This window comes from Passer domesticus, chromosome 12 (genome assembly GCF_036417665.1).
Source record: "Passer domesticus isolate bPasDom1 chromosome 12, bPasDom1.hap1, whole genome shotgun sequence".
Taxonomy (NCBI): Eukaryota; Metazoa; Chordata; class Aves; order Passeriformes; family Passeridae; genus Passer; species Passer domesticus.
In genome coordinates this window covers 16713707-16785795 of record NC_087485.1, presented here as the reverse complement: position 1 = coordinate 16785795, position 72089 = coordinate 16713707, and the positions used below count along the sequence as shown (strand labels likewise).

General features: G+C 41.2%; 3 long non-coding RNA genes across 4 annotated transcripts; 1 reads left to right on the top strand and 2 right to left on the bottom strand.

Moving 5' to 3' along the window:
* Positions 1-4304: 4304 nt before the first annotated feature.
* Positions 4305-17494, bottom strand: LOC135279415 (uncharacterized). The gene is made up of 3 exons (XR_010346655.1): positions 17398-17494; positions 15542-15642; positions 4305-9436 (listed from the first exon to the last, which is right to left on the bottom strand). It is a non-coding gene; the product is annotated as an uncharacterized LOC135279415 (long non-coding RNA).
* LOC135279413 (uncharacterized) lies at positions 13502-19374 on the top strand. Its single transcript, XR_010346652.1, has 3 exons — positions 13502-13825; positions 14018-14105; positions 15723-19374. It is a non-coding gene; the product is annotated as an uncharacterized LOC135279413 (long non-coding RNA).
* Positions 19375-51158: 31784 nt separating this feature from the next.
* Positions 51159-67203, bottom strand: LOC135279414 (uncharacterized). Of its 2 annotated transcripts, XR_010346653.1 has the most exons (5): positions 67051-67203; positions 66621-66797; positions 62458-62518; positions 62214-62368; positions 51159-51594 (listed from the first exon to the last, which is right to left on the bottom strand). It is a non-coding gene; the product is annotated as an uncharacterized LOC135279414 (long non-coding RNA). The 2 variants fall into 2 exon arrangements; XR_010346654.1 differs by lacking the exon at positions 66621-66797.
* Between the last annotated feature and the right edge of the window lie 4886 nt (positions 67204-72089).

The following is a 72089-nucleotide window of genomic DNA, read 5'->3' as shown; positions in this document are numbered from 1 at the left end:
AAGAAGGCTGTAGCAGCTTTGGTTTTCTCTCTGAAGAAGTGATCATTTTCACTCCCTGCTGGAGAAACAAGAATTTACCTACAAACACTACCTATCATTTAAAGGAAAGGAAAAGGTGTGGCTTGCTAACTACTCCTAGAGGGAAGTTATTTTTTTCTTTATTTCCAAGAGTATTACTTTTTGTCCACCTATTTATAAAGGCAGCAGATAGTTCATGGTCCATGTTTCATACTTTTTAGTCCACCTCCACATATTCTATAGTAACTTCCAGTTGAAGTCCAGTGTGATGTGTCCGTTGTGACTCAGTTGGAAGTGCTGCATCTCTACTCAGCTTTGCTAAAAAAGGTGCTGAAATCTATACCCAAGAAAAAGAGAGGGAAAGGCTCCAGCTCGGCATTATCGATGGCAAACTGCTGTTCCGGGTTTGCAGCGTTTAATGGAAGAGAAATAGGGAAGGTGCGGTTCGGCAGAGGCGGGTGAGGAGCTGCAGTGTTTTCCCAGGACTGCAATTTCCCCACTCACGCCTCCTCTGTCGCTTGGAACTCTTACATGAATCCAATCTCTTCAGTCGCTCGGATGTTTTTAACCTTAAAGCAGCTTCCTGATCGCCCTCCCATCATCCCAGTGAGAGCCTTGGCTGTGCCTTGAACAGCTCCGCACGGGCTGAGCTCGCTTGGTGGAGTGCCAGAAGAGAGATGCACACAGCTGGAGATGGCCCGTGATGAAGATTACAAGCAGCGCTTCGATGGCTTTGTTCCCGTGACCCGGTTCATTTCCCGGGCGCACCGGGTACAAATCCCGTGCTGCCGGCTGCAGGGCGCGTTTGCCACCGGGGCCGCTCCTGTGTCAGACAGGAGCGGAGCCGTGCCAGGGCCGGCTGCCAGCGCCCGTCCCCGCCGGGCTCACCTGCCGCAGCTCGCTCCCAGCCCGAGCGCAGCTGCGCTCGCAGCCGTGCACTGCTATTCCGGGTCCTGCATGGGAAATCCTGCTAATTGGGTAAACCCACTCTAGTGTGCAGGCACCAACTGGCAGACACAACTTTCACAATGAGAGAGATCCATAATTTTCAAATGTAACTAACAATTTGTGACAATAAAGCAGCAACGGGAGCCAAGATGCTGGCACTTCTCCTTGTCACCTCTTTCAAGCACAGTAACTAGAATTTGCATTTGTTTCCTTTCCAAAGGCAGTTACTTATTTATAAAGTAGGCATTTAATGCTTGCAGTTTCTTTGGCACGATTTTATTTTAGGCAAAGTCTCTAAAGAGTTTAGTGTTGTCTCTCTTAAGGAAAGTACTCAAAGACTACCTAATTAATGCTGCATCAAACCAGAGAAATGGCATCATCCACTCACACAACAGAAACCAGGACTGTCTCAAAAAGGGTAAATAACAACTGTGAGACAGGAAAGCGAAGACGATGGGAGTGTACAAAATTATGGGCGACACTGACACAGTAAATCAAAAATTCTTGTTTAAACTTCCTAATGGTGACAAGGGCAATGTGTTTCAAACCTACAGAAGCCAGGAGTTTATCACTGTCTATTGTCATTCATGATGCAGTGTCTTCGTCAAACGGCTGCATCTCTGTCTCCCTTGTCCCAAGCACATTCCTGGCTTGTAGGGCTCCTTCGAGGAGAATTTTTTTTTTTTTCATTTTTAGACCAGGCCCTGGGCTATGACATTCAGGATATCAATCATTCTTTCCCTGGAGGTTGAACTCCCCCAAAAAATTCTGTGCATGAAGGAAGGTCAGTGCCAGAATAACATTTTTAGAAGAAAAGTATTCTTTGCTTGGCATTTGACTGTGGGCATAAATCTTTGAAGAGAAAAAAGAAAACAAAAAAGGACAGAAGCTTGCAGGGGGGAGGTTTTCAAACGCTGCCTTAAGCAGGGAAGGAGTGGCTGGATTAAGCAAGGGCAGCTGTTTCAGGTAGCCTATGTGCATGATCCTGGCTGCCGGTGGCAGAGGTGGCCAGGTGACCCGAGGCGGGTGGGGACAGTGCCCTGAGCCGGGGCTGTCAGCGAGCCCCGAGCGGGCTCCAGGCACTCGGTGTGGCTGTGAGCCCTGGAGCCGCTCCTGCGCTGCTGCCAGCGCCCCACCGGGCAGCAAAGCCTCGCCCTCTCTTCTGTTAAAAACCTCCTGCTTCACCTGTTGCTTTTCTGCTCTTTGCGGAATTTTTTTTTTTTTTTTTTTTTTTGTGTGATTCCTTAATTATTTCTTGTCAGAACAAGTTTGGTAGGCTGTCTGGAAAAGGAGGCTGGAGTCATTAAATCTAACAGTTCTGACATGGCTTCTGAGCAGCTCCTAAGTGCCACTTGATGGATGGCTGTCTGGAACAATATCCTCATTCCTGCTGATATTCCCCACCAAATCCAAGCCATACAAAGTGCCTCAGAATCCCAGCAATCACCTATTAGCAATAAATTATTCCGTGGCACTCCGGATGTCTTTCAGTCCTTTCCAATACACCAACTCCGTATGGCATTTGGAAAGGATTAGGCATCATATGGATAATGTGCACATTTGGAGTTTTGTTAGAAATGAGAGGAAGGGAAAGAGACCCCGAAGCCAAGATTCACTGTTAGGGGTCGAACGCAGAGGGTAGAATCCCTCTCTGTGGATTACTGGGGATTAGGTGACCTCTTTAAGGTCCTTTCAGGTTTAGGGTTTCGTCCATGCCCTCCATGTCCCATCCACTCCCATCGTCTCCACCCTGATTTAAGTAAAAAATGGTTTTTGAAATGTCTGTGAAGCATCTGTTAGTGCCCACTGCCAAAGGAAGCTGAACTACATGTCCAACCAGCTTAGACAACTCCTATGGTTTTTTTGGCCACTTTAAGGGAACAAAAAAAATGTAGAACTCATTTGGAAAAATCCTGTAAACCAAGAAAAAGTTTAATTTTCAAAACCCAACTTGAATTTTATAAAGATAATTCATATAAAATATTATATAGGGAGAGGTTTCTCTATTTCATTCAGCTTCTGGAGAAAAATAATTATGCTCTTTACAATTTGAAGTGCATTTGTATTCCTTCCAAATAGTCCTATTACAACAAATGAAGTACTTACTATACATCTTTTTCCTGCTGCTTTTCAACTTAAATTTAATTTTCTCATAGATTTATTTAAAACAATTCTCAACATGACTCAGCCAAATGATGAATTTATTGAGGGTTGAGTAAATGTGCAATCCAGTTGAAGTTAAAAATGGTTGCTTTGTAATTCTGTGCCTAAATGAAATTACCCATTGTAGCCAGCTATGGTGCATCCATTTAAAGTCTATTTCTTGAGGCACATATTCAATCTTTAGCAGAAAGAAAGCATTGTGAAAATATGTTGTTAACAGGGAAATGTATATATACATATATAGCATTAATATTAAGCAAATGTTTTAATTTATTGTTTCTGGTCTCTGAGCCAGCTTGAGCAGTTATTGGTGTACACACTTTGTGTGTGCACAGAATACACTGCACATATAAATGATGGCTCATTTTTTATGGCTCATAATACATGACTGTCTCTGTCCAAATGCAAATAGTTTAAACTTAAGAAGGAAAGCTTAATCAAACGAATTGTAGAGCATAAAAATATTTGTAATGAGATCTCATTGCAGAAGGGGTTTGTGATTTGTATCGATGATAGAACAGACTATGTGAGGACTGTGCCTCAGGCAAGGTGTGATTCTGTTTTCTTTTCCACTGTTGGCACAAAATCAGCAGTTACATCGGAGGTAAGTCTAAAATCAGCCTGTCTTTCATAGGGAATGCTTGGGTTCAGCATCAGATGTTTCCAAATTCACCAGTTTTAAGAGTAGGACCCAAAATTTTTCTGAGAGGATGCATCACTGAGGTTTCAGGTGGCTGCCCAGCATGGAGGTGCATTCAACTCTCTTCTTATTTGGGGGTTTTGATCAAGTTAACCACACAAAGTTAGGTCAGGATAAAGGTAATTTCTCCAAATATATAAACATTGAGGATCTCTGTCCATATCACCATGGCTGTGTAGCATCTACAGCCTTGGTGTGTAATCCAAAATCCACTTCATTTTGTGAATGAACTTCCATCCTCACCATTCTGGATGAGAACCCTATTTCCTCCTTTAGATGTACTTTATGCTGTTTATCAGGTAATGTCCTGTCTCATATAGAGGGATTTCCATAACTGCCTTTGCAAAAACTCATAGAAAGGTGGGAAGACACAATTTCACATCCTCAGCCGTTCCCAGGCTCTCAAAATCCAGCTGCGTTCCATTGTTTCCATTGCAGCCCATCCAGCATGCAAATGAGACTCCAGACACACAAATTATTGAGAGCAGAACTATTTTATTCTTTCTTTAAACAAGACCAAGAAAAGCACAAGGTGTTTCATCTTCCTTCCCAAGCATTGGCTGGTGCTCAAAGGTTGACAGCTGCATGCCAAGGAGATGGGCTGGCCATGGAATTCTGACAAGGTGAGGAGGGAACATCCTGGGAGGGAGCTGGCTCTGGGTATGTCTTCAACCCCCGCACCATGAGGAAAAGGCAGCAGAGCTTATCCAACTTCCTCCAAGAGCTCTCCTGTGTTTTGGGCAGATGCTGAACCCTGTCTGTTATCACAGCCTACCTGACTCAGTGTAAGATCCCAGCCTATTCTCCTCTAGAAGAAATTCTTCATGGCTGCAGTGTTACCTCTTGATGCAGGATTAATGGAGTGCAGCAAATACTCAGATATTGATTATGAGGACTCATTTTTCATTGTAGATATCTCCTGCCTACTAAGCTCTACAGCCAGCTCTGGAATTTAAAACAGTACTATGTTCAAAACACCAGAATCTAGAACTCTCTTTCTTCCTGTTGCTTTACTTTAAATCGAAGAGGATGTATCAAGGAAAAGCGAAAAGGTTTTGATTTGTTGTTAAGCCATGGGTGTTAACCAGATTCTGGTTTAAAATCCTTTAACCTGACTATCAAAACTTTCCAACCAATACAATTTATTGCCATGCTGGCCCATCAAAAAAGTAGCTTTATGTCACACAACCAGCATTTCCTGACAATCCTGGAAAAACATATGGAGTCCCTCATAGTTTGACTACTGATGTTCTCAGATTTGGGCACATTCCCCACATGGCAGCACAAGGGGTTGCTTTCTTTGGGGAATTTTATGCTCATGAAGTACAGTTCCAAAGTAGTACTGGAGCTTGGACTGACATGAAAACCTCTAGCATTCCTGGATTCTTCACAAGGCTCATTAAATCTTTGAGGTTGATAGAACAGTCTGTTTTGTCTTCTGTACTCAGGGACATGGAAGGTAAAGAAGGCATTTAGGTTTTGTTATTTTGAAATCAGCCAGTGAAAAGGGCCTGCCATAAACAAAGCTTATGAATAAATTAATGCATCTGACAAAGAACTTAATGATCATATGGACTGAGCCCAAATTCATGATCAATGAATCATGTAGGCTGCTCTGTTTAGGCTTTGGCAAATCAATACTCCATTTTGTTAAACAAGTAAAATAGATTTTTTTGGGGGTGCTCTGGGATAATTTTTAAATATAAAGTGTCAGACAAAGAAATCTTATGGGGTGTTTGGTAGTATTGCTTGGAGCTTTCCAAATTTCTTTGCTTTTTGGGATTTATTGTCTTGTTATGCTTCTTAGCAGGTGCCAACACGCAGCAGATAAGCAGTTACAAGGAAGAACCAGTAAAAAATAGAAGGCTCTTTTGTAGGTACAGAGCTGTGAAAAAGCCCATGATATTGCAGATTTTTTAGTATGGTCTAATTATAGAATCACAGAATTATTTAGGTTGGAGAAGACCTTTAAGATCACCCAGTCCAACCATGAAGTGTGTCACTGCCTTAGACTGGTGTTAAAAAAAGTGGGATTGGTCAATGGGAGGAGCCTCTCCATTTTATTCTCTCCCTTGGTTTGTAACACCCAGCACATGAATGGTTTTATTTTTTTCCTTTATCATCTTACATTGGAGTTTTATTTGAGGCTGGTGGTTAAATTGTCCCTCAGGGTCCTGCCACACCTGTAGTAGGCAAAAAACCCCAGCACATAGCCTGTTGTTTTTGTGTGATAGAAAGTATAAAAATCAAGATTCCTAAAGATTTTAGTGATGCAGATAGATCCTGCTCAAGGGCTAAGAAATAAATTTGGAATTTTCTGTTGGGCAGAAAGATTATGCCAATTCCACAGAAATAAATTTAAGTAACTAATATGGGTTCCTGAGGGCAGATAAACTGGCAACAGGTTTTCAAGAAAACTTGATTCTTTTTTGAGAACTACTCCTGCAATATCACATTCAAAGGAATAAATATCAGGTTGTGATTCTTGCCCCCACAGCCTTTTCATAGTGGGTAGAGCAGGTGAGGTGATTCATTCCTGAGGAATGTAATCCTGCTCCCCAGTTTACATTCTGCTCCAGTAATCCTGTAGATCCCACCAGACATCCACATGGGCTTGGAATGCCATCACAGTTCCCTAATTCTGGGCCCAAAAGAGTTGGGTCGCAGCTAGTGCTATGAAGGGAATTAGTATTGCTGATTTTGCAGCTGTCCTCTAGTTCCAGTAAACTCCTGAAATTCCTGTCTCTGGAGCTCAACGAATGAAGAAGAAATAACTTGAGAAGAGAACAGAAAGTTTTTCCTTTTTATTAGGGCAATGACAGTGTCCTGCACTTGATATTGCCTGGACAAGAGTCCTGGAACGCTGCTCCTGGAGAGATGTAAGCACAGACACAATGCCAAATCTGATTACATAGATCAAAGTGCTCTGCTGCTACAAAGCTCTGAGAACTCACAGCTCACATTGGCAGAATTAGATTTGTGGCTAAGTGGAGTTTTTCATCATCACAGCAATTTGTTTTGGTACTTAAGGTTGAATGTAGGGGCCTAACTTTAAGTAGGCAACATTGAATGCCTTGGTTTTCTAAGAAAAGCTACTGCTGCCCAGCTTCCCAGTTATTTATTACCTTCAGCAGCACATCTTATTAGAGAGAGTGTTCAGAACCATTGTCCAGTAGAAGAACAACCAGTACTGAGATGGGAATAAGAAATGACCCCTTCCCCTTGCCCTGTTGGCCTCTGGTCTTTCATCGAGTTTATCTATGCAAATACTGCCCTGCTAGAAAATTACTCTGGGATTTTAATAAGGAAGCTGAACAAGAAGCTGCTGCTGAACCCTGAATTAGGCATTCTGGATGGTCACTGCATTGAGTCAGCAAAGAAAAGAAAATAACTGTTCGGCAAAGGATAAATTATTATGTCCTAAAATGGTTTATGTTCCCTTGGCTATTTGTAGTGAGTGATTGAAAGTCAGGTAGAGGACACAAGCTATTGAGCAGATCACTGGGGACTCTCCCAGCTTTAGGCTGCTAAAAATCTTCACAAGTGTATCAGAAAATTCTCTGCAGAACAGGACAAAATGGATACTAGTCTCACACTGAGACCACCCAGAGACAAATACTCTCTCCATTAGAACAGAAACAAAGGCCTCCCAGCACATCCTAAAATCAGGCATTTTTGCCTATTCTACCATTCTCCCTGCCTGCAGAATCACATGTTGCTGAAGGTGTTTTTGAAATCCAAGCAGAGCTCAATATTAATAGTGACAGAGTTAGTTACTGTCCTTTATCAACCTGGGATCAAATGTTCCAATGAAAAATCAATGGAGTGTTTCCCCACAGTGTTTCTGAAAGCAAGATCAAATACCTGCAGCAGATAAAATGATTGTGTTTTCCCAAGCCATTAGCATGATTCAAGTGAAACGCTCCTAAAATAACTTCATGCAGAATCAGTGGTTTCTAAAAGAGCATTTCAATTTCATTTGTCTATAAATATTTCCATTTTGGCATTTCTTTCATGCAGCTGTATCAACAGCCCTGTGTCAGGCTGGTCCAGGCCATTGCATCACCTCCAGAGTTAGAGGGTGCACTCTTACCCACTAGAGGATTGCTGAGTGGACTCAGGCTCAGTGTGTTGGGGCTGGACTGGATCATCTTCAAGGTCTCTTCCAACCTTGATGATTCTGTGACAGGGCTGAGGCTCTTCTCAGCTGGGGCTCCTCTCCAGGCTGAGCAGCCCCAGCTCCCTCAGCCTTTCCTGGGCACAGAGATGCTCCAGGCCCTTGCTCAGCTCCAGGAGCTCCTGTCCCTGCTGTGCTGAGGATCCAAAACTGGACACAGCATTCCAGTACTTCCACAAATAAAAAACAAAAAGTTACACAAAACATGAGAGAATTAACATTATATCTATAGAAAAAACTATGGATTTTAAGCAATAGAAAGATTGAATTTGCCAACAACTTGGCTGGCAGAGCTGGAAAAAAATATGTGAGACATATTTTAGTTTGATGTGAGCTCACTTGTTTTACTTACAGGTGCTTGCAGAAAGTTGTATCCAGGACCCTGCTCCTGCATAAGTCAGTGAAAAGCCTCTCCATTGCACAGCTCTCAATAGAAGCTTGTACGCATCCATGAGCAGGACTTGTACATATCCTTGTACACATCCACAAGTGGGACTTGTACATATCCTTGTACATATTGATGAGCAGGACCTCTAAAGTCTGCAGTTTTCCATAGGTAATTTCAGTAGGTATTGCATAGGATAGGAGCAGAGAAAGGGGACAAAGAACTGTGAGAGAAACAACGATGTACAGAGTGTTTTTCAGATCAGTTGTACTGATGCTTTGCCTCATTCAAGCAGTCTTTTTGACAGTGTGGAGAAAGAGCTCTGATGGCCACAGCAAGAGAGTAAGACATGGAAATCTCCAGTTCAGAGAAAGCTCAGTGTGTAATAGAAAGCAAGTTGGCTGCATCTATCCCCAAGACAGATATTTCACTCATCATTGTTACAGAATGAAAAATTTAAGAAAGCCCCAAGAGAAGAATTTTCTTATTTTATTCAAACGAAGCTTCCATCTGAAGGCGCATATGCCACCATATGGGATACATTTCAGGCATTCATTAGGAGAAGAATAATTAGTCTAGCATCATACCAGGAAGAAAGGAAGAGGCCCAGAGGATAATTACTTTAGAAACAGAAATAAAAGACCTTGAAACTAAATTTGCTAGGGACAAGTCTATGAAAAATGAAAAAAAAAGAGGAACTTTATTTATGGGAATTTGAATTCTGTTATCAAGGCGAAGAGGAAAAGGGGCATGCACATGACAGGATTATTTTTAGCTTGGGGAGAAGCTGGTACATTATTGTTTCAATGATTATGGAAAACATGTAGTCTCATATTTCAGCCATTCAACACAAGCAAGAAGCCTCTTCTGTAGTGCAAAAGAGATTAAACACTTCCACATTATCCCGGGAAGAACTGCTCTGTGTGTCCTCTCTTTGCAAATACACCATTAATAGTGCTACTGGTCATGGGCTTTAAATGCAACTGTGACCCTTTAAAGGTTGTCAAAAAGGATTATTCCTTTGTAGAGCGTCCTATGAAACGGCCTGCAAGAAAGAGAAATATCTGTATTATGTAAATAAAGCACAGATTGAATAACAGGAGAATAAAGAAGGCTCAAAAGTATGTCAGACAGGGATTTTTCTGTGAGCAATTAAACACACTGAGATAGTGCTCTCTATACATCAACTTAATCCTAACCATGCATTGAGCCAACTTATCTGTACTTCACCTTCTGGAGGGGAACAGGTAGACACATTATATTGAATAAAAGCCATGCATTGTATAGTGCACCACAGTCTGTCTCTCAAGCCTCAGGCCCTAAGTAACTAACCCTAATTAACTGTTGAGTTTGGAGTTTCTGTGCTACTCAAAAGGCCCATGGGAAGTGAACAGCGACAAGATTTGGCCCTTGAAAAGAAGCACTGGTGACTGGATTCCTCCTCTTCATGCCAGGAAACACCTGATATTCTGCAGCACTGAAATTGTAATGGGAAGTAAAGACTTGTCTAAGTAAAATCCTTTGATTGGGACAGCGGTCAAAGGGACAGGACTTTGATGTCTGGAGCTCTTTGCAGCAAAGAATAAAATGAGATCTCGCATTGCTGTGTGTGAGACAGATGGTTTGGGATATGACAGTGGTTCATTCATATTGGGAGCACTTGTTACAATGCATTATCTTTCAAAGATACAAAGAAAGCTATCTAACATTTTGTGACTCACCTACAGTATAAACAAGATAATTACCTGGTTCACCTGCTAGAGCTGGGAGATCGATTATGGAAGCTAATTAGAGACCTGTTTTAAGCAGATATGAACTCATGAGTTTTTGTTATGGGTTCTTCTCCTCTTAACACACCACAGAGAAAATCATAGAACAACAGTGATTAGCCTTATTTCATTTTTATTGCTTCTCCCATTCAGAGTGAAACCACAGAAAGTCAAAAGTGTAGCTAATTTACTTTAGCAAGCTAGAAAATGTAAGTTGATTTCCTTGCTTTACTACTTGGAAAGCTCTGCCAGAGCATTAATGTCAAAGGAAAACAAAGAAAAAATACGTATCCATATGGAATATGAATATAGCTCATGGTAGCTTGACAAACACTGGCAGAGAGCACTATCACACTTGCAAGGAGGTAACAGATGTTGGTAGTGATCTTTTGAGCTCTTGGTTACTAGTACCTATCAGCAGTGCAGCAGAGAGATGTACCAGGTTGGGATGTTTGGTTTGGGTTTGGTTTGGGTTTTTTAATTTTATTTTTCTGGAACAGGAGAATGCTTCTGTCTCCTTTAAGTAGCAGTATTCTTTGTTCCAAAAGCAGGATATCCCTAGCACTGCTCACAAATTCCTGACTGTTCATATCTGAACACATCATATGTCTGTGATCTGCACTCAATTCCCAGATCCATGTGTGCTGTCACAGTCCAGCAGGAATTACTGCAGAATCTGTTGAGTCTGCAAATTTCACACAGCATCTCTGCCCACATGTGGGATGAAAAACACAAATGACTTTGGGAAGGCAGAAAGACTTCAATAATTAGTGCTTAATTCCTGAGCGCCCTGCTGTCTTCCAGCTCACTGGGGTGACAAAGATCTGACAGATCTACCAGGCTTGAGTGTGAGCTGGCACTGCCACTTGGAAACTCCAAGGAGTGAAATGTGGCCTGAACTGTACCTTGTTAGACAGCTACAGCAGAGCTGCAAAAAGACCTTGGCATTTTAACCACACAATTGTAAACTACACCCTGTATTCATCAGGAAGCTCTAAATAATTTACATTTTCACCAAGTCCTTAACAGATTCTTTATGAGAATGTTTGCCCAAATACTGCAGATACCAAACAGTGAGGCACAAAGCTGTGTGAGCTGGGAGGTACAGGTTGGATATTTCATCTGCCATGTGCACAACCAAGGGAGGCATCATTCAAAGACCTTGTCTGCCACAAACAGGTTGTACACAAAACATGAAGCTTCCCCTGCTCCTCTCCTGAGTGCTGACTGAGCACCAAACTGCACCTCTGTGGATCCTGTCACAGCTGGTTCTTTCAGTACTTACCTGGTCACTGAATCACTGGAATGACTGGTTCTAGTGAGCAGAGCACTAGCTTAAGTAAGAGAAATGTTAGCTCACATTTGCTCCCTCCATTCTTTTTAAATAATAACCTTTATAGTTTATGTAAATTCAATAATGGAAATAAGTTATTGTATTTTAATCAGCTTGGGATGAAGTCCTGCCCCAAAACATGACATACATGCTGTTTCAGGCAATCTGGTAGGTGACACTCTCCCTCTAATCTTAATCTTACTCCTGGAAAGTGTCTCCAAAATACTCTAGGCTGGATGACAAGAGATCAGCCAGCCTGGCTGTTCTGGATCAGGCCAATCCATTGATGTCCAAGATTCCTCCTGACACTCACTGTCCAGTGAAACCCATGCAAGTGATGAAACACAAACTGCTAACAGAGTTAAACCAGAGCAAAACCCCCAGATATTCAGCACTGAAGGATATGAATTGTCATTGCGTGTGTCCTGAAGCAGAAATGGAGATGGAGAGGGTGTAATGGATGGAGACAGACTCTGTAGCTGTACGGTGACATCCCTGCTCTGCCCTCACTCAAACAATTTCAGTTCCTACAGAATTCATCAGGAAGCAAGAAAAACCTTTACAGTCTCAAAGGTACTTAATTACTGGACTTACCTGACACTGTATTTTCTTGTATCTATGGCTCTTGCACATGCAGATACACAGCTGCTAATCAATGATATTAATACTTCTGCAAAAGCTGGACAGTAACAGAACTAAATGTGCTGTTTGTCTCAGTGATAGAGTCACTTTTACAGCATTTGCTTTCTAAACCCATTTATTCCATGAAAACCTACACAGCCTGGATACAAAACCATCTAATCCTGACAGCGCCCAGCTCCATGGCAGGGTGTAGCACTGATAATCTGAGGGCACAAGGGGAGATCCCTCTCTGAGCGCAGAGCTGCACTTCCCCCTGCCTGACTCCTCAGTACACCCTGGGCTAACATAGAAACCCCAGCCAAGCTCCTGAGCAGGCCTTTCCTGGCCATTGTGGGTTCACGTGCAATACCTGTTTTGGGAGATGAAAACTGTGCTCACAGGCAAGGAACCAGACTTAGGGATGGGTAATGCCTAGAATATCTTAGAGTGAACCTATATGAGTGTGGTGGGTTTAGTGTGCAGAGCTAAGACAATTCCTTATTGAAAATTACATCAAATATTTGACTAAATCATTTTATTTATGCTGCCAGAATGGTGCAATGGAAGAAACGACCCTGTTGTCGTAGGATATCCGTGATATCTAATTTGAACAAGGTCCCAGTACATCTGCTCCACACAGTCCTTGATCTCCTTGGTGCTGTGGGTGCTTCAGAGGGGCCTCAACAGCTGGGAGGGATGGACAGGGAAAAAACATCTGAAATTCAACCAAAGCAAATGCAGGTGCTGCTCCTGGGCAGGAACAAGCCCAGCCACCAGCACAGGCTGGGGGAACCTGCTGGAGCAGCTCCGGGGGTAGGACATGGAGGTATTGGGGACACGGAGCTGTCCCTGAGCCAGCAGAGTGTCCTGGGGGTGCTGGGGACACGGAGCTGTTCCTGAGCCAGCAGAGTGTCCTGGGGGTGCTGGGGACACAGAGCTGTTCCTGAGCCAGCAGAGTGTCCTGGGGCCAAGGAGGCCAAGGGTGCCCTGGGGACAGGGGGAAGAGCCTTGGCAGCAGCTCAGGGGTGATCCTGCCCCTGTGCCCAGCCCTGGAGGCACCTCTGGGTGCTGTGTCCTGCTCTGGATCCTCAGCACAGCAGGGACAGGAGCTCCTGGAGCTGAGCAAGGCCTGGAGCATCTCGGTGCCCAGGAAAGGCTGAGGGAGCTGGGGCTGCTCAGCCTGGAGAGGAGCCCCAGCTGACAGGGGCCTCAGCCCTGGTGTCCCTGGGTGTCCCTGTCTGTCTGTCTGTGTGTCCCTGTGTGTCCCTGTCTGTCTGTCTATCCCTGTGTGTCCCTGGCTGCGGGAGGGGCAGAGCAGGCCCAGGCTCTGCCGCGGGCCCAGCCATGGCCCCAGAGCCACGGGCAGGGCCTGAGCCCAGGAGCTGCCCCTGCCCAGGAGGCAGAACTGCTGCCCTGGGCAGTGCCAGCCCTGAGCAGATGGGGCAGAGAGGCTGTGCAGTCTCCTCCCTGGGGACATTGCAGAGCCACAGGGACACTCTGCTGTGCCCTGTGCTCTGGGATGGCCCTGCTGGAGCAGGGAGGTGGCACCAGAGCAGCCCCGTGGGCCCTGCCAGCCTCTCCCATCCTGGGATTGTGGAATTCCATGGTCTCCTGTAGCCAAATTAGCACCTCTCACTAAAAGATTCCCCAGGTGCAGCCCACAAAATGAGGAGGTCATCCAAAACTTCTTAAGCTCTGAAAGGACAGAATGGTAGGTAAATTGGGAAGTAAAATCCTTTTCTCATTGAACACAGCAATCTGTGGACATGTAAAAGTCTATCAGTAAATATAATATTGCACTTTAAAGTAGGCCTGACAGCATGACCAAACTGTGCTTGTCTTTAATGGTCATTCATCTCTACTGAGAAAAGCACTGACCGTTCTCTCTTTCTTTTTGACTTAGAGATCCAGGGCAAGTGTTCACAAGAGCCAAAACCAGGTTATCAGTGTACCGATGCAAGATGCCAAGGAAAACTCTTACTGAAATCAAAGTAAGAAAGGGAAAAAAGGAAAAATCCTGTCCCAATGCCACCCAACAACACAGAGTTAAGGAATGGGGGGAGGAATATTATATTTAAGAGATCAGAGTTATGTCAATGCGAAGGTTCTGTATAGCTGGTCTTTATCAATCAGACAAAGGCTGGATTTCCACCTTAAATTCCCCACCCAATAATTAATTTATCTGATATGGGACATTCAGGGATATTATCCCTGAACAAGGTGATTTGTATAGATCTAAAAGCAAATGCCTCAGCAAAAGACAGGGTTGATCACTATTTCAAAGCTCTTATTTTTCCTCTACTCTTAAGGCTTGGGAAATTATTTATTTGACAATCTGAAAATAAAACTTGAGCTGTATTAGCATGTAGACTGCTCAATAAAAGGGAAAAAAAGTGAGAGAGAGGATTAATAAATTACATGCTAGAAATGGGAAACAAGATTAGAGGTGACATTTTGGCAATGTCTTCCTCACAGTGAAAGGAAAAAATGAAACAAGATTAGTTGGAGAGGAAGGAGGGAGTCAATCAGTAGGAAAAATGAATTTAGAAAAAGTGAGAAAGCCTGTGAAAAATGGAGGAGTTTACTGGGATAAAGAGTGCAATAAAAATTCTCCATGGCAAGGAGGGACATCAGTGCTCTCCAAAGGAAACCCTCAGAGAAACAGGGGGGAGAAGTGGGCTGGGGAATACTGGGCTGGTGGCAGAGAGCCCAAGGGAGGGGACAGCAGTGAAAACTGGGGCTGTTCCTGTTGCTGCCAAGGCGAGAGCAGCGAGTTCCCCAAGGCTGGGTCCATTTCCTCTCCTCTCCTGTGCTGCCAGGGTACAGGCACACATAAACACAGCCCCAGCAGCCCATGTGCATTCACAGACAGAGGCAAGGCTGGATTTTCAGTTTGTTTGTTTTCATGGCTCACCATTGATAGATTATATCCTACAGCTCATCTCCAATCTGCATATCAGGCTTGCTCCAGCACATTACTATGGCAACACCTTCTGGATCAGGGATATTGGACATCACTGGCTCGTTCTGCTTTCAGCAGCAAGCCAAAGGAGGGCTCCAGCCTTGGGCTGCTCCTCTGCCAGCCACTGGATCTCTCCTCCTTCAGCTTCCCCACCTCCACCACCAAGCCTTGGCTCCTGCAGCTTCCTCTCTCACTGTTAGGATCATTTCAACCCCCCCCCCCTTGCTCCCTGTCTTGTAGTGGCTGCTTGAAACCTGTCCTAAGGATGAACACGTCTTGAGGTGCAGTTTGAGAAGCTGCAGCTCAACTGCTAGACCCAGATTATTATCTGAAGCTGGTAATTATTGCTAATTGTGTGTGCTTACAACACAGTAAGGCTACCAGGAAAGCAAAGTTTGCATGCTAGATGTGCTGTGAACAAGCTTGAGATCAAGACCAAAATATTTTATAGCGATAAAAATGAACCTTTTTGGGACAAGCATTGCAAGAGCTACTATTTGGTCACTCTTCAGTGTCACTTTTAGTCCCTGATTGTCTCAGGCCTCCAGCCAGTCACCTGTGGTATCCTAAGGGAAAAAGAAAAAAACAAGAAGAAAAAAATTAAGATCTAAAACTTCCTTTGGGTTGACCGTATTCAAATTTACAGGAATCATTCTACTACAACCCTGGCTAGGCCTTCCACAAAGATCTGACATGGGCTGGCTCATTGAATGTGGGAACCTGCTGGAATTCATCTCTATGTGAGCAATCACCTGAAAGAAATGATTCCCCCTGACAAGAGCACATCTCAGTGCCTTCACAGGTATCAGTAAAATGCCCATTATACTTTCTTGCATTCTTCTGCAAGACACAGAGCTCAGGAGATGTATTCTGTATGCAGGAGCAATTACCATCCTCTAAAATTCTCATGTTCCAACAGCAGTTCCTCCACAGCAGCTGAGAAACAAGGCAGATGATTTCCCCCTGTAATTTAAAAGGAGGATTTAACAAGTAACAGGCTGCCGTGCCTTACAAATGTTGACTTTTGGAATCATAATTCCTGTAACTTCAACTTCACTAAAGAGTTATATCAATTTGCCAATGGAATTGAGAGTAGTTAATGTATAAAAGGTAAATTTTTTTGTCCTAAATCAGCAGGAATATTATACTGCTGAAATATTTATTAACCTTGAGAATTTGAAATAATGCATGGTTTGCTTATGGTCTTAATGGGGCATCATGTCACCTAAACCCAAAATGCATGTAGATATCCAGTATTTTCTTTTCATTTATTGCCAGCCTATTACCATCATTTTACTTTTCAAGAGTATTTTATTTTGAAAGGTATTTTTTTCATAGATTGTATCACAACCCACTTTTAATTAGGACAAGAGACAAATTCAAATTTGCCTTTATTTTCCTTTCTCAATAAGTGTTCTTTACTCCCTATTAGTTTCCCACAGAGAATTTTTTTAATGAAGAGGGTTTGTTTTAGAGTTTGTAATCTCCTGGACAGACTTTATAATGATGAAATGTAAGTGTCTTTCCTACAATAACCTGCTGTGTTTGGAAAGCTTCACATAAGGCAAGGGGTTAAGTAAATCTCCAGTTCCCTGGGGGTCAGTTTGCAGAACATGCAGGTACACACATTGTTTAATCTCTTAAAACTCTGCAAATGGAGCTTATCCTCTTGGCCTACTTGCTCTTTAAAGTGGTGGCAAAAACATTCTAAAATAAGAGCAACAGTTCAGTAGGGGAGATGTCAGGCAGCCCCTGACCAAATGCAAAATTCCCAGAAGTGTTTGTTGGATGATTGAATCAGAAACCCCGGTTTGGGTTGGGAGGGACCTTAAATCTCACCCCATTCCACCCCTGCCATGGGCAGGGTCACCTCCCCTTAGACCAGGTTGCTCCAAGCCCCATCCAGCCTGGCCTTGGACACCTTCACTTCCACACCTCTGAACTGCCATCAAAACTCTGTTGCACACCTACAAACTCACCATTGTTTAAAGAGGTTCCCAAGAGAATAATTCCTTAATTTTTAATCTATCTTGATGAAAGACCTTAAGGCAAGATTCAGCACTGAAAGCTGACAAAACTTTTGTTATAGAACACATAAGAAATACACTTGAGTCTTGACATCACCATTTGAAGGCTTTAAGTTATCAAAACACAACCAGACAGTCAACATTCCCAATTTCAACAACCCTGCATGGCTGGACATTTAACCATGCACTGAGTGCACATGTATTAGCTCGACTCTCACATTTGTATCAAGAAGTTTTCAAGACACTGAACCAGGTTTTTTTCTTTTACTGACCCTAAAAAATCTTATAACTTACAGTGATCCAGCCAAAAATGCACCTGATATAGTGTTGCCTTCACAGCTGGAATGAAGACCCCAGTGCTGTACAAATCAGATGTTAAATTCCAAGCCTGTAAGATGCAAGGGAGAAAGTTTCTTTTGGAAAGGTACATCAGGAAATGTTTAGCATTTTGTGAATTTTGGAGATACAAATATAATACAGAATTAATAGTAATGAAGGGAAAAATGGCAGAAAGAATCAATTATTTGAAAAAGACATAGGGCAAAATATTAAAGTTAATGACCACATTTTTCAGTCACTTTGATATAAATTCTGAAAAGGAAAGAATCACTAAAATATGGCATAGCAGTAGAAGTACAATTTGCACACAATGTAATAAAGAAGAAAAATTAAAAGAGAATCAGTGATATTTGGCAGAAATCCAGACATGATGAAACTACTGGTTAAAAATGACAGCATTATTTTCATTTTTTATCTTAAAAGTGGAAGATTTCTAAGTGAGGATATTGAGCTGGAGATTTAGAAAAGTCATGTAAGTGTTGGATAAAAGGAAATTGGATAAAAAAATGAAGGAAAAAGATACAGAAGAAAAATTGTTTCTGAACATTAATGCTATGTCCTAGAGGGTAATACATAGCAGGACATCCAGCAGCAAGCACTGTAATAAAATCTCTAAATGCAAAAAGCAATCAAAGCTTGAGCTAAAACACTCACAAACACAGGGGTACATAAGAGTAAATGAAGGTAAAAGACTGTAACAATGATGAAAGAAAAGGGAATAGGCTGGAATCGTATTTGAAATGGGTTTTAGAATATGCATAAGAAAAGAAAAGAGGTTTACAAGGGCTTGGAGGAGTACTGTAGCAGGGAAAATATACAGAACACAAAATAAATTATTTTGCCAGGGGATGACACTAAAGAAAAAAAATTGTATTAAAAAATGCCAGAGAGATATCAAAGGGAATCAGTTTCATATAAAAGAGGATCAAGAAATAACAGTACCTGAAGATTGACACGGCTTTAGAGTGAGCAGAGAGCTGTCCCAGAATTCCACATAAAATGGCACTGGGTCAGGTAAGACTCTCAGAGAGCTGCACAGATGAAACTACTTGAGGAAATAATTATAAGGACCCCAACATCAATATTCTAGGAGAGAGTCTGGTGAAATTCACTCCTGTGTGGAGGACCTTTGCAAGTTCCTGGCACTATTTAAATTTCAAGTTTAGCAATTAGAGTTCCCCAACTCTCATAATAGAACTCAGAAGAAATGATGAATACTATGAACAGCCAGGAGTTCAAATTTGTAGAGATGACACAATTTCTTAGGATGTACAAGATGACAGGACAATTTCTGGCCGTGTGATTACTCAAAGCTGAATTACACAAAGTGAAATGACACGGGGCTGGAAAGAATTACTCAAGCATCTTCTACTCATTGCTAACTTCTAAATTAACTTCTTACAATAAAGAGCAACAAAAGAATCTCATTAATTTTGGACTCTTCAATGGAACCTTATTACAAAGAAGAGAGAACAATTCTACAATTTCTCTAAATTGCTGCTCATTGAGAGAGAGGAGCTGTAAAGACGTGGTGCATGCGTGTGCATGTATTTGTGATTATTGCCAGTCTCCCTTGCAAAATTCGTTTGCAATGCCATTAATAATACATGGTCAGATGCACTTTGTATCCAGCTGAATGCTATAAAGCATGGAAAATGGGAAGTGGATAAGGTGATGGAGTAAAACAAAAAATCTGGGCAGATAAAGCGTCTCACTGATTTCTTATTCTTCATTCTCTGAACATTGCAAATAGCCTTTAGAATTCCTCAGGTGTGAGGAGCTAAATCAGATGAGCCACAAAAAGCAGAGAGAGCAGTAAGTCACGGCAACTCCTAGAGCTGCACCAAACCTGTAATTACACAACAGTCCTTCCATCCAAGGTTCCAAAATGTATTAGAAGGCGAAGTAATTGGGAGCCAAAAAATCTGACAAAGGGAGGATATTCAGGGTTGCAAAAACTTGATTATCCAAAGGGAGCTTAGGTGTAAATTTCTGTGCCCTCCCAGGTCCTCAGCAGGGCCCTGGGAAGACACAGCCAAGCTTTTTGTTAAAGCTGAGCACAGCCTTGCACACAGACATCAACTCCCAGTGCTGACCATGAAATCTAAGGGGGGGAGAGCAAACAGATACCACAATATTCAAATTGGGTTGTATTAAAAATGAAAAATGAATGGGGAGAAGCTCTGTATGCCCATTACAGCAATGGCTGCTTGGCTGGTGTCCCTGCTAGAAAAACACTTGTCCCCTTCTGTGGGGTGTGAGGGCACTGACAGGAAACTCATGCCTCTGATATTTAATTTACTGCATGACAGAATGCTTTGGAAAACAAAATGAAGCCTTTGCTTCTCTAAATAATCTTCCCTCCCCCACTGCAATCATTGTCTTTGTAATATTTTATGGCTTGTCATATAACACTCTGGGATATTGTCCTACAGGGGATGTGACTACACTGCTGAAATGAAATACCTGTGTGGTGTTCCTTGCCCACAGAACCACTGGAACAGTGGAAGATGATGCTTTTTTCTATTTTTGTAATAGAGTGTCAAAGAAAAAAAAAAAGAAGCAAAGGAAACAAGCTTCACATAAATTTAGGACTTCAGGGAGAAGAATATAGCTATTCCATCTATTTTATAAATGCAAATATGCTTATAACAGTGATCTCAACAGTGTAAATCAATAATACCCAGAGCTTCCCTGTCCCCCACAGATTGTCTGCAAATTATAAATGGTGGTTACAAAAGTATAATCATGATGAAATATTTTCAAATCTCATATTCTACTCATGCTGTAATTCAAAAAAGAAGCCGATATCTTGGAAGTTAGAGTTTTGATGTTTTAATGAGTGCACTATGTTTTTTCTAGTGAAGCACAACCAATTAAATTGAGCATCCAATCTTTTGCTGAAGGAACAGTCTGCAGCTTCCAAATGACTGCAATTCTCTCTTTTGCCATTATAGGAAAATATTTTTATCCTGTCACCAGGCTCAGTGCACTGAGAAGCATGAAGCAGCTGACAGATAACATAAGTAGTATTCAATATAATCAGATTGGGCTGTGCATCTGACACAAGGAGTCGTTGGGACACACAAGGAAATACAAGATCATATCCTGGAATTCCATCTTTTACTGGGGGTAAAAAACCCAATCTTTCTCACCTTTTCCAGATCTTCAGTCCTGATCAAAGTAGCCTTTTGGAAGTGTTTGCAGATTCTTGACTGTGTTTGCTGAAAACCTTGCCTACTAAATATTTCAGAAATCCAAAAGTCACTAGAGAACATCACTGCTAGAAAACCTGATAAGCTGGATGTCAGATAATGCAGACTTAGAGCTTAGCTAAGAATCTTGAGCATCTAAATTTTGGATTGTATTGAATTTAGGACAGGTTTATCTGGTCTCCTACAGAAAGACTAGAAGACCAAGAATCCATACCACTCCAAGCTTGATCCACTTCTCCTATCCACCTCCCTCAGCTTCTGGAAAGAAGGAAAGATGAAAGTCCCATTTCTCCTTTTTGCTCCTTGGCATCCATGTCGGGATTCAGCAGTGGGCCAGCAAAACAGATTATTAAAATTATAGAATCACAGAATGATTTGAGTTGGAGAGGATCTTAAAGATTATCTCATTCCATGGGCAGGGACACCTTCCACTGTCCCAGGCTGCTCCCAGTGTCCAACCTGGCCTTGGCCACTGCCAGGGATCCAGGGGCAGCCACAGCTGCTCTGGGCACCCTGTGCCAGGGCCTGCCCACCCTCACAGGGAACAATTCCTTCCTAAGATCCTATCAAACTTTATTCTGTGTCACTGGGAGCCATTCCCTCTTGTCCCGTCACTCCAGTCCCATGGAAATTGTCTTTCTCCATCCTTCTTTAGGCTCTCTTCAGGCCCTGCAGGGCCAGCCTGAGCTCAGCCCAAAGCTTCTCCTGTGCAGGTGAACAATCCCAGCTGTGCCAGCCTTTCCTGCCAGCAGAGCTGCTCCATCCTCTGCTCATGCTGGAGCCTCCTCTGGGCTCTCTGAGCAGCTCCAGGTCCCTCCTGTGCTGCCCAGGCTGGGGCAGCCCTGCAGGTGGGGTCTCACCTGAGTGGGGCAGAATAATGTGGGTAAGAACTCAAACTGCTGTCAGGCAGGGATAGACACACTTTAGAAAGTGATAGGCAGATACTATAAAGATCAGTGTAAATAAAATATCTCAGTAAGAAGCATAATTAGTTAGTTGATGTGTTCATAGCAGACCCTGAGCAGTAAGTCCTTTTGCCTGCTTATTCATAGGCAATAATACTGAAAGCACTGGACTCTTACTTCTCCACTGACAAATGCTCAGGTTTAGTCTCTGCCATTTAAAATAAGAGTAGTTTGAATTCTTCCTTGTGCTGTAGAGAATGGAGGTATGGGAAGGTTATTAAAGACAAGTAATTTTACCACTTGGTTAGCAGAGTTTGAACATTATCAAACACCTTTCTTGCTGGCTGCTTTACAGTTAAGCCACATACAAGTTTCAAGTTAAGAGGAATACTTTTATTTTTTCCAGTAGGACAGCAAGCCAGTTGTTTTCTGACTTCTGAAACCACACAGAAGATAGAAAGCTTTGGAAGATGTTGAAGGCAGACATGAGCCTGACGACAGACTCCATCAATAACTCAGGAAACAGATGTTGCAGTGTTTGTTTAGGCTTTCCAAACTAGTCTGATTTTTTTTTTTTTTTAAACTTTAGTTTGAGAACTTCTTTTCCATGTTCATGTGCTTATTTTTTGTTGAAAAGCTTCACATTTCTGCTAGGGAAAAAGAAAACCAAGCACAAGATCACACCCAAAACACCTGTGTGTTTGCTTTGCTAAGCCCAGAGATGACACCAGCTTCATGCTGCTGCTCTTTGTGCATCTATTGCAATATCTGGGAGTTGCTGGTGCTTTTTAATGAAGCTGTTCTCCCAGTAAGCCCCTGGGAAAGGAAATGCTGATACAGCCAGTTTGCAGGCAGAGAGATGAAGCACACAGGGACACAGCACAGAGCTGAGCAGGGACTTGAAATCACCTTTCAATTTATGGGGCTTGAACTTCTCTCTGAGGGACTTCCCAGTCCTTTCTGCTCCTCTGACCCCCCTGTGCCCCTTCCCACAGCCCAGCACCAGAGCCTCTGCTCCATCATGTTCTCCATCTCATTTCCCTCTGGGTGTGAGACCACTAAATCATTTAAATCATCTGGGACTTCTCAGAGAGTTAAATGGAAGAAGGCACATTCTGAGTGCAACCATTCCTGACACACCAGCCTGCCAGACACTCAGCCTCTTAGATGGCACACAGGTAGTGGGATGGAAAAAAAACCCTGAAATTAAAGAACTGGGTTTCAGAAGTGTCACAGAGATGGTTTTCCATGCTTTTTGGACTCTTCACAGAGCAAGGGATTCCTGGGAATATGGTGGATATTTTCAATTGTGTTTTACCTGATTCAGTATGGCTGCTGGAGAAATTTTTTTCAGTGTAAAGGCATTTACTAATGTTCTAAACTTGGGTAAATATCTGTGAATATAGCAATATAGTGATAGTATAAGAGCAATATAGTATTAAGGTATACACCAAATGTATTATATGACACTATAGAAATACATATACCAACATAAAAGTAGAAGAGGATCTCAGCCCCTGAGATTTTGGGTACAGTTTGCACTTTATCTCTGAGCAAAATAATAGCTTCTTTTTTAAAACATGACAAAGAACATGGTGGGAATCTTGGGGTGTCCTGTGCAGGGACAGGAGCTGAACTGGGATGATCCTTGTGGGCCCTCTCCAGCTCGGAATAGTCTATTATTTAATTGTAAGCTGACTCTGTAATTCTCCATCAAACGCTGTTTTTGCTTCATAATCCCTCTGTAAACTTCCCTTGTGTTTTATATGAAGAGCCAATAATTGGCCTTATTTAGTTTAGATGAAATAAATAATTTCACAGCCACTTCTCATATAATAAGGTTGGCCACAGCCTCTTTTTTTCTCTTCAGCTTGTATATTTTTGTTTGGAGTGAACATAAAAGAGCATTTTCTTGCCTGCTGAGTGTTCATTAAAACCACTTCCAAATCTTTGCAGCCATTAGGGTCCTCACTATGTTCTGATCTTCCTGGTATATTGATTTAACTGTAAAAACAACCCTTTCTTCAAATGATAATAGTAGTTATTAACTGAAAGTTATGAAGGACAACTCTTCATCTAAAGACCTCAACTACTTGAAAAGGTTTAATAAAATAACCAATCAAAAACCAGAAGACCTCTAAAGAAACAAGAATAAGCCACTATCAAAATCACATTCTTTCTCCCAGAAGTGCATTTCAAGCTGTGCTGTGTATTACCTATGTGGAAATTTCTTATTTGTTCCTCATGGTTGTATGAACCTGCTCCTTGAGTTGGGACAGCTCTGACAATGGCATTAATGAGGAATAAAAGCACCTTGTGGATAAATGGGGAACTCCAGAGCTCTGGTGTTTCCAAAGAGGCATTATTAGAAGCAGGTAAGAAGAACATTACATAACTAAGCAAGAATAGCATTTCCAAGTTTCCATTTGGAAGTTGTTTTCAAACTTTCAGTTCCTCTTCCATTGAAGCCTAAGAAATATTCCCTTTGTAAGGTTATAATTGGATATTCTTTTGGGTTGGGAATCTGAGCAAAATTCCTGGTGAGCTTTCCAGCACTCAGACTCAGAGGATGTCAAGGCAATGCTCTGCTCACTTCAGCTGATGTTGCTGTGCTGCTCAAAGGATACGAACATGGTAAAGTCACAATAAAACTAAAAAGAATATTATTGCTAACAATCAGACAAGCTGATAAAAGTTCTCTCTCCCTACCTCACCTCTGCTCTGATTGGGTACTGCTGATTTCTTCTCAGAGAAAGAGTTAAGAACAATTATGATAAAATTACGGAAGTCATAACTTGAATGTCAAGCCAGAAATATTGCGGTGCAGACCACTGCAATAAATGTTAAACTGTTGTCAAGAAAGAGCTAGATAAATTATATAATCCATTCTCCACATCTTACTGAGCATACAGAGCTGTAACTATTCTTCTATTAGGTCTGCCTAGGCTGACAAATTGTATGCTAATGGATAAAATCTTAATCACAGAAATAAGGGCATGAAAATCATTCAGTTTAGCTAAGAGGCTTCATAATTTTCAGTTACTCTTTCACTTGTCTTAACTCATATTGGTAGTTCAGTCACACACCTCATCATCCCCTGAAAACTCAGCAACTCCTCTGTAAAATTTTCCTTTTAACTCCAGTTTACTGTTGATGCCTCTCTGAAGAATTTTGTGTTACTGTACATTAAGGCCATCCTATAAAAACACAATTTATTTTACTACATTATAAAAGAATGCCAGTTATCCTGCCACATCTGTGTTATCTGTGGGGCCCTGTGGGAAATAGTGGTGCAATAGCAGGGAATATGTTACAGTTTATTTGGAAGCATTTTTACAGTCACCAGGTGAGCGAGTAATTGCTCACATGAAAATTGGTATCTTGGTGCCTTATCTCAAAGATGGGGATGAATGTGTGCACAGAGCATCAGCAACTGCTATTGCATTTCTGTGGCCAATCTAGCTGGATAACTAAGGGAATAAGTAATGGAAATGGAGGTTCCTATTAGAAGTAAGCTGGGGAGCTTTCACCAGGAAAGGACACTGTGAGCAGCTGAATCCAAGCAGTTTAGTTCCATTATCAGATGTTGACCACGGCTCTGTACACGGGGGAGGCTGCAGTGATTTGAGCCCAGCCTTGCTCAGGCAGACTCTGCTGGAGCCTGGCTACACCAACTGCAGAGCTGGGACACCTCCAATTTAGCAGGATTCCTCAAAGTCATAACCTAAATTACCATAATCTTCTGACTGGGATTTAATGAGAGAGATTGAGCAAGGCAAGTATCCCTTAATGAGGGAAGGCAAGAGCACATGAAACCGAGGAGTTTTTCCTGTTGAAAGCAAGATCTCATTCCTTGGGAAGAGGTGAGTAGTACATTACAGGAAAATACTTTTTAGACTTTGAGGAGCTTTCTCTCCCCCCTGCTGATCTGCCTAGTGGGGTTTTGCTCTCTCAGTCTCACTCTCTGAACTGCACAGTCTCCAGCTAGGAGGCAGGAGAAGGACTTACTCTTTTCTTACCTGCTAACATTACATGCACACAGACTATTAGTGCTTGGCTTCAAGAGGGAGTGCGCACTGATGAAACTTTTACTGTCTCAACTCATGGTCATGGAGGTTCACTTCTTTACTTGTAAGACTGCCTGAATTTTCCTCGTGAAAATAATCTAATGTAAAGCTAAAATTTAAACAAACAAAGAAAATTTGCTTTGTGCTAAAGCATTTTGAAAAAATCCAAATTATATTATTTCTCCTCTGAAGAAAAATACTTTCAAAAATAAAAGTGCAACAGCTCAGACATACCCCTGAAAAAGAGGATCTGTTGGAATATGTCGGTTATCTCTAGGTGGAATTAAGAGTTCACTCTGTCTCCCCCACATGCACTGACAGTGCTCTAAAAAAACAACACACAACATTATCTCCTGGCCACACATTAGTTTTAATGGCTCTTTTTTTTGGTTGGTTGATTTTATTTCTTGTTTTAGGCAATTTTCAGGAAATCTTAAGTTTTCCTCCCATTTCCTAGTTCTAATTATTCCGCATACACTTGTGATATATCAAGAGCTCCATTTCTACAACCCGGGTTTCTAACGATGTGTTGTTCACAACTGGTGATCACCCTAAGGTTTGTAATGCTATAAATAGAGGTTGAGAAGCAAGACACATCCCTGTTGTAACGATGTGCTGAACAAACAAAAGACATTCCTTTGTATTCAGTAAATGGACTATTATCTTGTCCTTCAGTACTCAAATGCTTTCCCTTAGTAAAAAAAATGTAATAGATAATTTTACAGCTGAATAACATTTGACCTTGGAACTGCTCATTGAAATCAATGAGGCAAGCTGATTTTTATGCAGCATCTATGCACTAAAAAGGCACTTTAGGCAATTCCAAACATGAGACAGCATAGCAGGAAACACTGAGTGTTCCTTGAAACATGAAAGAGCTTGCATGCTCTACAAGGCTTGTAGATACTTCTTTGTACACTTCTAAACAAGTGTTAGGTGTTTTATCATAGTGGGACTCATAAAAAACATCCACAATTGCTGCGCATACAAGGAGATGTAGTGATCCTAAGAGTTTCATCACAGCAGATTGTTTCTAGCAGTTTGGGTGTTTTTTTAATTGAAAAATGTCTCCAAGGACTATCAGCATGGGTTGTTGTTTTTGGGTTTTTTTTCCCAAGACAACCACTACTGCTAAATGGACTTGTTTTCATAAGAGCTCAGCTGAAACCTCCTATGATAGACTCATATTATTGATATTAAATATCAGCATTTTGAGCTTGGAAATCCATACCCATACCACACTATTAATGTGGCAGCACATCTTTTAAATATCATGGATTTTATTTGTAGTTTAAATCTTTGTTGCTTGAAGACACACTTCACCAAAAAGCAAAATCCTTGATCAAGCTATTGAATATGTAGTAATTCTGATTATTTCCTATTCATGGACTAAATCCCCACATAAAAGTGGTTTTGTATTTAACGGAATCCTAATTTCTGGACACCCTAATCTGCCGAACAACACTGGTCTGAACTGAATTAATGGCTTGTTAAGGTATAAAAGCCAATGTGTAAAGGAATTCAAACCTACATGTGAGATTGAAATCAAACAGGAAATCTGGGGAAAATCAAAGTACTGGTTCTACTCAACTGGTCACCCTCCTTGTCAGACACATTTAGTGTAACAATCTTCAGCAACATTTTCCCCAGAGAAAGCAAACCCACACTTGATCCCTGCCACCTGAGGTCTGCTGGAAGCCCACTAAAGATCACATTTCAGTTTTGAAACACCAAGTGCTATGACATGGATCAATTAACCCCTGCAGGATACAAATTAAAAATTAATTTTTTGCTGATTATTATACACTTAATTCATTTTCAAGAACAATTCACTAGAGCATAAATGTCAATTTAATTATTTTTTTTTAAACTAGATTCAATTTTGCATTTCTATCATATTCAAAAAAATAATTTTCAATGTAACTCAGTGGGATATTCATATGTGCTCAGAAGCTAATGAGGTATGGGAAATAGATATGCTATCATAAAAGGAAAATTACTAAATGAGAAAAAAAGATTTTAAAAAGGATCTCTTAGAGTGAAAAGGAAAATTTCATCACCAAATGGGACTGCTTCTTCACTATATCTCTGGTTTTTTCATCCCAAGTGGCCTGTTCATTTATGTAACTATTTTGGAACATTCTCCTTCTTTTACTGATTGAAAGAATCCTGTTCATTAAACATCTTTGTAAAGAAGTGTTAAAAAAAGCGCCAAGGTAAAGAATTGTATGAAGACCATTTGAAAAATAAAGCTGTGCTCATTGTCTTTTGTTAATTGTGGTCTGACTACAGCACTAAGTGGTTCTCTAGAGCAGACCCACATGAGGGGAGCTGCTCGGAGCACTCCCTCGTTGCTGCTCAGTGAGCTGAGAATTCTCCTCCTCCTCCTGTGGCCCGAGTGCCCCTTTCTCCCTCAGACAGACTGGCTGCTCAGTGCTTGCCCAGCTCCTTGCCATATTCCGGTTTTAATGAAATCTCTGTTTGGCTTAGATTTGCCTGCTTGCACACTAAATTCTGGCAACTGCACGAAGATGGGATCATTTGTGAGGGCTGATGCAAAGGCTCAGATATTCCAGGTGAACACGTGCCCTGGTGTTATGATGATACCTGATGAAAGTCTGGACTCCAGTTTAAGGTCTGACCCTCCAACCAACTGGCAACAGTTGTTGGAAAAGTACTGTTATATCTGAATTAAAAATTCTCTTTAATTAAGAGCTACATGTTCAGGGAAAGTTAGTGAAAGATGTCTCCAAGCAGGGTAAGAAAAATACATATTCATATTCTGATAAGGCAATCAAGATGTTGATGTTAATATTAGAGCAATAACTTTAATTGTATTTCAGCAAACGAATGGCAATTAGAAAACAAATTATCTCAGAGAAGCATGTCTGCTGCACAGCTTAGCCCCCAAGGCAAGCCAAAAGCTAAACCTTTTTCTTGAATTTTAATGCAGAAGATAAATAGACACACCTCTGGAATTATTCTAAACAGAAATACCATAAACGGTTTAAAGTTACTCTGAGACACAAAAGTAAAAAATTCCTTTCCTCTTGAAGTGGAATCTTTGTTGCCACAAGAAACATTATCATGCAAGAGTAAAATATTGCTCTGCTTTAAAGAGGAGGAAATGTAACAGATGTTGGCCATGTTCATTAAAGAGCATTTGTGGTTTAACTGTCCTGGTTTGACTTCCCCAGCACCCGAGTCCCCGCTGCCACCCTCGCTTCCCCCATGCTGGGATGTGGGAGAGAGGCAGGAGTGTCAAAGTGAGAAAACTCGTGGGTTGAGATAAAGACAGTTTAATAGCAAAGCAAAAGCCATGCACACAAGCACAGCAAAACAAGGAATTCATTCCCTGCTTCCCACGGGCTGGCAGGTGGGAGCAATCCCCAGGAGAGCAGGGCCACATCCCATGGAATGATTCCTCAGGAACACAAACACATTCACTCCAAACACCACCCCCTTCCTTCCTTTTTCACCCTATTTTACATACTAAGAATGAAGCCACATGGTCTGGAATGTCCCCTGGGTAACTGGGGTCACCTGTCCTGGCTGTATCTCCTCTTGACTCCAGGACATCTAAACTACAATAACATAACTACACCTCACTGAAGCTTTTCTTAATATTCACACAATAGTTATCCCCTTAATTGTGAGAGCCAATCATCTCATTATCCATCTATAACACCGCCCCCCCGCCCCCCTGCTGGTGGGATGAGGAGCTGGAAACTCCTTGGCTTTCTGTAAGCCCTGCCCAGCAACAGCCAACACATCCCTGTGCTACCAACATTCTGATCCCAGACCACAGCACTGGAGCAGCTACCATGAGGAAAATCAACTTCAGCACAGCCCAACCCAGCACAGAAGAGTAAATGATTTCCATTAGGGTAAGATTTAGAGCACATATGCAGTATGAATGATCCAAGGTGAATTTCTGTACCACCTCTCAGTGCTGTGCTGCTGCACAGTGACAAACCACAGCTACAGCCGCATTGTTTTCTGACAGAAATAAATACTCCCTCTGCTTTGTATCTGATCTAAAAAAATAATGCTGGTAAGGTTCCTTGAATCCTGTCTCACCTGGAAAGGCCACAGCCAGCCAGAGTACGACTGTGTGTGCCATGAACTAAACCAGATTTTCACCAGTGCAATTGAAAACCAAAATCTGGTGTAACATTTCCATATACAAAGTTATCTCCTGTGAGAAAAATGCCTCCTTCCAACAAAAACATACTCTTGTTTCAAGCCATCAGTGTTTTTCCTTCTCCCCAGTCCATTCCCCTGGGACAACATGCCCCATCTGTCAGGATGAAAGTCTGTTTCTGTGATCCATTCACCTCACTGCTCTAGACTTTCTGGTCTGTGTGACTTGGCATTGACTGTATTTTGCTAAAAGAGTGGTAGCACTGCTCAGGCATTACTCAGCTCTCTGTGGTTTCAGTCATGCTATTTAGAAAATTTATCAAATCCTTGTATCAAGCCTGAATGGTTTTAATGATGCTGCAGCAGAACCCACACAGATTGCAACAGAACATTACAATTTTCAAACATCAAATTGCACATAAATGGTGAAAAGACGGCCTGCAACTGAAATCTTGATCCTTAAAAATCTTCTTGCTCAGAAAGGAAATCAGGGACAATTTCTCATTGTACCTGCAATGTAACAGTCCATCTTGGTTCTACAAAGCAATTAAGTACCTCATTAACTTTAAGCACCTGTTTAATTCCCATGGCTTTGAAACCACTGGGAGTTAACTGCTTGCTCCTGAATTTGTGCAGGAAAAACATGCTTATTAAAACTTTGCTGGGGGGGGGAGAAGAGGATTATGTCTCCTAAACTTCTTTCAGACTGGTTGAATAAACTTTATGGCACTTGAAATTTATCTTTGTCACACAAAGAATCAGACTGGGCCCCAAATGCTTGATGATATTTAGGCTGTGTCGTCACACAATGCATCAGACATGATGTCGTCACAAGAGTCTCAGAATTCAGAAATTCAGAATTTGGCCTTTTACTGATCCAACCTCATCTGATGGCTACTGGCAAAGCAAGAAAGAAAGGCCTAGAGAAAAAAAGAGTAATAAACATCTTCTTTGTGGAGTCTTTCAGGAGACTGACCAAAATATTTTTAATGAACACAATATTCTTTCTTCCTTTTTAGCTTGAGTTTTACCCTGAGGACTCCAGGATCTGCATGAAAAACATGAGATTTATTGTCAAGAATGTCAAGCTTGTGGGGGCCAGGTGTTTTACAGCATTTTAAACACAGTCACATAAGATATGTCACCCTCAAAGTATCTGGGTTCTCATTGAAGGAACAGTGGATGAAATACAGATTGAGGCTACAAAGGTGTAGCAGAGACTCTTCCAAAGAGCACCAGGTAAATTGTGTGCTGTTTTTTTCAGAAAATTAAACATCCAATGCCAGATCTCCAGGACATATATGTTCAGAGGAATAGCTAAGGAACAGCTCACTAAACTACCCACAACCACCTTTACACTAACAAATATATCAAATGGTTTAATTCTACATTGTGAGCTTCATCGTGATGCACCAACACATATACAAATATCTCAATAAGTAAAAAATGTCCTCTGGACTGCTGAACAATTCAGAGAACATATCTGAAAGTTTTCTCCCTCCTATTCTGAAATAACCATATTTTTTATTGTCTTGGTTATCTAAGCACATCTCTTTTCGCACAACATATTGATCATAGTGCTTTGCTCATAGAAGCTATTTATGTTCCCAGGTGATTAGAGGTCTCTTTCTTCTGAACAGTGAGGTAAAACCCCAAATCAGACACTGCCCCATTCAGCTGGTGGTATCAGTGATGCAGCACATGGCAGACAACTTGTTAGCTTCACAGTAGTCATTTAAGCCACAGTGTCTGTCTCAACCAAAACACTAAGTCCTTTTCAGGACTAGTGAACTCCTAGCCAGGAACAACATGGCAATAAAACATTGGAAATTTGGCTTACTGTTAATTTTTGGTAGCATTATCATTTAAATTAATCAATGGTGGACCAATAAGTCTTCCACCAAAAGTGACATATTTTTATGTCATGTACTATTTGCAAAAGTTGGGGGGTTTAAACTGTTTTTTGTTTAGCTTTCCAAATGTAAATTAACTTTTCCAGTAACCTTTTCAAGCAGTACACTCTCTTAAAATGTATTGTGAACACCACTTCTCAAATATGTCTGCATTGCCTTAACAACAAAAGACAGTGAAAAGCTGCTGAGGAGAATCCAAAGGGCCACTGGATTAAAATTCATGAAGGGCAGTTTCTCCCTTCAGTGTCAGAAGTAATTGCATACACACAGAACATTAGAGCAGTTCCAGAAGTTGCAAACACATTATAAGCAGAAATTCAAATGGGTTGCAATCCTTCTCATCTGCTAATGTCTTTCTGCATCTTATTCATTGCTTTCTAGCCTTAAAACTGTGATTGAAGTGGTCACATGATTTAGGTAACAGCCTAAATCAGAAAAACTTAATTATTTCCAGTGTTGGCGATGCTTTAAGAAATATGTCTGATAAAAACAGTGCTCCTACTGATGTCATGTGGGTATGGATCAAATGGGAAAAGGTCCTGTAGTGGCTCCTAAGCCACAAGCTGAATATGAAAATGTATTAAACACACACATAATTCACATTTTTCTATCTATTATCATACTTTTTTTGTCCATTTAAGGCAAACAACCTTTATTGAGCATACCAGCTTCTATTTAGACTTGGCTCAAAAACTTCTTAGATTTACAGCACAGTGTGTTAAAATTCATAGGGAAGCTTCAGTGTAGAGCACACTCCACCTTTTCCGTATTTTAAAAAAATGTTTTGAAAACAAATCCATCACATTTAGCATTTGTACATGGTACTTAGCTGACAGGCTTAAATGTTACTGAGTGACAGAACTGGTACAAACCCGACTGCAGCCCTGCCTATTGCAGCAATTTGAAAGTCAAGGGGACCCTTTCTAGTCTGGGAGGAAATAAGAGATTTTTCCCCTAAAAAAGAGAAGCCAGTTTCTTTTGCTGGGGTTTTAAAACAAGGGTAACAGCACAGACCAAACACCATGGGTCTACATTTAATATAAGGATTCTATATGATACAACTGATCCATCCAATCTGTGTGTACGTGCACTCGATTAAAGTGTAACTCAGAAACCCCACTCACACAGAAATATAAATGCAGGTTTTGCAACTGCCAGGTAGAAGCCATCCTACTTTTTCTGAAAAGGAAAGGTGGCAACCGATGCTGGTTTCACACTGGCATTTCACAGTCGAAGAGAAGGAATATCTAGACTATCTACTTCAATTAGGTACTTTCCTTAACTTTAATTAAATTAAATAATCTTTTTAGTACAAAGAGAACAAAAGAGAGGGAGAAAGATAAATGAGGAAGTGGAATTCAACACAATTTTATTGCACGTACTATTGTGTCCTTTGCCCTCGTAATATCCAACCGTAAAATGCTCTCTAAAAGCAAAAATGAATTATTTTATTCAAAGTTTATTAATTAATCATATCTTTTTTACAGACTGATTATTTAATTTTAGTCATCAATGGGAATGTTGAGCTCCTTAATATCAGACTGAGCCATGTAAGAAAAGAGCATTAATTAGTTTCATTCCAAAAGGCAGGTGGAAAAGGCAATTAAATGATCTAACGCAGGCAGGTGTAGGCCCTGATCTCATGTGAAAGATCATTATTGTCTTTCTTTTGCATGACTTAGTTAAAATCTGACTGTTCTCCGAGTTACTTTGTGGCCTACAGGAAAGAAGGTTAATAAATAAAACAAGAAGTGGAGGTTTCACCCCAGCTCCCAGTGCTCAGGTGCCACCAGCACGAGGATGCTGTCAGAGCTGCCATGCTTTGACACCCACCTTGGCAGGTTTATCCCAGAACAAAGATTTAATGGGAATGGAAATGGAATGCAACTCTTAACCCTGCAGGGAATGCTCCCCAACATTATGGCACAATCCTCATTTGCAATAACACCTTGTACTGTTGTTCTGTGGAGAAGCCAGATGATCTTAGCTGCCCTTTTTGGTTATTTTCTTCCCATTTATTACACAGGAATTCTGCAAAGTTTTCAGTGGTGAAGCCCCCTTGGTTCCCTTGGAAAGGCAGGGATAAGAATTAGGAGTGTCTGTGGGGGTGGATGTCTGAGAGGACAGAGACCACAGAATTACAGAAGATGCTGAGTTGGAAGGGACCCATGAGGATCACCCAGTCCAGCCCCTGTCCCTGCAGACCCCCCAGCAATCCCCCTGTGCATCCCTGGAGTGCTGTCCAAACGCTCCTGCAGCTCTGGCAGCCTCGGGGCTGTGCCCATTCCCTGGGAGCCTGGGCAGTGCCAGCACCTCTGGGGAAGCAGAAACTTTCCCTGATCCCCAAAGTAACCCTGTCCTGACATGACTCCAGGCTGTTCCGTCAACTCCTGTTGCCATCCCACAGAGGAGAGATGAGTGTCTGCCCTCCTCTCACCCTCCTGAGCAGCTGTAGCTGCCATGGGTCTCAGTCCCCTGCAGCTGAACACACCAAGGGCCCTCAGCCCCATGTGCCTTCCCCTTCAGAGGAATGGCAGATTTGTCTTTACAAGAAGCTGTGGGTCTGCTAGTAGAAAAACTAGCACTGAGAGATAAAAGAAACATTGGGAAGGATTCCACTGATTGATGAATGGAAAAAGATATTTGCTTTTACAACTAAACTTTAGGTTTGCTGATAAATGAAATTAGTCATTGAAAGATGAAAGAAACAATGGGGAAAAAACCCTAAATTCCATAAGAATTAAAAATGAAAAGGGAAGGTTTTACCTTAGAGGGAAATCTTTTGTATCAGGTGTATTGGGAAGTCTGTACCTCTCAAGTACCTCAGCCAATGGGGAAAGAGAGAAGGGAAATGTGGCCGGGAAATTGGGGTAAAAAGGGAGGCTGCATCCTCCAAAAATTCGAGAGATCCCAGGGGAATGCCCCATGGCCTCTCCCTTTCTTCAAATAAAATAAAAGGACTCCTTTGTCTCCTTTTTGGACATAAATGTCTGATGTTTGTGGATTAATTTTCCTAACACCCTTGAGGCCCTTCGCCATCCCCACAGCCTCCTTTGGGTACTCTGCAATAGTTTAATATCTTTTCTTTATATTCTGGTGACCACAATACTCAAGGTGAAGCCACCAAGCCCTCTCAGAGCAGGACAGTCCCCTCCCAGGCCTGGCCAGCAATGCTGGGCCTGATGTCCCCAGGACAGGGATGTCCCTGCTGGCTCCAGGGCACTGCTGACTCCTGTGCTGGGGTGCACATGTACATGTGCATAACGTGTGAAATGAAAGACAGCTGTGACAGGATGCAGCACAGATTAATGTTTGAGAGTGCAGAAAACTGCCAAAAAAAGTTAAATGTGCAGCAGAAAAAGTGACATGCCCCAGGGCTCAGGGACTGAGAAGGGCTTCCTCTGATGCCCGTCCCTTTGATATGTGTTAGCAAAAACAAAGGGAGACATGCAATGGCACAGACCCTTTACTAATGGATACAATATTCTAAAATAGTCATGCAAAAACATCAGTAAATGTGTCTGAAGCAGCTGAGGAGAGTCCTTGAGTCGTACACAAACCCGGTATTATTTTACTCAACAGTGCATCTACATTGACAAAACTGGCCAATTAGTTATCAGGAGATAGAAGTGGTTAGCACCTTCTCAGGTCACTTAAAAGTGAATAGTAACTCTGATGTACTATAATTAAGGAAGATTACACCACCAAAGGTTGAGGTGTTGAGGGCAAAACACTGAGTCTTTTAAAAAACAATGGAGTTTTACACCTCAGAAAATTCAGTTCTTCTAACAGGACAAATTTTAATTACTGTAACCTCGCAGAATGTTCTTGCATTATACTCTCTGCATAAGTGTCTCAGCAGCCAGAAGCAGAAATATTTTAAACATTTCAAACTTCAATAAAGAATATGAAGATCAAAGAACAGGCAAAGCTGTTCCCTGTACAGGAAAGGAGCAAGCCAAGTCCTGCAGTGCCATTCCCATACTCTGCCCATGGACAGCAGCCACGCAGACAGGTGTTGGTGGTGACTGACTACATTTATTCTAAAGAGTGACATCCCTCTTCTGCCAGGCACGAGGTGTGTGACTGCATCTGTTCACCCCGCTAAGGCAGAGGACAGAAGACGGGGCTGCCATAAAATGAAATGTTAATTAGTGCACAGAGTCCCATTTGAGCCATCAGCAGGTCTGTATTTCACAAGGATCAGCCTATCACAGGTTCCCCTGAAGAGGATGAAGGTGTGCACTTGGTGTTAATGAGGGGAAAAACACATTAGAGATTAGGACCTAAGTCTCACGGATATCTCTGGGTCCTTAAACAGCTGATGGCAACAAACATCCACTACCCATGTCCACACATCTTTATTCTCACACCTTCACACACAGACACAGATACACCTGCTCATTTTTGTGTCTGTCTGTGTGCAAACACCTCCTGCCTCCAAACCCTTCCTTTTTTATGAAACATCTGGCAAACAAAATTCCTATATCAAACTTTGTGCATTAGTTAAGTGCAAAGATGAAAAGGAATATGAACTTAAACTGTGATCTTGGCATGAATATAATATATAATGATATAAAATAAATGAATATTTTCCCATGGTATCATTCATTGGAAGTATCAAGCTGATTTCCAGGAGAATCATCAAATAATAAAACACTTGTGGAATTCACACAGAGGTCTGAGATACACAAAACTAATTTAGGAATATTCCTTGTTTTGTGGTTTAGTAATTGACTTTACACTGTACTTTTGACTTAATTTAGTTTTTAGGGTCTTTACGGCACCCAGAACAACTGCTAGTTGGAAAAATTTAGCAAAGGAAAACAACAATCTGGATATTTGCACATTTATATGGTCAAATGTTTTTTTTTCATGAATACGTCTTCAAATGCTACTATACTATTATGGACATACATATTTAATGTATAAATATAAATAAGTTTTCTGACTTCCCTGACTAATTTGGTTAGCAATTGGGACTTTTTTCTGATGTAACCAATCTTGTCTCATGTTCTCTTCTAATTACCGACCCCTGTGGGTCCTGCTAAAGGTGAAAAGGAAATTGTCAAGTCATCAGAGATCTTTAAAAAATAATTTTAAATATTTTGAATTTTAAAATATTTAATTCCCCTAGCCCCCCTAAAAAAGGCAAAAATCCAGAAAAACGCCCTGTTTTCTAAAATAAGGCAGTGAAACAAGTTTATATTGATTAATATTGATTAACTTCTTTTCATACTTTGGCTACAGATGTTCTAGTTTTTCCCTAGTTTTTGGAATCTGTCCATGTAACTCTTTTACTCATCAAAAAATGCAGCTCCACCAGATACAAGATTGAGTTATTCTTGACTGCATATTTTGAGGATCTAAAAAGATATTCTGTAAAACAATGCATTTGCCTTGCTGTACATACAGCACAATAAAACACCTTATTTTAAGTTCTCATGATGTATACCTAGAAGTTATAAAGTGAAATTGGTCATTTGTGTGTTTCCTAGGTAGACAAAAAGCACGAATCTGTGTTTTGAAGGCAATTTCCTGGCTAAGGTAATGCACAGCTACTGGCAAAAGGTAACGAGTTTGACCACCCACTGAATTCACAACAGGGACGCTGAGGAGCATGGCTCCAAGACACAATAAATTAGTAATAACCTCCATTATTATACCCCCAAAGTAAAAGTTTGCCAGAAGGGAATATGCAGTAAAAGTAGCACTCTAAGCTTGTTCTGATAAATCGATATTTTAATGGCAGCTTCTGTACATTTTGTCTTCATTGCATGAACTGCCAGTTACCTACAAACTCTTTGCTTCAGTATTTCATGGCTTTTATGCAAATATTTTATGTTAATAGCATCATATTTTTATTGGTTTGCTTTGTATAGTTTTGCTGAGTTGCATTTTGGAGTCATTAAAAATGAATAGCCAAAATAAAAATATTTCATATTAGAAACCATACTTAAAAATTAATAGTGTATTAGCAAAAGACTGTTTCCCACAGTTTCAGAAACACGGCAAAAACTTCATCAGAGAATGGTTAATCAGCTGAAGACAGTATTTATCTGTGCCCTTTCTACATTTGCTAACAATCCCTATATTATAAGCTATAGAGGGCTGCCCACAGAGCCCAGACAGTGCAAAGGTGGCTTAAAATTCCCCTCTCCTCTGCTGCGTGCTGCCAGCTGGAGGCCCAGCCTGTCCTTCCCTTCTACTCACAGTGTTCAGGAGAACAGAAAATAACTTTCACCAAATCCTTGTGCTTTGGACAAATTGCAATTTTGGTTTGTCTGATAACACATACTCCACTAAAAAAGATATTTGGGATAGCCAACAGAGAAGAGTAATGACTCTTGTTTCAAGAGAGCAAAAGAAAAACCCCACAGATTGCACAAAGTGGATTCACATGAAGCACTGAGCCATGGGATTCCTCACTTTTCTCCTTTATGGATGGGCTGCAGCTCCACCAGTCCCCTACAACCAGGAGTGGACTTCCTCAGTGATACAGCTTATCCAGGGGATTCAATGTGTGCTTTAACTGGAGTCCGTGGGGGAAAAAAAAGCAAAACCATAATGTACTTCTAAGGGTGCAAAGAGTTATTCTGAGTTATTCCAGAGTTATACTCTGGAAAATAAAGAGTGAAATAACAAAGGACAGTGATTATCCCATGCTGATTTTACATTCTTAATTGCTCACAGGTATTTGTAAGTCAGCACATAAAATCTTCATAGGGACAGAGACAGGAAGGGAGAGGAAAAAAAAAAAACCAATGACAAATAACCATGAGAAGAAGTGGGTATACAGATATGTCAAATTCACAAATTCCCAGAATAACCAGGTTGTAAGAGACATTCAAGATCATCAAGTCCAACCCAGCCCCACCATCCCAACTAAACCCTGGCCCCCAGTGCCACATCCAGGCTTTGTTAAACACACCCAGGGATGGGGACTGCACCACCTCCCTGGGCAGCCATTCCAGAACTTTATCACCTTTTCTGTAAAAAACTTTTTCCTAATATCCCACCTAAATTTCCCTTGATGCAGCTTGAGATTGTGTGCTCTGGTTCTGTCAGTGCTGCCTGGAGACAGAGCCCAGCCCCACCTGAGCACAGGCACCTTTCAGGAGCTGTAGAGAGTGATAAGGTCACCCCTGAGCCTCCTTTTCTCCAGGCTGAGCACCCCCAGCTCCCCCAGTCGTTCCTCATATGGTAAAAGCAGTTGAAGTTGACAGTCCTGGAGTCAGATTCCATACTTAGAGTAGGAAGGTTTTGTTCTCTCTGCCATCACCTTGCCTGTGGTTTTCATCCCCTTAAATCACATTGATACCAGCAAAGGAATTGGCAGCCGAGACTTTTCTCATGGTTAGGTTTGGATTAGACAAATTATGCACCCCCTTATTTTCCCAAAGGATCAGCTTCAATTCAACCCACTGTACGAATCTCAGAGGCTTCAACAAATGATTAGAAAGTTCAGCCATCTCATTTGGAAGCAGTCCAATTTACATTCCCCAAACTTGCACAGAGCCTCAAACCTTTGCAGTCTCAAACCTTTCACTGAGGTGGACTCTGCATCTGCAAGTCAGAAAGCCAGTGATTGATTACTGAAATTCTCTCCAGTACACAGTGAACATCAAACAAAAGTGTGTGCCCTGTTGGTATTGATTTAGAGCTGATGATCTCATTAGAAAGCCCTAATTCTCAACATTGCTTTGGTTTACATAATCTTTAATTTATTTTAAAAAGCTGATTGGCCCACTATTTCAGCTTCATGACTGTCCTGTCGTCTTACGAGACAACTCCTTTAGTCTTTGAGCATTTAAAGTTCATTAATCCAAATGCTAATGCAATCAATACTATATTAAATAAATTATAAAAACTAAATTAATATTAGGTAACCTGATGGACAGTACCATGAGGTTTTAAAATGTGCTTGTTGTCAGCGCATTTAAAACGATAAATTAAAACAGTGCAACTTTCAAAAAATTATCCCCAGGAACTTTTAAAATTATTTCCTCCACAATTTAAACCATGAAACAGTAAGGCAAATATATATTATTTACCTTTTAGTTGAGTTAGCTTTTATACTGATGCTATTTTTTAAAAAAGAAACATATATGGTTAAAATTGAATTTTAAACACAAGTGGAAAACTGTAAGTTGAGTGTATTTGGCCTTAAACAGAACACTTCTGTCTTATGTGCTGTGGGTGGAGGGTGATGCCCTGTTAGCTGGAGCTGGAGGAGATCAGACTTGGCACATGCCTCTATTTCATACCCCAAGACCCCACGGATTTGATACATATACATATTATTTTCTATTCTGAGAGCATAAACATCCTCTCAGTTGTGTTATCTAAGCTGGCCCAGGTAGCCTGCATATTCATGTGGAATCCTAGTGTTTCCACGCTCATAAACAGCCAGTGGTTCTGTTGTTTGTGCATTTGTAAACAATCCTGGTCTCAAATCTGAGCAGCCAGTGTGCACCACTGTAATAATTTACATCTCACAGAGATGATGGCATGAAACCAGCATTTGCTGAAAGTTTCAGAAAGAGCATTCACATTTTGAAATGCATTTATTTAACAGACTTTCAAAGAAAGTCTTAGTTGAAAAATCAGTGTACATCCGCCCTCCAGCATCTACCCACCTTGCATCTGTGGATTTTAAACCTGAGGCATGAGAAAGTTTATTCAAATTTTTTTTTAAATCTTGGGTAATAAAAACTGAGCTCTTGAAGCTACACTCTTAAAACTTTTTCCTTTTTATCACCAGTGGAAAATCCTGTATATCTTCAGCGCTTGTCTTTGCAGTCCCTGTGCTATTTACCTTCCCTCTCAGATTTTCTGGCTGTATCCGTGTCATTGTCTGGGTCACTCCTTTCTGCACCTTTGTCTTGAATGCTAAAACAATCTATGTGGACTGGCAGTCCAGGGTGATTCCTTTCAAATGCCTCCAGTAGCTGATACTGGTCATTTAAAGTCTTTCTATTGAGCAGCAGTTTAAAAAAAATGCCTTTTTGGCAACAATATCTATGTTATTATCACTGATATTAATTTCCCAGGCACTGGCTGGACCAGCTTTTTAGGGTTTATGTGCTCACCTTCCAGGCCCTTCATTAGCCTGGCTTTCTCCTGGTCTGTGGACCAATCTATGCACAGAAACTGCCAGCTGAAGGGTTCCACTAAAGCATTTAGGAGAAAAAAAAATTTAAAATCCAAAACCAAAAGGCTCACAAATCTTAACCACACACACACACACACCAAAAAAAATTGTATCCACAACATGAAGACTTGTGGTTTTGCTCCTGTAACAGGAACAGTGTGCAGATTTCAGCATTTAGCTCTTCATCTATTGACTTCACGTCAAACATCTATACACCGAAATACAGCTGTGAACATATTACTTGGGAGAATTTGTCAAGGAAAGAGGACTGTGTCTGATAAAGGGGAAAATTCCCCATAGAAAATAATGTTGCACAGATGCACAGATTATTGCTATGTAATGATGGCAATCTCAAAAAATCACAGCCAGCAATACAACTGAAGTGAGTGATCCTTGTTCAGGCAAGAAAAAAACAAAATACAGATTGATGAGAAAATCTCTTGTTAGAGAAAAATAGTATTTGCTTGCAGAATCTGCACCTTATGTACTACATCAATTTCCTTACAGTGGCTCTTTCCCTTGTAATCATTAGTGAAATGCCATTTTAGCAGGCCAGAATCATGGAAAAAAGGTCTGTGGAAGGAGTGGGAAAACATGTGCCAAGGTTGATTTTGGTTTATAAACTAATAGAAAACAGCCTAGTGTAAACTGTTCTAGATTTAAGATTAAAGACATTTTGGCTGAAGAAAGAATATTTTAGTGGAGCAGAGCTGAACTGCAGTAGATCAGCTCCTGACTGGCTGGCAGCTGATATGAAGAGTGTGGCCAGGATGGGTGAAAGTGAGTATTTATGGCTCAGCAATGGTTGTTTGTTCAACCTCATCCCAGAATTACTAAAGCTGGAAAAGGCCTCCAAGGTCATCCACTCCACCCTTTGACTGGATCCCACCAGTTCCAATAAACCATATCACATAGTTGATATGGTGCCACATCTAGTCATTTTTTGAACACATCCAGGGATGGGGACTCCAACACATCCTTGGGCAGCCCGTTTAATGCTTGACTACCCTTCCAATGATGAAATTTTCCCTAATATCCAACCTAAACCTGCCCTGGCCCAGCCTGAGGCCGTTCCCTCTGCTCCTGTGCCTGTTCCTGGGAGCACAGCCCGACCCCCGGCTGTCCCCTCCTGGCAGGGAGTTGTGCAGAGCCAGAAGGGCCCCCGAGCCTCCATTTCTCCAGGCTGAGCCCCTTTCCAGCTGCCTCAGCCCCTCCTGGGGCTCCAGCCCCTTCCCAGCTGCGTTCCCTGCCCTGGACACGCTCCAGCCCCTCCAGGGCTCTCTGGCCATGACAGGCCCAGCCCTGGCCACAGCCCTCGAGGTGCCTCAGCAGGGCCAGCCCAGGGGCCGGGCCCTGCCCTGGGCCTGCTGCCACCCCAGGGCTGGCACAGCCCAGGTGCCACCGGCCTCTGGCACACCTGGCTTTGTGTCCAGCCCCTGTCACCAGCACCCCCAGGGCCTTTGCCACCAGCAGCTCTCCAGCCCCTCTGCCCCAGCCCAGCTCCATGGGGTTGGGGTGACCCCAGGGCAGGACCTGGCACTTGGCCCTGTTGTCCCTCAGCCCATGGATCCAGTCTGTCCAGATCCAGATGATTTCCCAGGTGTGCTGTTTTGAGGAGTAGGAATAGGAACTTTCTTCATTTAGGAAAGAATGAGAGCAAAGCAATAAGTGAAGAGAGCCGTGCCCTGTGCACAGATTGAGGAGTGGCTGCTGTCAGCGCGCTGAGCAGTAACACGGCTCCAAGGAGAGCAAGGCTCCTGCTCACAGTCAGGCTCAGCACGCACAGCTCCCAGCATGAGCTGATGGAATAGTTCCTGCTCCTGCTCAGAGGCAATATTCCCACAGCACCAACCCCTCCTGTTGGGAGTTTTCTCACCAAACAGATAAATTATGACAAACAGGGGGCTTTAGAGATAATTTTCCTTAATGGAAAACTCCAATAAAAAGCTAATCATACTTGGATATAAAAACATTTTATTTTACTTCATTTTGCTTTCTTTTTTCCCACTGAATTTTTATGTTCCCAAGTGTCTTGTTTCAAATACCTTGGGTATTTTGCAGCGCTACCCACAAGGGGTGATATAATGAGTACAGGGAGAACGTAACTAAGTGATGTGTAACAAAGTAGTGCTCATTTGTAGGTTGAATCATAAAAAAGAAATTTTTAGAGGAATATTGCACTGAGCAGAGAGGATTGGAAATAGCAAAGTGGAGCTGAGTGGTAATGGTGAGAATATTAAGAAATTACAAGGTGCAAGGATCTCAGTTTAGAAGAGATTAATTTCAGAACACTCAAGTATTGCCAGTCCTCCTCAAACCAAGCATTGGGGTAAACAGCAAATGCAAATCACCATGGAAACATCTTCAGGTCATCCCAGAGCAAGCACTGGGGCTGAGCTCCCTCCTGGTGCAGTGTGTGCTGTGCGTGATGCCAGCACTCAGCTGGGCCAGGCTGCAGAGCAGGGAAAGGTTCTGCTTCCCCCGAGGTGCTGGCACTGCCCAGGCTCCCAGGGAATGGGCACAGCCCCGAGGCTGCCAGAGCTCCAGGAGCATTTGGACAGCACTGCCAGGGATGCACAGGGGGATTGCTGGGGGGTCTGCAGGGACAGGAGTCAGACTTGTTCATCCCACCCAACTCAGGATGTTCTGTGTTTCAAAGGCTGCTCAAGTTCCAAGGGGTGCTATTTGGTTTGCTTCAGGAGCAAAATATTCATTTTGCTTTACTAAGAAGTCACCATCTCGCATCATATTTTTGTGCAGAGTAATGTCAAATTGCCAAAAAAATTATTTCTGAAGATTTTGATGATTATTTTAAAAATTTGTCAATATGCAGTTTTGAGTTTCCCCTAATTTCTGGAAACTTGGAGTCAGGAGGGCTTCAAAGAGGTAATGTATTTGCAGCATTTCTTCAGCAGAGGCACTGAAAGTGGAGGGAGCAGGTTCCTAATCTGAAGTGCCAGTGCACTTTCACTCTGCATCTCTTGCAGCACAGAATTCCAGTTTCTCTGGAACAACAGAGCACTTACTTGCAGGGATTCAGGAGTAAATTTGCCCACAGTAGTCAAGACTGCTATGAGTGAGAGCATCCTCATGCTGCAAGATTCATGTGCTTCTCACTTCAGGCATAAATCACCTACATGTCAAAAATTAAGATTACCCTGGTGAGAATAAAATTATTCTTCTGTTTCCATCTACATCAAGGCTACCACAAGCTAACAGTGGATGTATTTTGCTTTTTCTGTAAGGATGTTGTTGGTAAAGGGTGAAACCCCTTCCCCAGAGTGGTTCCAACACAGGGCTTTTCCTGGCTAATCAGCGCCAGACCAACAGAACAGTTGAAAGAATATTTTCAATTTGCTTTTTCATAAGAATCTACTGACATCTGAAAAGGTAAAAAGGCCTTAACAAGATCTAAGAGACCATAAACATCAAAGAAGTGTACACAAAGCTTTGTTCTGTGTCCTTAAAAGGTGCCTATTGTTCACCTGGTACTGAATCAGCTGCCCTGTCTCGCAAACAGGAGGATCAGAGCAAAAGGAACATGTAAGAATGAGATCTGTCCTCATCCACAACATGAGCAACTCCTGCTTATTGAGGACAAAATGTGAATTTATGAGACAAAAATGTCCCAACCAATTTACTTTAATTTTTGATTTCAACCATGTAAAAAATTGTAGAAATATCACAAACCACATTAATTTTAATTTTTAATATTAGTTTTTAAAATAATGTTTTAGCAAATAAATTTGCTAAATCTTTTAGAATTCCAAGTATAGCTTATTCATGCAATGTCTTGTGTATAAAAAGAGAGTAATGAGCCAGGATGACAGGAACTGGAGAAATAATAACAGATGTCAGAATAGAGTGATATGGGCATTGCCTGGGTAGTAGGTTTTAAGAATGTATCATAGTACTGATTTTCAAGTTGGTTTGATAAAGACTTTTTCTTTTTTTCTCTTTTTTTTTTCCCCCTAGTGCTATTGCATTGTTATTATAAGGCAAACACTATTTTAATGAAAAAGAAAAAAATCTCAGACTCCTCCTTGCTCTCCTTTGGGTGTTCTCCAGGGAATGCATCTCCCACTTGGCCAATGTCAGTAACACGTTGTTCTCTCTGGTTACAGCAGCTCCACAAATGTTTGAGGGCACATTTGCATCCTTTGCATCTCCACACAAACACAGCAACTACAGAGAACATGGCTCTAAGTGGTTTTTAACCCCGTTCATCAAATGCCAGTTTAACATCAAAGTTTCACGCTCCGTTAATATCCTAACTGACAAATTTAAGAGACAGCCTTTGCTATGAGTTTGTCTTAAAAGCAATGTAAGGCAGGATTAACTTTGTCATTCTGCAGAAGAAAGGCAATGTGATTTCTAACATGCTCTTGGTGAGCTGGGGAGGAAAGCAAGCACACAGCACATTACAATGACTTGAACGACTTGACAGCTGTTAGCTAAACAATACAACATTAATTTTCAACATTTTTGCACATGGCTGGGTGAGAGATCCCTTAATCCCAGTTCCTATTCTACTTCTGCCTCATTGTTGCTGTTTCCCTTTGTATCACCTATTATAATCAGTTTCTGCTGTATACTCCCTTTCACCTTATTATTGTCACAAAAGTAAGGTACGAGGTTAATTCAGACTCACTTCCCCGGGGTACATTAAGATGGATTTAAGTACTTTATTGAGACAGTCTGACTTCAAAAGCTGCTTTATCAGTTCCTACCAGAGAGAGAGACCCATCCATGACAGCAGTAAACTAACCATAAATTTTCATATTCTATATGCTGAGTGACTTTCAAAAGCAGAACTATTGATTTTGTCATTTACGAATGGATTTAGTCAAATTAGTCTTTTCATTGTGCACAATAAGACAGCTTTGTTATTAGGAATTAGAGGATAAAACTGTGTGGAACAAATGAAACTGCCATTTTTGGGATCCTCAGCACAAATTCAATAAGCTTTAGTTATGCCACCCTGATCATTTTGCTCACGACCAGCTACTCTCCATACTTTGATTGTCTTCAAAGGAAAGGAAAAGTGGCCTCTGCCTTCAAGAGGCACTTTCAGAAGACTTAACCTTTCAAAGAGCTCTCATGTCTTTTCCTTTGAAAGAGCTAATAACTTGTTTGCTGAAACGGCAGGAGTATTTACAGGCACACTTGAAATCAGACAAAGATTACACAGGGAAATAAACAGAGAGACTGTCACTGTCAACAATAAATTAAGTTTGAGCTAAAAACATAAAATGTTTAGAGTGGAGGAGACATCAGTCAGCATTATACTACTCGAGCCTCTGAACTTTTCCACAGACAATGAGCACTGATGGGCCCTGGTTACCTCTCCCTGAAGAGCCACTCCAGATGGTTATTGCATGATCTGGGCTGCATTGCTGGAAACAACAAGGCTGACACTTGTGTCCTGATTTTCCTCCCCTTTGTGTGGTGCCTGGCAGGAACACACCAGCTCACAAGTGGATAGAGAGCAGAGTGTCAGATGGAAAGCCACTGGGGAGGAGGAGCTGTGTGCCAGCCTTGGTCTGAGTGATTTGGTGTTTGTGCAGCCAAATGCATGCAAAAGTGGGTCTGCATAGAAATAGCAGCATGAAAAAATTAAAACATCTCAACCAGCCCAGCATTTGATATTTCTTAATTATTTATTTGAGAAGTTTACACGTCTAAGCTTGACTTTTCCATTTGGTAATGCAGAAAGGCCAAGACTTTTAACTTCCTTCACTGTTGCAACATTATTTTCTAACAACTCCCGAGTCCAGGTTTTTTTAATGTATTTTACATGCTACAAGAGAAATTACAAGGCCCATGCTACATCTGCACTCTGCACAGGGCACCTGTGTATTCAGATATTTGCTTGGAAATAAGAACTGGTAACATTTTGAAAACCTTAATGCTATTTCTGAATTTATTGTGGTCCTAGAGATTTATGTCTTTGTCCAGAGATGCCAGAAACCAAGTGAAAAGAAGTGAATTCTAAATATAAACTGTTTCAGTCTCTAATTCCCTTCACTTTCAGAAAGAAATGTATCTCTTACAAAACTGATGGATGCCTGTGGAGCAAGTCCAGTGCTTCTGGCTGCCTTTTCTAGGAGCAGTTCTGCCAGCAATGCAGGAGCAGAGCCAGCCCTAGGAGCTGTAGGTTATGCAGTGCACATCCAACCCACTGGGCCGCAAAAGCAGCAGTCAGTGCAGGTGGAAAGCAGCTTTACAGTGCATACACAGAGTCACATCTTTGTCAAAGGCTTTGGTAAATACACGACACATCTTTCAGGGCAGGAAAACATCATCAGTGTTTAGAGGTATGTTGCAGTTTGGAGTCAAGTATGTTTGAAAGGATCTTTTTTAGAAGTCTCCAGCACAAACCAAAAGCCAGGTACTAATCACTTGACAACTTTGGTTTTTTTTCATTTTACAGCCAACTCTTGGCTGCAGACATTATCCCCACTCCAGAGATGGAGAAGGGGCAACTGATGTTTGTGCCAACACCTTCAGGGTTAATCCCTGGCTGCTAAATGGAATTAATTGGCTCTGGGGTAGGGGCAAAAGCCTGGGAGCAGGGCTAGCTCTGGCTGCTGGATGCTTGGATGTTCCTCAGCAGCATTTACTCAGGTTCTGACTGCAGCTGTGCAGTTCAGTGCTGGTTCCATGGCTTGTGCAAACTTCTGCAGCCCAGGCAGGGCAGAGCCAGCGTGGAACCAGACAGGTCCCTCAGTTCAGACCTCGTAAAACCAACAACTCCTTTCCCTTAACATGGCAAACCTCCCTCACAATTCAGTGAGGAGAACAAACCTGCCTGGGAGAATACACACTGGCTACTTCATGGCCAAGTAAGCAATACCTTGACTATAAAATTTATGATCTGTTAAACACAGCAGATTATTTCTTATTAATATATTTATAATTATCATATGAACCATGTTAAAATGAATGGAGTTTAGCCATTTCCACCAAAGGATAATGTGATTAACTTCCTCAAATATCTCAAATAAATGGATAGCTATGTGCCATGGAAAAGAAAAAGGACATGGAAGGAGGATCCTGAGTGAAATAACTGGGAAGTTTATTGTTAATTATCACCGGAATGGAATAAGGCTCACTATCTCAGCTTAGGTCTGAAGATGAGCAATCTTTTGTGATAAATGAACAGATTACTTTCCTGGAGACAATATCAAACTCAACATCAAATTAAAGAAAAAGAAAACCCACTGATGCACAGCCATGTTTATGCAAAGCAGGAATAGAGCACAGGCTTAATTATAACCATATCCTTGGGCACTGAGTCTGAAGCAGATGCAAAAAATTGAATACATTGATGTGCTTCACTAAATAGGAATAAAAGGGAAGAAAGTAGCTGAGGTACCAAGCCAAGGTGAGGAACCCTCTGTGGTTTCAGCTTTAAGTATAGCACAATATGAATGTTTATTGGGCTCTGTGCTATTTTCAGTGTATGAATTGTTTAACAGGAGCAGAGTAAAACCCATCCTTTGTCTTCCAATGTCACACACCATTAGTCAGAACAGGTGCTTTAAAATAGGGCATTAATGACTTTAGAGACACAAAGTAATTATACATGATAATAACAACAATAACAACCATCACTAGCCTGAAGTTTGTGTAACTTAAGCAGAAATATGTAAAGACATGACTTAAGCTGTTCATCAGAGCAATACTTAATTGTAACACTTGTGGAAAGAGAGCAACTGCTTCACTTGCTGCTGCAGCTTTCAGTTCTACCATGTTATTTATATCAAGTTATCCACATAAGAAGGATGAGTACAATGCTCTTCAGCCCTGCTGGATGTTAGGATGTACTAGAACACACACTTGAGACCATTTTCAGGAAGATATTTTGTCAGTCTCCTAACAGAAATTGTTACTGGAAGACACCATTTCTTTTGCTGCTGAAAAAAAAATGTAGCTTTTTAGCTACGCAACACAAATCTCTGACAGTCTGGGACTTATTTTGCAAATGCTTCAGACAAAAGGATTTTAATAATGAACTTTAATGTGTTTAAGAATGGAGTCCTAAATAATTCTGCCCTTTTACAGCTGATAAACTGTGTAAGTTCAACTGATGTGTTATTCAAAAGTGACCCTGCCAAAGAAAAAATAAATAGATCATACAATCTCTAGCATCATAATTTGGAATATCGAAAGCATTTCTATAACAGGTTTGTTTATGCAGCAGTAATTTTGCTCTCCATTTTCCCTTGCTATTAACTAATAATAGCAAAATCTTCTCACAGAGAAAAAGATCCAGCTGCAAACAAATGTTATACCCTTGGAGGCTTCTGTTTTCCCCTATGGAAATGCACTGGATGATGTTATATAGCTATAATAAAAGATCCCCCATAATAGTGCTGCCTACGAGTTTATTTAGAAAGAAAAGACTCAGACATTCTGAAAAATGTGCATGTGTGTTTAAAAAGGCACCCTGAAAACTGATGATTTGCTGAACCTAAAAATCTGTGAAGAATTATGCTAGCAAATGATAGATTTGAGGTATAGAATATTACCCACTGTATTATTTTAAGAGTGGAGTCTAAATTCTGGTTTCTTTGTATTGCTAACTTAAGGCTTTGTAAGACTCTATTTACAACCTGACATCTGAAAACTGATACAGTGAAAATGAAATCCTTTCTTCAACTTTTATGGTAATTTCAGCATTTTTCTTATGTGCTGTCCTTCCCCTAAAATAACTCACTCACTGACAAAAAGCTATTTGAATAATCTTTCAATATACAAGTTTCTGCAGAATGGAAGCTAAAGAATAAAGCTGAATACCCGAATGCAGTGTGAGGCATTAGGATGCAGGGAGGTGATGTGATTCCCTGCACAGGTTTTCACTGTTGGAAAGGAATCCTCATCAGGAGAAATCGACCCTGAGCCTGCAGTGCTGCACATTGAGTACGAAACATTTATCATCAAAGGTCTCTGAAGATATTTGGCCTTATTCTTGTTAGGACAAAAAAAGAAACAAAATAAGTTATTGCATCTTAATTAAGGGTAAACACTGGTAGGCATCTGTTATCTACAAGGAGAGATGTGTGTCTGAATATGACTAGATCTAATCTGAAATGAGTGCTGAGATTAGCCAAAATTCTTCAGACATTATCTCTGTGTAGGACTGTTTCTATAATCTTGTTCTAAGGCTAAGATCAATGAAGCCTTAAAGAAGGATTTACTGATGCTGATAGGATTTTCTCTTTCAGATAGATTGTTAGGTGAAAAAAGCCATATTAATAGGAATACATTCAAAAGTTTCTTGATGGTGGACTCACACTGCATGAAATATTTCTATTGTAAAACAATTATTTATTAAAGTACAAAACACTTTTTCATCCTGACACTGCTACTTCTGGAAAAATGTAATTTTTTTCTGAGCATAAGATCCCAAATCTAAATTGCAAAGGAAGGAGATTTGGGCAAAGGTTAAAGCTAATGAATATACTGAAACCTGTCTCAGCTAGATGGATTTTATCTTAAGATAATATCTCTTCATATGCTTTCAAACACCCCAATATGTTTGTGACACTTTTATCTCTGCAAGGATTATTTTCCTTAGCCGCAAGAGGCTTCTAGACAATCACTGTCCACACACTACAACCCTCTGCTGAAACACCCTCAGCTCAGGCATGTGAGAGAATAAACATTTTTTCTCAATGTTTTTTTGATCCCAACTAATCCAGGAAAAAAGCAGAATCTGCAGATAATCTATCAGTCATTGTTGCCATAAAATAAAATCCCAAGCTCTCCCCTGTTTCCTGGAATATCCAAAAACTGTTTAACAGCAGTAATCTCACATGACAAATACTGTGCACTACTTTTATTCCAATTTTAGTAATACCAAATAATTATTATGCATTAATACTACACATAATTGCTGCTGTCCACCAGATTTTCAAATTAGATGTATTTCTTTCCCTAGGTAGCAACTAGAATGAGAGAATTCTCCTTCTAGGAATTGTTGGACAGCATCCCAGTGCAGGGGAGAAGGTAGGTGGGTTCCAGGACAGACAGACAGACAGCAACAGCTGAAATGGAAAAAAGAGACAGAGGTGTGGATGGGAAACACAGATGGAGCAGGTGAGAAAGGAACAAAGACCTGGCAGAGAAGGATGAGGGGGAAGGTTGGAGAAAACTGGAAATAGGTTAAGAGACCTATTAAGAGTACAATAGACTGTGGTTCATTAAAAAACAAATAAACAAACAAAAACAGCAACAAAAAAACCCAAACAAAACCAACTAGGAAAAAAACCCAACATCTTGGGCACCTCCTGCAATAAGAAAAAAGCCTTTTTTTTAGTGAACAGATTGCCCAATTCAGCAGCTGGGTTGCAGTGGTACCACCAGGTAGAGGAGAAGGAAAATTCAGGAGTTCCCGAGGTACTGTGATGCTCAGATTGAACACTTCTAGACTGCACTTAGAGTGCAGAACTACAGGGAACCAAAAACTCCATGGCTGCAAACTCAGCTAAGAGATCTGTACACAGAAAGGTAATTCAGAGCTGATCAGTACAAATTGCCTGAAAGAAATTTGGTGGGCTGTACTAGGGATAAATCCACAAGTCAAAGATCACTCCTGGGTTTTTTATCCACATCCCAGGGCACTTACCAGCCCACCAGCCATGGTGGGCATTTTAAAAATCCCAGAGAAGATGAGAGCACATCATCAGTTCAGCTGAGCTGTTGCACATCTGAGACATCTCAGAGGTTGATTGAACTCAGGAAATATTACTAGAAAGAGATTTGAAAGGAAAATATATTTTAGTGTCCCACAGAGCACTGAGATTTCAAAATACTCCCCTGAAACAGCAATTTTAGGAAACAAAGATCAGGAGAGTACTAAAAAAGAAGACCAAAAAAAAGGGGGAAGCTCTTGAAAAGTGAAAACTGAAAAGTGTCCACTTGTAGTCTGCTTATCAAGTGTTGGTCTGGAATATGAAAAGGCTGCTCTGCTTTTCACACAGCAATTCAAATCTGGAAAATGTTCTTCCAATCCAGAGCAATTGCTTTCAAATTGCTTTGTTTTTGAGAAGGCAATATTCCTGTTTAAAAGGAAAAAAGGTTTAAAATTTCTGATATAGAACATCTCTGCATATAGAATATAATCAAAATAATGGTCACTCATGGAAAATGTACAGGATTAAATGGTTAACACTCCCTATCTCCTAAAGAGTAGTCTTTAATGATTTTAAAAGTGAGGGTCTTAACTGTATGAAAAAGATTATAAAATCCCCTGCTTGGGAAGGGCTGGGCTCAGCAATTCATAGAGCGACAGTGTGGGTGTACCAGCAGTCACACCAACATGTGCAAAACATTTTAAATATTGCTTGTAAAATATTGAGCATATAAATATTTTGGAAGAATTGCTTTCATATTTGTTTAGTAATTTAGACTGAAGAAAAACCACATTATGGGCAACATAACTGGGTAAGCATGCTGTTGATTTTTTTTCTTGTGTCTTTTATATATACTCATTTCTCTTCAAAGAAAATACACTAATAATGTTGATGTCCTACCTTTCAACATACAAGAACTTGCCTGAGGTTTTAATTGTAGGACTGAAACGGCTCAGGCAGAAATAAATAGTATTTTAATGGTCCTTTCCAGGTAAATGATATGTGTGTACATAGCAGAAACAATTTCCTGTCTCCCCCTGGTAAAGAATGTATTTAAAGAGGAGTCCTATAAATGTGTATTAGGTGTGGACTGTCTTTGAGAGAACACTTTCTAGCTAAAAACCTATTTATAAATGCTTTAAAATCCATGCAGTCAATGACCAAAGTGTAACAGTTCTTCTTGGAGTTGTTCCAGCTCTTGTGCACATGCATATTTAAGATGTATAAGCTGTGTACTACTTAGGTTAAACAGGCATGCACACCAATAATCCCTGACTTTGGGAAGACAAGAAACATGCCCTGTCTGAAATGCATCAGAGTCTTTGCCCAAAATTATTACTTTCCTTTCACTTTGATTTGAAAGCACTCCACATCTTGTAGGAAATACTCAGAACCCATCAGATCCGCAGGATACAAAAAGACTTTAAGGAGTCCAGTGGAGAGGTTGTTTAAAATGCCTTTATTTAAGAACAGGAGCCTGAACACCTGCACAGCTCTATTTGCAGATAAAAACTCTATGCAAGAGGGGGGTTGACAGTATTTAAAGGGGAGAGTGGGAGCTGTTAAATACACACAGTCCCTCAGAATTCACCCAATGCCCATTTCTAATTTGCTTTGCTGTGACACACAAAAAAAATGAGGGGAAAGTGACCCTGCAACACTTTCCTGTGCTTTTAGCAAACAGTGGGAGATCTGATCCCTCACATTTACACAACTGTACATGCATGATGCTAATTCTTCCTGGGTTCAAAGTGGGAAATATACCCCCCACTCTGGACCAGGATCTGACACTTCTTTTCTACCCAGGACTCACTCAAGTTGTTTCACTCACAAATCCCATGGAAAATGGAGTTTCTACTGTGAAATCCTTTTAAATCCCAGCTATAGCAGCACACATGACACCTCTGAAATATTACTTTATGCTAATTGCATGATCCAAAGCTGCTCTTTGAGGTGTTTGCTTGCTTTTTACTGGCTGTGCTGCAGAGGAGGATGATTCTGACTTCTCCAGTCATATTCAGTTCTTGTCCCATGCAGTTCCAGACTGTGACCATACCTTGTGAATATAAGCAACAATTATGGTACACACTCCCCTTGCCTCCTGACCTGCTGCTCCTGCTGTTTAGGCTGACACTCAGAGACAGATCACAACCATCTGAGTTCCAAAGATCCAAGAAAGTATATTTTTACCATTTTCTAAGGAAAAAATGAGGGTTTAATACTGTATTGAGACAAAACTTGTAACAAGTTTATTAAAAAAAAAAAAAAAAAAAAAGCCTGGCTTTCATTAAGGCTCCTCTAATAATAGGAAAACCAAAGAAAAAATCCCCAACCCAAAATCTGCCACATCTGGCTAGCTCTAAACATCCCAAGCCTTTGGAGCTGAGCTATGTGTGTCAGGAGGATGAAGTAAAGTGTCTATCTACACTCTTGACCTTGGTAAAGAAAAGTTTCCTTAGCTCCCAATTTAATTTCCAATTTAATCTCCCAGGACTTCTCTGCCTTCTCCAAGGCAGCAGGAACCCGACTTCAAAAGGTGCCTTGAAGCAGGAATTCTGAATTAAAGGAAGACAAGTCCTATTTATGTATCCAGGACTAGAGAATAGCATCTAAGTGTGGCTTTAGTCTCTACTTAATCTCTAAATAGAGCTATTTGATATTCTTCCAATTCTGATTCAATCAAAGGCTGAGAGATGTTTGGGAATTGCTGCTCTCAATGGCTGTCAAGAGGATTTTCAAGTAATCTTGGTTCTATTAAATGACAATGCCCTGTTTACTTTAATGGGCCAAGTGTTGGTCAGATGCACATAAAATACCTGGGTAAAGATTAGAAAATCAGGTCATCAGCTTTCAAGCCTTTTGGGGGTAGAGAAAGAGGGGTACTCCTCAGTGCCCCCAAATCTGCATGGAAACAATTGCGCTTGAGGCAGCTGTGCTCCAGGGGGGAGTTTTCAAGCTGCAAATAGGCTCAAATGTCTGCCTTTGTGTTCGAGTGAAGTGCTTGGTCCTGAAAGCAATTTGACACATTTTATTCAGTTATCAGCTGCTGCTAGCATAAACAGTTTAGAAAATCTCCACTCAAACCCATCTGTGATCATCTGGGTTGGATGAAACAGAACGGTATGGGGCTGTTTGGGAGAACAATGAGCAATGAGCACTCGCTGGAGTTCAGAATCTCACATTGCTCAGATGAATCAGGGAAAACATTAGGTGTACTGTGATTTCTGACAGATCAGCTGGAGTGGAAGCACATTCTTCTGCTCAGCCCTATTAGCAGAGTGCTGTTCTTTTTCCACACTGTATCAGACCTCCTGTTTTCTTTTTTATTTTTCTGTGCCTATTGTGCATTTTTGAGTTTTACAGTTCACATAAGGGGTCAGATCCTGAGAGATGATGAGCAATTGCTATGCACACTGCCTTAAATAGGTGTTCCAGAAAACCTGCCTCTGCTTAAAATTCAGTTGTCTTTACATACTGTTTACATCAGCCTCATTGCTGGGTTTTTGAAACAAGGGGAAGGCAATTGCCTTGAATAACATATTATTTCCTACTGTGTACATAAACTGGAAAGCATTCTGTGTCCTTTATACTGCAAAACAATTTTTCTGTGTTCAGTTAATGTATTTTTACCTGCTAAATTTCAGATAACTAACACAGGAAACAGAATTGAGGAGGCTGACTCTTTTTCAGATGGATGAAAACCTGTGAATTTCATTCTAAAAAATTACTGACTGAAGTAAAAGCCAGAGCCAAAAGCCAGCACCCACAGTTATTGCTGGGTTTGGAAGAACTATGAGATTCTAGAATTGCCTGCAACGTATTCATGAGGGGTTCCAAATGCACAAAATGCTAAACGCCAACCTCCTTGACATTTCACATCTTTCTGTCAGCTTTGATGTTTGGATCTACATAAGCTGGCTCTGGAGTTGGTGCTTTCATTGTTATTAAAGTTATTACTTTTATTGAGTAATCAGTGATATAAACAGCCAAACAGAGCAGCAAGAAAACTCCATGGAAAGAGTGGACTCTACAAAGGGTGTGCACTAGCAGCTCTTGTTGGGAAGTCAGCTTTCCTGATGGAACAGCCTTATTCCTCAATAATTTCCCATTCTTGTTTACTCTGGGGGAAGTACTGAGGGAGGACCTTCCCTCTCCTCCAAGTTCTGCCCAGAAATTCTCTATTATTTGCAGGCAGGCTGTGTTTGGGTGTTTAGCACAGATCATCCCTCAGCTGTGCACACCCACCTGCACTCTCAGCATTATTTGTGTGGGATCTCTGTTCTCTGCAGCTGTCATTAAAGTATTTTGCATGATACCTGCTCTTAGAGATATCACATGCTCTTATCTTGAATCATATTAAATATATCCTTAGAAGTTGTGGGTTTGCCAAGAGGCTTCCTGAGGCCTTCATCCCAGCTTGGGAAAGGAACTGACTCTTTTAGAGAAAACTCTTCAGTGGTGCATGTGGAAAAGAATGATAAATAGTGCCACCAGCTATTTGTGAGACTTGCAATAGTGTTCCTTCAAGTGATAGAACAATATTCTCTAAGAACATTACAAGTGATAGCAACTGCCATAAATTAGAATGAGTATTAAATGCAGTGACAGCAACATTTTGAAGGTGTTTTCAGCTTAATAGCAAGGAAAATTCAGCGTTAGATTCTTGAACTGGATGAGAAATAGTTATTACTTCACTACCCACACTGTGAGATGCTGAAGAGAGGTTTCAGGTGAAATTTTCATTTTTAATAAATTTCACACGAGTCAAAGAATAACATCATTTTTCGTTAGCTCAGTTGCACAAGTTCATGCTATAAGCATTAAAAATATGTTTTCATGTCAAGCTTTAATTGCTGTCACAAAAATTATGTTGAAATCATCCACAGAACATGATTCTGTAGAGTTCTATAAGAGCTCCTTACTTGATGGATAAAATAGGTTGAAAAGGCGGGAACTAATAATTTTCTACTGCTACAGATGAACTGCGTTATATAACCAGTTATATAACATAACTCTGCACAGACCTCTGCACAAACCACCCACCTCCAGTCACCACCTCATGTACAGAAGGTTGGCTGAGCACTTTTCTTCTACACATGGTCATGGAATGGCCTCGATTGGAATGGACCTCAAAGCCCATCCAGTCCTGCCCCCTGCCATGGCAGGGACACCTTCCACTGTCCCAGGCTGCTCCCAGCCCCAGTGTCCAGCCTGGCCTTGGCCACTGCCAGGGATCCAGGGGCAGCCACAGCTGCTCTGGGCACCCTGTGCCAGGGCCTGCCCACCCTCTCAGGGAACAATTCCTCATTCCCAATCTCCCACCCAGCCCTGCCCTCTGGCACTGGGAGCCATTCCCTGGCTCCTGTCACTGAGGAATTGTCCCTCTCTGGTTTCCCTGCAGCCCCTCAGACCCTGGAAGGTGCTGTGGGGTCTCCACACAACTTCTCCTCTCCAGGCTGCGCTGTCCCAGCTCTCCCAGCCTGGCTCCCCAGGGGAGGTTCTCCAGTGCCCTCAGCACCTCCGTGGGCTCCCCACAGCACCATGACAATGACCACCAGGTACCATTCCACACATGGAAAAATACCAAACAACTCATCCTGCCAAAAACCAACCAGCCAAGCAACCACCTCAGGCACCTGCAGAGCTGATCAGGGAATAGTGCCTGCCTTCACAGCCGTCTTCTCTCTCTCATTTCCTTCCTCTCTGTTTCTACAGCATTTGAGAAATCTTTTAGAGCTGGCACATCTTATCTATTCATTCACCCATATAATCCCTTGAGGGGCATAAAATAAACTGAATTTGTGCTCTTTCAGAAGTGCACATCTATTATTTCCACAGTTATCAGCATTCCACTCAATGGGAAGGTGCCACTCTTGCAGCAATGCTGTGGAGGCACGATGGGATTTGGCTCTGAGAATGGTTTGACATTTAAAGTTGCATTGACTCATCCATGTTTGGGGCATCTCTGTGAGCTCTCCAAATGTACAACAGAAATACCTCCATCGATCTTGGGAGGTTCAGCACTGCCCAGCTGAAGAGATCCATCAGCTGGAATGCACTGCAGGCCTTCAGCTGCCCAGAGCTGCAGAGAGGCAGCTGTGCCTGCATTTGGCTCTCCCCTGGGGCTGGGAACGCTGCAAACTTCACTGAGATTTCCCATCAGCTCAGCTGCCCAATGTGTCACCTGGTGCTGTGCAAACTGGCACAGCACAGCTTTGTTTGGACGAATGGTTAGCATTTAAAACACATTCCAGACAAGGTCCTTGGCAAACTGCAAGCAAAGACTGTGCTTTGATTTTTCCCTTTTGTAACCACATATCCCAGCTCTTGTTTTCCTCCTGCAGCTCCAGTTTCACAGGCAGGCAGCACTGTAGTCATTCAGCTCCAATTTTTCCCAGCTGCCCCAAACTCATTAGCCTCCTGCACACAGCCTGACTTAAGTCAAGGACTTAGTGTTTATTAGTGGAAAGCTGAGCAGTAAAACTTCTGTGTTGAAGCTTGGACACAGAGCACTACAGCCAACAAACTTCCTGACAAAAATGCATCATCTTATACCAGCTGCACAAAAAAAAAGTCCACATCTCTGTGTGATAAAACAGGTAATCAGATGTGCAAAGCTCCGCTGTTTGTAATCCTTTGTGGATGTATCTGTTTTGATCAAAATGCAGATACAAGGCAATACAAACAAATAAGCACAAGAGGAATATAGGAAGGTACAGCTGTATTTTGCATTGAGTGTCAGGGGTTAGGTTAGGAGTACAATACCAATAGAATGTTACTGCTGCTGATGGACATGGGTTCTGCTTTGTGCAGCTTTTTAAATCTCTCTTCAGAGACTTCACTGCAGAGGTTTTGATCTGGGGCTCCTGGCTGCACAAAGAGTGCAGCCACCCAAGGTCATGCAGCAAGTCAGTAGTTTAATTAGGACTTGATCTCAGAATTTTTCTAGTTCTTGGCTACTTGCTCTAACAAGCAGCTGCTACAGCCTTATAAAGATATTTATTTAGATGGTCTGTGGCCAAGAATGAAACCTATTCCAGGCATCTGTGGTCACCACTCATTCTGTTATTCCAAAATGTAGATAAATCACCACACAATGAAGTGTTTGGATAGCAGTTTCATAAGAAGGGATTTGGGAGTTACAGTGGGTTGCAAGCTGGACATGAATCATCACTTAGGTGTTGCACAAAAGGAAACTCCATACTGGGATTATAAGCAAAACTCTGACCTGCAGGACACAGAGAGAAATCTCTGAGCTCAGCTCAGCACTCACAAGTCCTCAGTTAATTTAAGTCCACTTTTGGGAAACACACTTGGAGAGACACAAATGAATTTGAGAGAACCCAGAAGTGAGAAAAAAAATGATCAGGGACTGAGAAACACAGCTGACAGGAAAAAAACCCAAAAACATTGAATGGAGAATTCAATCTGCTCGCCAAGCTGTGGTGAGTAGGGCAACAAGCCGAGGGATTACACTGCAACAAAAAAGGTTTTGCTTAGAGAGCAGAGAGAACCTGCAGAAAGGGGAACAATAGAGGGTGAAATGGGTTCATTTGTGAGCTGCCCTGTCACAAGGAGCACAGCAGACACTGAAAGAACACAGCTGAACTGGATTTTGTGGTTCTTTCCAGCACTGCAGGGTGCTGGAATGTACTGGTATGATAAAACCTTAACCACCATTTATGCATTTCAAACATTGAACTATACTTAGTGTGACATCTCAGTGGCCACTGGTGTCCTCAAAGTGCTGCAAAATCCGTGTTCATCTCTCTCCCAGCCACACTTGGGACTATGTTATCCAAGTATCCATGCAGAAGTGCCTCTGATACACACAACTCACCTCCTGTGCCACAACTTTTGTCACACCCCAGGCTCAGAAAGGTGTTTTGTCTTTGGTTAACCCCAGGGAAGGTTTTCTCAGCCCATTTCTTAATCCTGGTCAAACAGATGAACTATTCCACCAGTGCAATCCACCAGCTTGCTGAGAGTTTTGTCTGAACAAACAGGTCATCACTGACTGCTCAGATGAAAGCAGCCCTTTGTTGGGATCAGCTCCTGGGGAAGATAACTCCTGACCACCAGCTGGGCTCTGAGCCAGCTCCTGGTAGTTAGATGCCATAAGATCCATATTTCCTTAAGGGACCAGCATGTGAGAGAGCTCAGGAGAACCTCATGGATTAATAAACTTGTGCTCCCATGGATTTCCCTAATCCCCATTCCCATACAAAAAACCCTCTGTGGGTGAAGAGACCAATCTGTAGCTTTAGTGACATGAACAGTTTGGGAGTGGGAAGAAAATATATACAATATTTCATTCAGAAGCACCAAATCAGATGTCCACAAACAAGAGGAATTAGGCTTCAAGTGATATCCTGCAAAGGTGTTGACACACACTGTGCCTTGACAGCCCAGCTGGTAAATGTGGATGTCATTCAATGCTCGAATTTCCCAATGAATGGCATGCCAAACTCTCACTAGAATAAGAAATTGTACACCAAATGTCAATCATTCATTATTTTCTAACTCTCTAAAGAGTATTTTTCATTCAGTTTGGCATTTCTAAAGGAAAAATCCCGCCATGCCTCTATGAATGAAAATGCTGCACCTTCATATCAAGGCAAGGCTGACACGATGTGTGCAGCCAGGCTTCTCTGAGGGATGGCCATGTGCAGGATATGGAAATGGGGATGCTGGGAAGGAAAACAAAAGCCTCATTAGAGTGCTATTGAATTTAACAAAGAAATGAAAATGAAACCTAGTCTATGTTCTTCTTTTTCCCTGTTCATTTTTATTTTCTAGATTATCAGCCTAGGAGGGAGAAGGAAAAAAAGCAAGTGCAGAAATACCTCCAAATGGCATAATCAATAACTCAAAGTGACTGGAATGAATAATGCAGTATCTTGCCTAGATTTTACATCTGTTATAAGCTGCTTAAGTAATATATTCTGAAGTAGAGAAGGACAATCACAATGTCTGTGTGCATGTTAGTGAGGGGATGTTAGAAAATAGAAAGAGCACATAAGAGTTGGAGGGGAAATTTAGCTCCTAAAAATAGTAGGGTCTCAAATTTTCTTAGTTTGAGGGACACTGTTTAAAGTAATTGAAGTGACTTTTGATATAAATTTATTTGACTCCTTCAGTTCTTGTTGACCTGCTGCAACAACCCAGAATCTTCCTTCCACTCACAACAAAGTTCGACCACCCAAGCAATTACTCAAATTGACCACAACCTGAGCTTATGTGAAATGTTTTCAAAAAAATAAATCTTTCTAGGAAAATATTTTACATATTTTCAACAATTGTACTTATTTCAATGTTATGTTTTAAATCAGGTTTTGTTTAAGACTGTAGTTCAGTTATCAATATTAATATTACTAAGAACTTGGAGTGGAGCAAACATTGTGTTTGTCCTCTTTTTTGTCCTTTTTAAAACTGTGAACAACAGCCAGTTACTTGTACTCTGCAGAGGAACATCAGTCACCCAAAGCCTTTTGTGAAGTGAATTCTAGTTTACACGTTCCTGTCATGTTTTGTGCTTTCCACTCCTGGAAGCAGCGAAATTTCAAATAATTCCAAGGGTGCAACACAGATGGGAGCAGAGAAAAGCAAACACCCAGCCCAGGTGAGGGGCAGGCACAGCCAGGGGAAGGAGCCTGTCCTGATGTTTGTTCCCTGCCCTTTCAGCCTCTCCCAAAGGCAGAGCCGAGCTCCTCCCTGAGCCAGGCACTGTCCTGGAAGGTGTGCTAAGGACATCTGCTGCCCCAGGCAGGAGCACTCAGCACAACGTGTGCCTTGAAAAATATCAGCAGATAAGGGATGAATGGAGGTGCCTGTGACCTTCCTCGTGCGAGGGCTTGGAGCAGTCAAAAACTCCGAGAAAAAGCATTTATTTTTCCCCCTGTTGTGTGTTAAACTGTTGCTTCTCGTGGGGGCATGATGAAGAGCCATCAGTTCTGCCACAGACCTTCTTAAAGAAGAATAACTTAAGGTATTATGGATATGATTCAGTACACTAATATGCTATTTTCACCCAAACCAGTGGTTGTCTCAGCATAATAAAATACCAAATTCATCTCCAGCCTGTTCTGTTCATAGTGAACAAACAAATGATCCAAGTAAAGTCAGTGTCTGTACAGACACAAGGACTCATCACATCTTAATTTTAACAGCAGCCATTTGACTATTTCCAGTTTCACCATGCCCAAGAACCCATAGAACCCCAAGAATATTTCCAAGGCAGCATATGAAGGGGAAAAAAAAAAAAAAACAGAAAAAAAACCCACCAAACAAACAAACAAAAAAAAAAACTGGGATTTTTTAGGCTCAAACAGATTTTAGAAAATACATCTTTTTCTCACGGAGAAAGGAAAGTAATGCAACAAATTGTTTTTGCCCTATGTGCAACATTCTCTTCCTAAAATAATGCATTGGAGTGACAGATTGAGCAAAGCATAAAAATAAAAATAGAAAGAAAAGACAAAGAAAAAAAATAAAGAATAAAAAAAAGAAGGAAAAAAAAAAAAAGAAGGCTAAGATTCATGGTGTTTCCAAGGAAGTTACTTATCCAATTATACATAAAATCATGCATGGCTAAAGCACACAGGCACACAGGGAGCCCCCAGCTATCTCTACTGCCAAGAAAAAATGGTATTCTTAAGGAAAAGCTTTCAGTTCTTCCTAAATCTCCATGAACACCAAAGCCAACAGTGAGAACCAAACAATCAGAAAGCTCACCTGCAGCTGGTGCTGCCTCTGCACCAGCAGGATGTGCTGACACCTGCAGCATGGGTCATTCCTTCCCTAGGAGCTGGAATTCCCTGAAATTCTTCCAGGAGCAAGGAATTGCCAGATTTTCCATATTCCTGATGAATTCTGCAGCAGCTCAGCTCCTGGACACAGGGAAGGGATTATTCTGCCATGTCTCCATCCAGGACCCTGAGTGCTGACAACCATTTTTCCTTTTCTTTGCAATTATTACCAAATGTGACCAAATCTGTGAGCAGGCAAGCTATGTAGTCCATTCTTTTCAAATACAGGATCTGGGGTGATTAAAGGAAAAAGAAATAAATAAACAGCAAGCTTAGTTCTCAGTTTTGTGACCTATTTTTGTGCCACTCATTTAAGACATAACCCCCTGTACCAACAAATCCAATTTTCCTCATCTGCTAACCCAGAGAACAAAGCAGATGGATTCACAGTCATGCACAAGAACTTGTCATTACAGAACATAAGATGCCCTTCACAGAATTAACTTGTGGAAATGCAGCAATGAGCTGTTCCTGGAGAGCTTTCTGGGAGCTCCCTCTCAGCCACCCCTTAGCCAGACCCTGAGGAAAGTCCCATAACTCACACGTGTCCATGGCCCCATCATTATTGGATCAGCCTCACTCACAAACATTAATTCTGAGATTTATGGGTTGCAGGGCCAGAAAGAACTGTTGGGACAGTCCACGCTGACCTTCCTCACCACCCAGACCAATAATTTTTGCATCAAGTCTGTCAGTTCTGCTGAGCTATAAAATCTCTCTCAGAACATTGTTTAGCCTTCACTAAAAGATTACAGCTGATAGGAATTCTAATCTGTCAGAAATTATTTCCCTGATGGCCTTTTAAAACAGTCCCTCTGCTTCCACTCTGAATCAGTCTGGGTTTGGCTTCCACTCACTGTAACTCCTTAGACTTCTCTCAAATTAAAGAGCAATCAGAAAATTCTTAGACATCAAGACAAGACAAAGTCTCCTTTTGAAAAAAGTTAAACAATTTGGCCTTTTCTTACCTTCCTTGCTGTGATCTATTTCATCAGCTTTCTGAACAGGCTTCTCCTTCAAATGTTTGCTGAGATTTTACGATTCTTTTATTCCTTCTTTCCAATTTTATTTCTTTTTTAATATTTGCCAATATTCAAAAATCCTTGTCTCCCCAGATCCACATACAGTGGAAATAAAATTGCTTTACTCCATAAATATTCACTATAAAATTAACGTAGGACACAATATTTGCTCTTGTGAGGAAAGGATCTGTTATGTCCAATTTTCAAATACAAAAACATAGACATAAAAGTGCTCTGAGTAACATCATAAAGGAAGCATGTGGCAGAATAGGAACTTAAACACCTACCCAGCTCCAGCATAGCCATAAACACAAGATTATCCTACCCCTTAATTAAGCACAGAACAATTTCCAGCACTTAGAAAAGCAGATTAATGCAAGTTCTTAAGTCTGTTTGTGTCTTCTAGTATTAATTATGATCAGCAGTTATGTTATTTATGACTTCTAACATACTGTGTGTTGTGTATACCAATTTTCCCTACCAAAAAAAAAAAAAAAGATGATGCTCAGTTTCTGAGATTTTCTGTACAAAAAAAAAATCTAAGAAGGAATTGTGCTTTAATTTCTTTACTGCTCTTCAGAGAAACACAAACCCACACTTGTCCTTTATCCACATCTCTACTGGCACCAGAGCACTGCTTCTTGCTGGCACTCCAGGTTGAGAGTCTGTCACCTCCAGGCTGAGGTGACACAGGATTTCTCCAGTGCTCTGGCATCCTGCTGGCTCCACACCCCAAAGGCTGTGGGTTCTTTACTGTTAGAGGTTGCTACAGCTATTTAAAAAATGACAGAGGACTTACAGTCTGATGTGATGGATAACAAACCAGCTAAAGAGATGATCCCGCATACATAATATTATTTTTTTATTTTGTAATTTATTTGTGCATTTAATATAATACCTTTTTTTCCTTTTTTTTTGTTTTTTTTTTTTAGCAATTTGCTCTTTGCCAGAAATAGAAACGTTCAGTGTCCTGTACTAAGCAGAGGAGTTGTGTTTCCTGTGACAATGAACGCTTCTAAAACACAACAGTTCGTGATCAGAAAGACTTCCCTGGTGATGCTGAGGCACTGGAAATAGCAGAGCAGAGCAATTTTGTTCTCATTGTTCTAGGGTCACACTATTCTCTCAAAAAAAGGGAGATGCATGGTGGCAGAAATGATAGATGGATCATCTTCCCCCCTCTCCCCTGACCTTCTGCAGACTTCTCCACCTTTCAATTTCTCGTCCCTCTGTGCAAATTATCTCCAGCAATGCAAGGCTTGCTTCTGTTACACCCTGATAATGAGCATTTTAAAAGTAGCTTTTCTTAGGAAAAGTTACTCATACTCATGCTTTCCAATTATTCTCATACTTAAGACTGAATTTTTACTTATTTTCAAAGGTTTATCTACCATGTGTTGAAGTGATTTTAATTATTCTATTTTATTATCATCCAGTATGCCCATACAGTGCATTAATCCTTCTTATACTGCCACAAAGGCGGAGAAAAACTATCATAGTGATTTTGGGTTTAGTCCAAATTTACTGGCTAAGACTTCAGCTTGAACAGGAGTGCACTTTTATTACTTTTTTTTTTTTAACTGAGATAGAAAAGGAATTGCTTCTGTGGCAGCTCACGCAGTTTCCTTATGTACAATTTTAAAAATTGCTGTATCATGTGTGCCACTGTAGATAGGATGGATAAGTCCCAGGAGAAAAACAATGCAGAGGGTTAAACCTCATGGCTTTTACTCAGCCATGATTTAGGGACAAAAATTATCTGGACACTGAGAAAATTAAATCATCATAAGAAGCAAGCTGTCCAGAGACAGCATAACCATTTTGCATTAAGATTTATTTGTTTTAAATATTGCAAATATTGCTGTTGGGGGTATCTTGCAGGGATTTTAAGGCCTAAATGCAGGCAGATGGGTAAAGAGAGAGCCATGTCTGGGGCCAGAAGGAAACTGAATGGACAAAAAGGCACAGCAAGCCAGATTCCATGGGCTGAGAGGGAGCAGGTCAGCCAAGACTTCCTGCACAAACCCAGCTCCTTTCTAGTTGAGTTCCCATTATTAGCTCCTTCCAAAAATTCAAGTTCAACTTTTCTTGGAGTTCAACTTTTCTTTAAAGTTTTTGTTTGTTTGTTTGTTTGGTGTTTTTTTATTTTATTTTATTTTGAATGCTTTCACTAAATATTTTTATGTCTCGTCAGCACGGGAAGTTTTCCTCCCACTTTCTGTTCAGTATTTAGACATAACTGAGCTGCCTAACAAAATTAAATGACTGTGCTGGAGAAATATTAAATTATATTATTCCCATTTTCAATCTTGTAAGGAGAAAATGAGTAACAAAAAAAATCAGAGAATGTAGGAGAAGCGTCTGAATTCCTCATCTTGTGCCTCTTTCTGTACACTGATGGTGTTTTAAATTTACTTCACAAGACATACTTCTAAATTACAGAAGCAGACTTCCATCCATAAAAGGAAATGTTAAAATTAAAGATTTTCTTACTGGGATAATTAAATTCAAATAAAGACTGAAAGGGTGTTTTGGTTTTTTTAATTGCAAGAATATTTTTTAAATAATCTTTAAAAAGACTAAGTCTATAAAAACTAAAGAAGGTTTCTTATCCAAATGCAATCCTTTAAAAATGAAATAAAAACAGAGGTACCATGGGGCAAATCTTATTTTCTGACCTATATTTAGCCTAAAAAATATCAAAATGCAATTTAAAAAACCCAAACACTTCTGGCATTTTAATGATTAATTTGTACCTGTTAGGGGAGAAAACTTTATTGTCTACTACAATTTGTTCCATACATTCTGGTCAAGAGAAAAACAAAGCAAACAAAAGATTCAACCTTGTTTGTATTTCTGTTCTCCCTCACAGAAGCAGATCTGGTTTGCAAGAAAACACCTTCAAAGCCTGGGTTAAACTTCCCCAGGTTTGTGCAGGTCTGTTCATGGTGAAATGACCCAGCAGGCAGCAAAGGAAACTCAAGAAACATTTTTAAGTTAATAAAACATTGAGCATGATAAATACTTAAGAAATATGGCTAATCTAAGCCACAAAATATTTAATTTAGCCACAAAAAATATCAAAATGAATAGGAATTGAACTATTTTATGGGTGTTTCAATGTATTAAAATTAATCTTAAACAAGATGTTGCAATATGTCAAAACAGAAGGGACCATGATGCAGTAATTTATTGTGCCCACACAACAATGAAAGGGGTGCTGAATTTTTATATTATATTTTTCATCTCAACATATATTTATACAATTCCATTGTTCAGCTATGTGAATCAGACTTTTAATTAATACTTACCCTCAGTTAGCTTTGATATTGCCAGTTTAGTGCTGAATAAGATGTACATTTATATGCAAATGAAATTTCTTTCTTTAAATTTTCCTTAAAATAACTTTCCTTTGGGATAATTGTAGGGGATGAGACAGACAGATCCCTGTTTGTTTTTCCATTTTTTTGCAGTGCATGGCAAACATCCTGAAAATAAAGTTCTTTTGTTGTTATTGTTATGATTTGAGATGGTATTTCATATCAAGCTAAACATTTTTACTGGGTGTCTATTCATCAAAGATTTCACCCTCTGAAGGTCACAGAAAGAGTTTTCTTATACAATTGTTGATAGAAAGGTGAATTGTTCTATGGCACACAGGATTTTTTCCCATTCCTCAGCCATCCTCTCCGTAGTGGATCCTCACTGCAGTGCTGCCAGTGCAGGACACTGAGCACTCACCTCCCCAAAGAGGAAATGCTGAGCTCTGGTCAGGTGAGAAAGCGAAGAAGAACTCAGAAGGAAGAGTTCTGCCCTGTGAGAGCAGCAATCCCTCAGGAAATCCCTCACTGAACCTTTCCTGTGGGAGGAATCACCACAGCTCCACCTTATTGGGTTTAAAAGAAACGTGAGTGTGGTCCCAGGACACACACCTGAGGGCTTAAATTGGGATTTCTCCATCACAGCTGGGTGAGCCACAACAATTTGCAGCAGTTTGAGACCAGTGCTGAAGCCAAGCCAGATACTGACACAGATAATTGCCTTTCAGGTAAAATTAATTTCTATTGTTTCCCCTCTTCATCTTTCTTCTCCATGTACACAGAAAATGGGCGTGGTTTCCTTTGAAAACTTGAGTCTGGCTCTGCAGTGAGACCAATCTGAGACTCTTTCAGGAGTGTTTGGGTGTGTCAGTGTGTGTGCCCCTGTACATACACATGTGTGTGTGTGTGAAGGGGTAGCAGTCACACAGAAATATGAAAGCATGATTTTATTCATACCTAATTCAGAGAAAACTCTTGAACTTTGATCTACTACAGCCCATTTAATTGACATCATCATTAATCCCTGCTGGTCCCCCTTATCTTAACTGGAAATTCTCTCCTTTACTTTTCTGCAAAACTTTTGTCAAGACTATCAAATCTAAATTGTTTAAAGGAGAGCTTATCAATCACCATGGTTTTGATGAGAAAACATTCTTGATCAGACCTAGGCACATTTTTTTTCCTCTGCCATCTGGCTGTATCCATCTGTTATCTGTTTTAAGATTAAAAGTGAGTTAGGATGGGGAGTGTCTTATTAATTTTTGTTTGTAAAACACTTAGCACAGGAGGGTCATGGTCCAAGCCAGAAAGAGGCTGCCATTTCTGCTCAATTCAAATAAATAAATGCAATAATCAACACCAACAAGTTCTCTGGCAGGGAAGTTCAGAAGGAAGGCAATGTGGCAGAATTTCCTATAGTCTCTTCCCTATAAACTGAATATACTAGTTCTGGTCATGAAGTGAAATCCTGGCAATGGATTTGGATCCAGTTTGGTCCTGGGTCTGAATGCAAAGTAAGGACTTAAAAGTACTTATTTGCTGTGATTTTTTTTCCCTAAATGTTAGCAACATTTTTATTTCGCACAAAATGTTTCACAGAAATGTCCATGTCTCTGGTTGCATCCTTTACCCAGACATCCCTTTTGGGGTGTTGGCAGTAATTCTGTGTGAGAGGAAGAGCAGATTTGTCTTTAGAAAGAAGCTGTGGGTCTGCTGGTAGATAAAACTAGCACGGGGAGATAAAAGAAACAATGGGAAGGATTCCACAGATTGATGAATGGAAAAAGATATTTGCTTTTACAACTAAACTTTAGATTTGTGATAAATGAAATTAGTCATTGAAAGATGAAAGAAACAATAGGGAAGAAAAGCCCCTCAATTCCATAAGAATTAAAAATTAAAAGGGAGGGTTATACCTTAAGAGGGAGATCTTTGGTATCAGGCATATTGGGAAGTCTGTACCTCTCAAGTACCTCAGCCAGTGGGGAAAGAGAGAAGGGAAATGCGACTGGGAAATTGGGATAAAAAGGGAGGCTGCGTCCTCCAAAAATCTGAGAGATCCCAGGGGAATGCCCCATGGCCTCTCCCTTTCTTCAAATAAAATTAAAGGACTCCTCTGTCTCCTTTTTGGACATAAACCTCTGGTGTTTGTGGATTAATTTTCCTACCGTGTTTGCTTTGTCCCTTTCCTCAACAAGCCCCATCTTTCCTGTTCCTCAGAGCAGCTGAAGACAGGAGAATTCCTTTCCAGGAGGTGCACTGATGGCTTTAAAGCAGCCTGCAGGGAGTGTGGGGTGTTCACTCTGCCCTGCACTGACCCTGCACATTCCCCACTGGAGGGGAGGATATTGCTTTGGTGACACTGCTGGAACATTCAGCAATCCTGACTAATTCCAGCTCCACACTCCTTTATTAAGTGTTTTGTTTTGCTCGACCTCACATCATGGGATCATCTTGTCTACCTCTGACTTTTTCATTACCTTCCATTACCTCTCATTTCAGCTCTCCCTGCATTACTCTGTCATCTTCAGAGACTTGCACTCATAACACTCAGAATAATTAAGTGATCTGCATAGCAGTAATCCTGGTGCCCTCTGCAAAAATGCCCTGCCACCAGCTTTTAACTAAGAATGACAGGAATTCAGCCCTGAAGGCAGCTAAGTGAGCAGCTCCAGTTCCGAAAAGTCTCTCCTGGAATCTCAAAAGGTTTAAACCAGGATGGATGTCACTATTTTCAGGGAATGTATATGAGCAAGTGCCTGCCAGAAGATGGCTATTTAGTGTTGCAATCCTGCAAAAGGATGGAAGGGAATTATTGCCTCATGTTTTCTTCATCTTTCCTACCTATGTCTTGGCATATAAGTCAAGATTTCATGTTATACTCTCATTTGTTTTTCCTGCTGTTGTTCTCAGTCTCTTCCCAGAAGAATCACACATCACTGATGTTTATTGTTTCAGAAGGAAAGGAAACTGAGGCAGAGCAGTTCTCACCCTGGCTGCAGACAGGAGCCATTATTCCTTCGCCTTTCTACTGACAGCTTCTTTAGGTGCAACTCAGTCAGGGTTTATTCAGTCAGTCCCCAGACCCAGGGGCAGCCAGCACCTCTCTCACCAGCTCAGGGCTAAGGAGAGGAGCAGCTGAGCCTCCTGTGTGGCAGATAAAGTCCCCTGGGCTTGGGGCCTGGCAGCTCCCACACCTCTTGGTGCAGCTGAGCACTCTGACACCTGACATGCACTGATGGGAAAATGTTTCATTACCCAGTTTTTGGAAAAGGTAATTAAACTCAAATACAAAAAAAAAGAAAAAAAAAACAAAAAAAAAAAAACCAAAAAAAACCCAAACAAAACCACAAAAATGTGAAGGAAACAAATTACTTCTATCAGTTGCTGTAGGGTAGAACTGAAATCCTTCACACTTTCTAAAAGTTCTTCTAGACTCTTTTCTCGGGGGATTTTTTTTTTTAACCTTTCTGTCCTTCACAAGATGCACTTCACAGCAGTGTTCAGGAATATTTCTGGGGTTTACATAGACTGTAGTGCAGCCTTTCCCCACCATCCCCTTCCTCCCCAGCAATCCCTGAGCACACCAGGCAGTGTTTGCTCTTCATCTGTTGAACGCACACGCAGTTCAGCTCGTGGCACCCTCTCCTGATGCCATTCCCAATTAGGGAGCCTATCATTCAGACATTTACTTGCAGCTTCTCCTCTTGTCACTGGAGTATTTTCCACAGTCCTGCACTTTAGTTCAGCTGCTCAGAGTGAAACCTGCGACCATTCTGAAAATTTGAGTTAAAGCAGGAAACCTTGAATCTCCAGAAGGCACAATCAATGGGATTTCCTACACAGAGCCAGAGAATCACAGAACTGTCAGGGTTGGAAGGGAGCTTTGGAGATCATCCCCCTGCCAGGGCAGGTCACCTGGAGCAGGTGGCACGGGGACATGCCCAGCTGGGCTGGGATGTGTCCAGAGAGGGAGAGTCCAGGCCCTCCCTGGGCATCTGATCCAGGCTCTGCCACCCTCCATGGAAAGGAATTCTCCCCCACGCTGATGTGGAACTCGGTGGGGCTTTGTTTGTGTCCGTGGCTCCCTGTCCTGTCACTGGGCACCCCTGGGAGGAGGCTGGCACCCTGCTCTGCCAGCCCTTGGGATATTGGTGAGGATTAATGACATCCCTCTCAGGCTGTTCTCCTGCAGGCTGAGCACGCCCAGCTCCCACAGCCTCTGCTCATCCCAGAGATGCTGCAGACCCCCGATCACCCCTGTGCTCTCTGCTGGACCCGCTCCAGCAGCTCCTTGTCTTTCCTGAGGCTCCAGAGCTGGACACAGCTCTCCAGAGGTGCCTCCAGGGCCGAGCAGAGGGGCAGGATCCCTCCTGACCTGCTGCCCACACTGCCTGAGGCACTCCAGCTCTTTTCTTGATCCCTGGTGTTCTCTAAAGAAAGAGAGTTTCTCTAAAAAAGCCTGATTCCCAGCACCACAGCTGTTTTCCCTTGCCCTTGTTTGCCTGTGTATTTCAAACATCTAATCCCAACTTTTTTGTGTCTTTGCAGCTGCTGCTATTTATTGTCTGAACTTTACTTCTTTACTAAATCACTTCAGGTTTCTGAGCTCTACAGATTGTCCTCTGGGAGTTTTGCTGCTCTGCTTGGTGCTTTTAGACTTTCAGGCCCCACAGTTTTAAGCTTGGCTTAAAATATGGTCCATTTTACCATTGTTTGGACTCTATTAAGACTATGCTGATACAAACAAGCAAACAAAAAATCCAAATTGAAAAGGAAAAAAGTTGGCTAAATTCCTTAATCAGAATAATAGAAGTATTTTATCTACCCCTTCCCAGGGCAATGAACATTTTGGTCATGAGAGCTTGTGTTTCGTTACAGATGAATCTCCAGGGACTATAATGTTGTGTGTGTTAAATAAAGCCACAAAGCAGGGCAGAAAGGTCGCTGTGCTACTCAGTGACAACCTCTTGCTGCACCAAGAGCTGTTCCTCCAGGCTTGCTTTAGAGTATGTGACCTGTCTTCTCCTTGCCCTAACCTAATGCTCAAAAAAGTTGGACTTTTTTTTGAGTTTCTGAAAAATTTTTAAGGATGTGCTTGGCCCTTACTTGCAGACTTTCTTGTAATGTTACTGAGAATTTCCCTTTTAAAGACAAAGAGCTAAAACTTTCACAAAATACCATGATTCCAGCAGTTGTTATTTTGAGAAGGATAAACAAACAGAAATCAAAGTTGCAAGAATCCTAATAACACTCCAGGAGACAGCAACAATGCCAACCCATGGAAATCATTCAAAGACAGCAGTGTAACATTTATCTCAAAGTCAACAGAAACTCATCAGAGTCCATAAAAACAAGTAAACAGCTATATTAACACTGAACAGTCACATTTCCAACAGGAAATTGAATTCTGTAATCAATGAGCACTTAAGAATTGCCACAATAGTTTAATGTGAATTT